This window comes from Sorex fumeus, unplaced genomic scaffold (genome assembly GCF_029834395.1).
Source record: "Sorex fumeus unplaced genomic scaffold, SorFum_2.1 ptg000042l, whole genome shotgun sequence".
Lineage (NCBI taxonomy): Eukaryota > Metazoa > Chordata > Mammalia > Eulipotyphla > Soricidae > Sorex > Sorex fumeus.
The window spans coordinates 656,076-712,086 of record NW_026606099.1 but is presented as its reverse complement, the minus strand read 5'-3'; the positions used below and the strand labels follow the sequence as shown (position 1 = coordinate 712,086).

The following is a 56,011-nucleotide window of genomic DNA, read 5'->3' as shown; positions in this document are numbered from 1 at the left end:
ACATAAATAAAAATCTGAGAAAAATAAACATTTGAAAACTGAAAACAAAGACAAAGGTGTCTGTGCCATGTTGCTAGGCTGAGAAAGATGACATCAAGTAAGGGTCATAATGACAAGAATACTCAGCATACAGATGAATGAGAATTTCTGAGAACAGAAAAGGGAGTTAAAATTTTGGGGGGTGTCACATCGTGGATGTTGTTCAGCTATAGGGTACTTGCCTTGCATGTGTGAGAGGGACCCTGAGTTAAATCCCTGAAACTGCAAACAAACAAGTGTGTGTGTGTGTGTGTGTGTGTGTGTGTGTGTGTGTGTATTATCAGTGAGTGATACCTTTATGCATTAATTTACTGCGTTTGGTTGCTGTACTTTCAGTCTCAGTTGCAATTCCCACATTGAGGCAGTTCCCACCCTTCCTGTGTCCCTTGAGCTGAACAGGCACTTCCTGTTTTATTGGAAATGAAAGTCAGAGATTGGGGGTGTGGTACATATGTGTTTTCACTCTGTAGAATGTTAGTACTGTCTGTCCCATAGCAAAAAGGTGATAGGATAACTAGACCAGAGACTGGAACTTCTTTTACGGGAGGCTTTGGGCTTTGTGGTATTGGAAAGCAGATAGTTAATTTATGTCTGAAGGGAATATCCGTGAAGTCAACAAGGTGGACTAAAGAAGGAATTTGAAGGATTCTACATCCTGTTCTACTTGGATTCAGAGGAGTTAGTGGGTATCATTCTTAAGTTTTTGTTTTCCTACAAATTTCTTTTGTGTGGTGTGTGTGTGTGTTGGGGGGAAGGGGAGATGAGTATGTGTGTGCATACACATGTGTATGCCTATGAATGTGCGCTGGGATCCAATCCAGAGCATGCACTCTGTCAGAGCTCTATTTGCAGCATCTATATTCTTTTGAAACTATTAGAGCTGATTGTTGATTTTTTTTGATGTTGTTATATTTGTTTTATTTTGTTTGGGGCATGCCTGGCAATGAACAGGGGTTACTCCTGGCTCTGCATTTGGGAATTATTCCTAGCAGGGGTAGAAGACCATATGGGACACCGGAGATCGAACCCAGATTAGCCACAAGCAAGGCAAAAACCCTACCCCACCCCATCCCCCCACTATCTCTTCTGTACCTAGAGCTGATTGTTATCACATTAGGTTCTTGATCCAACATTTATATTCTTTTTTGTATTTTTTCTCATATGTTTTTTGATCTTTTTTCCCCTATAGCTCAATGACAACTTGAAACAAGCACCTCAACTTGGTGAGCTTCAGTTTAGGCATAAATTTCAAATTTGGTGAGTAACTAACCTTCATGAGCCTTGAAAAGCATGTGATAAAGACTCATTAAGATGGGTCTGGAGAGATAGCACAGCGGATAGGGTGCATTAAAAAAATAACTAAAATAGCTTATAATTGTTAGAGTAACCATTAGACAATTATATTTCAGTAAAGCTGGTGTGTGTGTGGGGGGCGGTAGTACAGAAGAAACCTCAAGTTTTAGCACATGGTTCAGTTTGATAATTCCTAAAGAATGAAGTCATACCTAAGGGAATCTGAAAGCAGTGAGAAATCAGCCGCCATTCCCAAGAGAAACAGAGCTATGCAAGGATCTGAATCTAGTTGTTTCCAATATTCTGTTTGCTTGTCTTGCTCTTTGGAAGCTTGTCTCTTCTTTCTTTGTGCATTCTGGTCACTGTAAACATAAACGAGGGGAGTCAGCTCATCTCACATAATCTTTCTCAATATGTTTTTCTCTCCTTTTTTCCACAAGTTCTCCAGGGCTTTTAAAGAGGCTCAGTAACCTCTTTAAAATCAAGCTGAGCCTCAAGGGGTGATCCCCGAGCATAGAACCAGGAGTAAGCCCTGAGCATAGCCGGGTATGCCCTCCCCTGCCCCCACACCAAAGCAAAACAAAACAAAAATCAAGCTTCAAGTCTTATATCCTGAGATCTAAAAGGGAAAAATTGCTTTTGTCTTTTCATGAGAATCAGAATCAGTGTTAGCAGAGGCGCAGGTGGGGTTGAAAGAGTTGAATTTAAGGAACTTCCCCACTAGTTTCAGCTACTGAACCTGGGATGGGGTGGGTGGGGTTGCGGAAGGGGGCGAGGTGGATAACATATTGGGCATTAGGACCCAGAGGAAGTTCCTCTTCAGACTCTGGGTTAACTTTCCTCAGTGACGCAAAGAGGCAGCCCAGCTTGGGCTCTACTCCCCCCCCACCCCTACTCTCTCCTGAGTCCTTTTCTCCCCCCTTTCTCCTCCCCTTCTTCCTTCCTCCCCATTCCTCTTCTCCCTTTCCTTCTCCCCCTCCTCTTTCACTCACACACTCACTTTCTCTCTCACACACACTCTCCCTCTCCCTCCCTCTCTGGGTCTCATACTTGCCCCCTCCCTTTCCCCTGCCTCTTCTCTCAACTCCACAGTAAAGGGGGAAAATGCTGCTATCAGTGACCTCCAGGCCTGGGATTTCGTCTTTTGGCTATAACAAGAACAACAAGAAGGTAGGGAGAGCGGTCTTGTGGAATTCAGCTACTTCCTTTTCTGGGGATCCCCGAGTTCCCTGGATTAGAACATTCTCAGAACATTCTCCTTAAGAGGGGGAGTGGGATTCCTCTCCCGACTCTGCCTCTAGCTTTCCCCACTCCTTTAGACACCTTTTCTCACTTGGTTCCAGGAGTTTCCAGGAACTTAAAAAACCTGTCCGTGAGGCCCGAGAAAGCTGGGGAATTAGAAGCAAATCAAACTCTCAGGTTTTATCTTTGCGAAATGAAGTTAGTCTGACTTCCTGCTGATACATAGACTCTCCACAGGGATAATATGTCATTTCAGACCCTGGCATTCAGCCCTCTTAACTCCAGTGTTATTTGATCTTTATGATCACTGGTTTCTATTCTCCCCACTTTCCCTCCGCTTACCCATTCCACCAGCATTATCAGGTAATTGAACTGGGCCAGTAAAATAGCAAATAGCTTCGTTGAGAACTGGTTATGTGTTTCTAGACTTGGAAACCTTATCCTTCCCACCCTATAGAGAAGGAATCTGAAGAAGATATCCCTTGTTAAGGCCCAAAATTCTGCGTCTCTGGGTTCTTCTGGCATGCAGGAACTCTGAGCTCTGTAGGGATCCTCAGAGACTTTATGCCAGTCTTTCTAACAATTAACTACCAGAGAGTTTGCTATGCTTGGGCACATGGATCTTAGAGAGTGTTGGACATTCGAACTCACTTTTGTCAGGTAATAGTATCTTTGGCTGTTCCTTGGTATTTGAGAGCACTAGTACTGATTATGAGAAACTTCATAGAGTAGAAGAACTCTTTACTCTTAATATGACAGTTTAATTTTTCCTTGGGCTGGAGCGATACCACAGAAGGTAGGGTGTTTGCCGTGTATGCAGCTAACCCGGGTTCGATTCCTCTACCCCTCTTGGAGAGCCTGGCAAGCTGCCGAGAGTATCTTGCCCTCACAGCAAAACCTGGCAAGCTCTCGTGACGTATTCCATATGCCAAAAACAGTAACAACAAGTCTCACAATTTGTTGTGAGATGTTACTGGTGCCCACTTGAGCAAATTGATGAACAACGGGAGGACAGTGCTACAGTGCAGTGCTAGTTTTTCCTTAAATACTGTAGCCAATTTTGATGGATAAACGCGTCATAGACATATCAGGATCTTTCACTTGTCTGATAGAGTATTGGAGGTGGAAAAAGATTCCTATTGCCTCTCTTATGCCTAGAGACTATTAAAAGTAGATTTGACCAGTGATCAAGGCAATTAATTTAGAAACAAAATATTTAGTTTATGGGTGTTAGTTTTTATGTCACTCTTTTGATTTATATCCTTAAGAAATATGTATCCACACATATTTGTTGGTTATCAATAATATATGTATATATTATTGTATGGATGTATAGTTGGTTTTTTGGAGGGATGGTGTTGGGTTACACCTGACAATGCTCAGGGTTTTTCACTACGGGCTCTGCACTCAGGAATCACTCTTGGTGGTGCTTGGAGTACCATATGGGATGCCAGAGATCAAACCCAGATTGGCCATAAACAAGGCAAACGCCCTACCCACTGTATCATCGCTCTAACCCCAAGGATGTGTAGTTTTGATAGAGGGACTTTCATCCTTTTAAAGTATCATTTGGTACTATATGAAAATTTTCTTTTTCGTTTTTCCCTTTCCATGTCTCTCAGTTTACTCACATCCGTTAAAATAAAGCTTAGGGACAGAGATATAGCACAAAGAGTTGAGTGCATATTTTGCACATGGGAAACTGACTTCAGCCCCCAGCACCTCATTGTTGCCTGAGCACCACTAGGAGAAACCCTCGCTGGAGCACTGAGCCTGGAATGGCCATTGAACACCACTGGGTGTGGCCCCCAAACTTAAAATAAATAAATAAATAAATGACAAAGATAAAATAAAGTGCCATGGGACCAGAGAGATAGTACATGGGTTTGCTCCTCACCCTGGTTTGAGCCCTGGCACCACATGGTTCCCAAGGCCTGTCTATCTTCTGGCCTGGGTGACTGTCAATCACTGGGAGTGGCCCCAGTGCCCCTGAGGATTGCTTGGAGCCACCACTCCTCACCCCCGTCCCCCCCAAATAATGCAATGATTTCAGGAAATCAGTTTTAGGTTTTTGGGGGAAGGGGAGTTTTAGGTAGCAATGCACTATACGCAGGAGCTATTCCTAGCTCTGTGCTCAGGAGTTGCTTCTAGGACCATAAGTAGTGCAGGGGATTGAACCAGGATCAACTGCATGTAAAGAAAAGACTTTAGTTCAGCAGGTAGGATGTTTACCTTGCAGGAGGCTGACTGGGTTTTATTCCTGGCAAGATCCCTGGAGCACCACCAGGAGTGCAGAGCCAGGTGTTAGTCCTGAGCATTGCTTAAGTTAGTCCTCAGACAAACAAATAAACAAAAGTACCTTAAGCCCTGTACTCTCTGTCTCTCTAGTTCAGGGATTTCAGATATTTGAAGCCATTAAAAAATCCATTCTACTGAGGCCTGAGCAATAATACAGTAGTTTGAGTGCTTGCCTTGTACACAGCTGGCCCGGGTTTGACTCCCAGCATCCTAAATGATCCCCTGAAGCTGCCAGGAGTGATCCCAGAGCACAAAACTTGGAGTAAGCTCTGAGCATTTCTAGGTGTGACCCCAAAGCAAAATAAAACTTCCTTTGGGTTCCTAGAGGTCAGTGTTACGATAACACCTTTTTTGTGACTATGAATTCTGGTGTATATCTATATATCTATATCTATATCTATATGTTGGTGAACATTGGGTACAAAGTAGAGCATTACTACATTACTCTTTGTGTTATCATCACTGTCACTGTCCTCCTGTTGTTCATTGATTTGCTTGAGCGGGCCCAGTAACGTCTCCATCGTGAGACTTGTTGTTACTGTGTTTGGCATATCGAATACGTCACGGGGAGCTTGCCAGGCTTTGCCGTGAGGGCGAGATACTCTCGGTAGCTTGCCGGGCTCTCTGAGAAGGGCGGAGGAATTGAACCTGGGTCTGCCGGGTCGGCCGCGTGTAAGGCAAACGCCCTACCTGCTGTGCTATACAGTTTAATGTGTTTATTTCTGTTCTGGGAAGAACGCTTTAGATGAGTTTGCTTAGGTAGTTTGTGCATTTTCTTATCTAAGGTTGTTTATGATGTGTGTGTGTGTGTGTGTGTGTGTGTGTGTGTGTGATGTTAATGATTAAACCCAGAACCTCAATGCAAGGCAAGTGCTCTAACTTTAACTTTGGAGAAGCACAGCCAGGAGTGTTCAGGTCATACTCCTGCTCTGTGCTCAGGGGTTATTCCTGGATGGACTTGGGAGACCACATGCAGTGCCCAGGACTAAACCTAGGTTGACTGCATATATGGCAAGCACTCTACCCACTGTACTATCTCTTTGACCCCTTGAGGAGGGGTTGTTTTCATTGTTAGGTGTGTGTAAATGAATACTTGTTCTGAAACCTAGGAATGAATCAGGAAGTTTACTCTTATTGGGTGGGGTGGGGGAGGTACTGGGCGTGGTGTTTGGACCATACCTAGTGGCCAGGGCTTAGTCCTGGCTCTGTGCTCAGGAGTCACTCCTAGTGGTACTCGGGGGAATCGTCCTATGCAGTGTTGGGAATCGAACTGGGCTCAGCTACAAGCAAGGCAAGTGCTTACCCCTTGTACAATCTCTCTGTTCTACTAAGGTTAAGCTTTTTAAATAACCCTCCTTAGGGTTATTTAAAGGCATGCCCATTAAAAAAAGAAAGAAAGAAAAAGAAAGTAGGGGCCAGAGCAATAACACTGTGAGTAGGGTGTTTGCCTTGTGCATGGCTGACCCGAGTTGGATCCCTAGTATCCCATATGATACCCTGAGCTCCTCCAGGAATAATTCCTGAGTGCAGACCTGGGAGTAAGCCCTGAGTATCACTAGCTGTAGCTCAACAACAAAAAAGCCAAACAAGCATAAAGGGGTATTTCCCCCCCACCCCATACCCCCTTCCTCTTTTTTGTTATTGTATGGGGTTAAATAAACACTTGATTGTGGTCCCTGCACACTCAGCCATTGGGTGTCATCAGCAGACACATGCTTCAGTTGCAATGCTCCTCAAGACTTGCACATTTTTAGTTATGGTGTTTTTGTACATTATGGTCATAGTATTTGCCACATTTTAGTTTCATCTAGAGATCTCACAGAAGTTGCAGGGGTGGGGGGTGATGTTCAGTGTATGTACATGGCACCAGAAATCTGATTCTCAGTCCTACCCTTGAAACCCACTCATGTTGACAATGAACCTTCCTTGGGTCTTTCCTTTGTGTCCCGAATTACATCATCCCTCCAGGAAAATAACTGGTAGCTATTTGATGTAGTTTTTTTTTTTTTACCAGACTTTATCTTGCTAACAGTATAATATTTTAATTCGGGCAGTTTGTGTGTGTGTGTGTGTGTGTGTGTGTGTGTGTGTGTGTGTTTGGGCTACATTTGACAGTACTCAGTGATTACTCTTGGCTTTGAGCTCAAGGATCACTCCTGAAAAGACCAGGGGGATCATATGGGGCTCCAGAAATCAAACCTGGGCTGACTGCCTGTATGGCCTATGCCCTGCCCACTGTACTATTGTGCAGCTCTAGGGGCATTGTTTTGTTTGCTGTCTCTATAAAGAACTTGGTCTCTTGGATCAGGGACAGAGCTCAGCCATATAGCACTTACCTTGCATATATGAGGTCATGTGACTATCGATTTGAACACTAAAACTGCAAAAACCATAGTCAAAACTCTCAGTTTTTTAAAGTAGAATCAAGTCTAAGTAATAAAAGTTCTTGAACTTTTTCATAGCATTTTAAAAACTGAAGTAAAGGGCTGGAGCAATAGTACAGCGGGAAGGGTGTTTGCCTTGCACACGGCCAACTTGGGTTCGATCCCTGGCATCCTATATGGTCCCCTGAGCACTGCCAGGAGTGATTCCTGAGTGTAGAGCCAGGAGTAACCTCTGAGCATTGCCAGGTGTGACACAAAAAGCCAAACAAATACAAAAACAAACTGAAGTCAAGAATAGTGGAGGGGACTGGAGAAATAGTACAGGATTAAGGTGCTTGCCTAATGTGCTGCCTACCCTGGTTCAAATATCTTGCATCTTAGTATTGTCCTGAGCTTTGCCAGGCCTCGCACCTGGGCTCAGAGCCAGGAATAGCCCCTCAGCACCATAGGGTGGCCCACTCCCCACCTGACCCCCCAAATTGAAATTAAAATTTATTGTAGTTATTCCTCTAGATTGTGAAATTAAAATAATTGTCATTAGCTTAGTTTGAAAAACTGTATGTACACCACTGTTGTGACTTGATTGTTTGAAATATATTAATTTTATTTACTGACTTTAGAAATTTGGAGTATCTAATTTTGAAACATCTTTATGCTTATAAGGAAGTTGTCTTCTGAGGAGCCCTGTCTGACATTCATGGTTTTGTACTTATTTTTCACTGTGGTAAATATAGGACTATAATTAATAAATACATAAAGCCTAATAAAAGCAGATTCTTTCTTAAGTTACAGTGTTGAATATTCATTGCTTGCAGATTCTTTCTTAGGTTACAGTGTTGAATATCCATTGCTTCCTTTATGGCTAAACAGAAGGGAGAAAATGAACCTAAAAGAGAAATACTTACAAAATAAGGAGGTACATTAAAACATTTGATGAGTTTCAATTTCTCTTGGTTTGTGAAAAAGTGAAGGGGAAAGAAAGACAAGAAAGGGGTCAGAATGATAGTACAGCAGGTAGAATGTTTGCCTTGCACATGGCCAGCTCGGGTTCGATCCCCGACATTCCATATGGTCCCCCAAGCACCGCCAGCAGTAATTCCTGAGTGCAGAGTCAGAAGTAACCCCTGAGCATTGCTGGGTGTGACCCAAAAAGCAAAAAAAAAAAAAAAAAAAAAAGAAAGAAAAAGAAAAAGAAAGACAGGAAAAAGTACAAAGATCATAGTTCTTGGGGAGACGAGGCAGCTCAAGGGTTAGATCATATGAGTTGCTTGTACAAGGCCTGGGTTTCATCACTGACACCCCTTGCCCCATGCCTCCAGCTCAGTACCACTGGGACTAGCCCGGAGTGCATCAAGCTCTTCGAGGCCCAAGCACCTCTGGGCTTAGTCCTGGCTCCTCCTTCCTCACCCATCACCACTAACGATATGGCAAAAAATCCAAACAAACTCAGACTTTTGGTTTTAACACTGTTTAAGAGTTGTCTCAGTGGAAGATCGATCTGAATATAGATGAAAGAGGAGAAGTTTGGGACGAAAGAAATTTCAGACTTGTAAAGAGCCTAACCACGCCTTCTGTGACATCATCTTCCTGGCATGTGTTTTTATAACTTAACTCCTTAGAGTATCCACAGACACTTCCTTTGGAAAAATAGAAAAGTGATTTCATTTAACTGGGGCTGATTTTCCTTCCTCCTAACTCGTTTGCATAAATTTCTTTTTCTTCTTGGTGTTAGCATATTGAAAAGCAAAAGAGGAATAGAATGCAGTGATGAACTAATTGGTGGCTATTGCCAGATCTTTACTCTTTGAGAAGTTTGGATTATTAAGTTTTTGAGAATTTAAGAGGAGGAGGAAGCAATGCAATAATCTATTTTGTTGTTATTGTTGCTTTTTGGGTCACACCTGACAATGCACCGGGGTTACTCCTGACTCTGCACTCAGGAGTTACTCCTGGCGGTGCTCAGGGGACCATATGGGATGCTGGGAATCGAACCTGGGACGGCCGCGTGCAAGGCAAACACCCTACCTGATGTGCTATCTCTCCAGCCTCAATGAAATAATCTAGAGATAGAATTTTTGTGTGCTGGGCGGGAGCAATGGTTCAGCAAGTAGGATGCTTGCCTTGCTCAGTCTACCCAGGTTTGATCCTCGACATCCCCTATGGTTCCCTGAGCACTAGCAGGAATGATTCCTGGGTGCAGAGCCAGGAGTGAGCTCTGAGCACCACTGGGTCTGACCCAGGAAAAGAAAGAAAGAAAAAAGAACTTTATGATGAGATGAACTCATTTAAAAATTGGGTGTTAGTTTGAGGAGGTGTGTGGGGGGGGGAAATTAAGGTCTGGTGAGATAGTTTAAAAGACTAGTGGGTGTGTGCTTTAAATGTAGGAGTTCTGGGTTTGACTTTGAGTTCAATCCCTGAGCAACTCTGAGCAAGACACTGAGAGTAGACCCTGAGCACTGCCAGGTGTGGCCCTAAAATAAAAATAAAGGGCTGGAGAGATAGTACAAAGGTGCTTGCCAAGCATGCAGCTGCGACCCAGTTTCAAATCCTGGAACTGCTTAGGGTTGCCTAAGCACTGCCAGGCATGTCACTGAGCAGAGAGCCAGGTGTGGTATCTGAGCACTGATGGGTATGCCCCCCACCCCACGGGTTAATTGATAATTAAATTAAAATTGTGTAAAATATCTGAAGACCCAAAGAAAAATCCAAGGAAGATCTACAAGTAGCCATGAAAATATGCTCAGCATGATTAGCCTAAGTAATAAGGAAACTCAAATAGGCAAAATTGCATTGAGGTACTGCTTTACACCTGCATTTTTCTAAGCATTTCATTCAATAAAAATTATCTTTCAGCTTAAGTACCAAGAGGTCGGCTCCAGGGCTTGGAAGCCGGCCTCACATGCTGGGGGAAAAGGCAGCTCAGATAGAGAAGGGAACACCAAGTAAAGGATGTTTGGAGGACTCGCTCGGGATGCGAGATGCATGCTGAAAGTAGACTTATAGACCAGACATGATGGCCACTCAAAACCTCTATTGCAAACTACAACACCCTAAAGGAAAGAGTGAGCAAAAGGGAATGCCCTGCCACAGAGACAGGGTAGGGTGTTGGGGTATGGGGTGTGGGGGTGGGAGGGATACTGGGATCATTGGTGGTGGAGAATGGGCACTGGTGGAGGGATGGGTACTCGATCATTGTATGACGGAAACACAAGCACAAAAGTTTGTAAGTCTACAACTGTACCTCATGGTGTTTCACTGATAAAAAATCAAAAAAGTTTTAAAAAATTATCTTGCAGCACTTAACCAAAAAGTACCTCTTATAGTCTTCATTTTCTTACCTCCATTCTCTTTTCTTAGTAGTATATTTATTTTTTAATTTAAATTTTGTTTCATCTTATTATTTATTTTTTTGCCATACCTGGTGGAGCTCAGAGCTTACTCCTAGCTCTGTGTCAAAGGTCACTCCTAGGTCCACCCAGGACCATTTTCTGTGCTAGAGATAAAACTCGGGTTGGCAGCATGCAAAGCAAGTGACTTAGTGCTATAAAATATACATTGAATAAAATTTAATTGTATTTATTTTTAAGTATGCACTTTAGTAGCATATTGTTGTGTGAAATAAATTTGTGTGGTTTGCATCAAATCTCTAAAACTCTTTTTTGTTGCTGCACTGGGGATTGAACCCAGTGTCTTGCACATGCTAAACAAGTGTTCTGTTGCTCAGTTACATCTTTTGTCTTCCTAAAGTCTTTATCTTGCAAAAAAATTATTTTTTGTTTTTGCCTCTGTAATATTTACTTTATTCCAGATGGCCAATTTTAATCTGGGATAAAATAACTGGCTCTGTGCTTGGGGATCCTGGCTCTGTGCTCGGGGATCATTCCTGATGGGGCTCAGGCTTATATATGAGATAGTGCATTGAGTAAGGTGCTTGCCTTGTACACAGATCACTCAGGTTTGATCCCTGGCACCATATATGATCACCCAAGCCTGGTAGGAGTAATCACTGAGCACAGAGCCAGGAGTAAACCCTGAGCACTATTTGGTGTGATCAAAAAGGAAAGAAAAAAAAAGAAATGTGGTATATCTGAACAAAAGAATACTATTCAACTGTAAGAAAGCTATTACAGGGGCTGGAGAGATAGCACAGTGAGTAGGGAGTTTGCCTTGCATGCGGCCGACCCGGGTTCGATTCCCAGCATCCCATATGGTCCCCTGAGCACTGCCAGAAGTAACTCCTGAGTGCAGAGCCAGGAGTAACCCCTGTGCATCGCCAGGTGTGACCCAAAAAAGAAAAAAAATTAAAAAAAGAAAGCTATTACAGGGTTAAACTTTGGCTGTAGTCGACCCCAGTTCAGTCCCTATGATCCCCTAAACACTGCCAAAAGTGGTCCCAGAACACAGAGCCAAGGGTAAGTACTGAGGACCACCAAATGTGGCCTCAAAACAAAGCAAACAAGCAAATAAAATAAATAATAAAATAAATAATAAAATCCTGTAATTCACTGTAACTTGGATGGAATTGGAGGGTATCATGCTAAACAAAGTGAGTCAGTGGGAGAAGGACAGATACCAAATGGCTTCTTATATGTGGAATATAAAGAAAGATGGTGAGGGAACAACGGCCAGTGCTAACAGAACCTGAGAGCCTAGCTATAAACATGAGTTTGTTAAGTGGTTATAGGGTGAGGTAGGGCCTAGGCATGGTGGAAGGATGCTGATACTACTCTGGTGACTGGTGTCATGTAGCAACATTGTATCCTGAAACATTAGGAGTATGTTTTATAACTCCCAGTACCTCATGGTCACGGTCCTCCCGTTGTTCATCCATTCGCTCGAGCGGGCCCAGTAACGTCTCCATCGTGAGACTTGTTGTTACTGTGTTTGGTATATCGAATACATCACGGGTAGCTTGCCAGGCTCTGCCGTGCGGGCGAGATACTCTCGGTAGCTTGCTGGACTCTCCGAAAGGGGCGGAGGAATCGAACTCGGGTCGGCCATGCTGGCTGCGTGCAAGGCAAACGCCCTACCCGCTGTGCTATCGCTCCAGCTTCGCCTTGCATGTGGCCGACCCTTCCCAGTACCTAAATTTAAAAAAATAATAAAATTATTCGCCAGCCCTTGAGCTGAACTGATGACCTGACTATCTGAGAATCCCGACTTCCTTAGTACATTTTGTGTTGGCTTCCCTCAAAAAATAAAAATAAACAGTTAAAAATAATGTTTTTTTAATGACTGAAAAGCAGGATCCTTTTATAACTCTGAGACTTTGAGCCTTAGTGATAAGAAATCCCTAGTGTTGCTATTTGACTATCTGGGGGCAGGGGTATTCTAAGTGGTGCTCAGGGGGCCCAGGAGCTGCGCCCACAGTGCTTAGCCTCGTTGGCCAGGGGGTCAGTGCTGGGGCCCAAGGATGTGATGCTGTTCAAAATTTTTGGCGGCATATTATGTTTCTGGCCCATGTGAAGTACTGCAGCCTTGATGTGTCCCCACAACTAATGGCACAGTTGGTTATTCTTTGGCTTGCAGGCATGGACATACATTATTTAAACATTTATCATCTAAGCCTGGTTATCTAAGTTATCTAAGAGAGATAACTCAAGAAACTGAGTACATACATGGTGGCCTGGGTTTGATCCCTGCCACCATATGATCCCTTGAGCATGGACAGGAAAGACCCTCAAGCAAAGAGCCAGGAGTAGCCCTGAACACCACCAGGTATGACCCCAAAAGAACAAAACACCATTGGCAGCATGGTATTGCCCATATTGTTCAGTTGAAAACTTTTGCTCAAGTCAGCCTATAGATGCCTCAGTCTTTTGTTTGTTTGTTTTGGGGGCCACATTCAGCATGCTCAGGGTTTATTCCTGGTTCTATGCTTAGGAATTACTCCTGGCATGCTCTGGAGACCATATGGGATGGTGAGAATCCAATCCATGTCATCGATCCTCAGCAGCCGCATGCAAGACAACTATTGGCTGTACAATCTCTCACGCCCCCAGACCCCAAACTTATGTAAGAGGTTTTCCTCTAGTTTATTTGATTCACAGTTAAAATATCTTTCATCCTTTAATGTTCTACTCTGGAATTATTCATTTCCAGAGCTGTCCTTTTTCTGGATGGGAAAAAATAAAGGATGTAGGGTCATATAAAGGACTGCTTTACATATTTACTCAGCTATTTGCAGTGATTTGGATACTGTCAGTATTTATTTATTTTTGTCAGTATTTATTTTTGTTACTTGGTTGTGAGCAACACAAAGCAAAATGATAAAATGGAGGAAGAATGTTGAAGTAAGACTAAGCTCCGGTTTACAAGTTTTTCACTTTTTAAATTTCACCCTTCCCTTTTGCTATTAACACTGGGGGTCACACACGCTCGGTTGCAGTACCAGAACTTACACTGTTGCACAGTTTATTTTGGTACCAGAGATCTCAAATAGCAGTGCTGCCTGGATTGTACTTAGCATGAGGGGGTGGTACCAGCGATCAGACTTGTGGCCTCAGACCTTCAAGGCAAGTGTCCTACCTCTGATCCCACAACCCTAGGCAATTTCCACATTTTATTGTTTTGTTTTGGTATCACACCCAGTGATACTCAGAAGCTACTCCTGGCTTGTTGCTTGGAGGTCACTTCCATTGGTCCTCAGAGGACCATGAGGTGCTGGAGAGATAATCATATTTCCCACATGCAAAGCAGGCCTTCCAGCCTTCCCTGCTATCTCTCTGACTATAGTTTCCAAGGTGGGTTTTTCTGTTTTGGTTGGTTTGGGGGCCACATAACTGGTGTAGATAACTCCTAGCTGTGCTTGGGAGATCATATCGAAGACTGGGTATCATACATGGGTCAGCCACATGGAAGGTTGTATTTGAGGCTTTGCTCAAGGCTTACTCCTGACTCTGTGCTCAGGGATCATATCAGGTGGGGCTCAGGGTACCATATGTGGTACAGAGGATCAAACTCAGATTGGCTGCATGCAAGGCAAGCATCTTTTTCATTCACTTTACTATCTCTCTGGCCACTGCAGTTTCCAAGTTTTAAAAGGGAAATAACACAACACATGTCCTGCTACATCTCATAGATTGATAGGAAGGTCAAGTGAAATTATACATGTGATAGTACTTAAGATACTGCTAAAATGTAGATAAGTAGAGAGCCCAATTCTGCATTCAATTGTTGTTTGAGTATTTTTGCATAGTGAGAATTCTTTTTTCAGTCTTTAAGAAAACAGAATTTCTAACATAAATATTTTCCTCCTGAGTCTTGAGAATAAAATTATTTGTTCATTATTTAGGGTCCCAAAAGAAAACATGGCATACCTACTGTGAGTGATTGGAGAAAGATTAGTAAAGGTACTTTTTACAAAGGCGTTCAGGGAAACCATTGAGATGGCCATATTACCAACATTTATGTCACCAGCGATAGCAGGTCCCATTGCTTCTAGATCTAAATGGAAAAATATTGACAGAATCTGAGAGTAATAGCTATAGAGACAGGACTGTGGGTTTCAGTGACAGGTGCAGCAAAATCATATTGTTCTGGCAGGAGAACAACCTAGGAAAACAAATGCTAATCTTATTCTTCTCCTCCCCTTTAATTTCCCTTTGGTACACATCTAGTGAGCCAAACCCAACTGGAGACCCTGGAGGGAGCCTTTCCATATTCTCTAAATACTCAGCTTTCTGGGACACAAGTCAATCTGGACAAGAGTAGCAAGTGGGTTTAGAAAAGCACATGAGGTCCCCAGCAGTACATTGTGGTATTATGCTTAAGTGAGGATTGTGCAGTTATTATTTGTTTGTTTTGGCACTACACCTGGTGGTGCTTAGGGCTTACCCTGGCTCTGTGCTCAGAGATCACTCCTGGTAAGCACAGGGAACCATATGGGATGCCAGGTATTGAACCTAGGTTGGTCACGTGCAAGGCAAACACCCTGCCCCCTGTAATTACCCAACCTCTGTATAGATATTTTGACTTAGATGTTTAAAATATTTCAATAAGAAATGGTCACTCTGGTCAAGAACTGAGTATTGAAAGTAGGTAAATGGATATATAATATATATATATAAAGGTAAAGGTAAAGGCCCTCCCGTTGATCGTCGATTTGCTCGAGCGGGCCCAGTAACGTCTCCATTGGAGACTTTGTTGTTACTGTGTCTGGCATATAGAATACTCTCGGTAGCTTGCCAGGCTCTCCGAGAGAATATATATATATATATATACATATATATATACTGTCACTGTCCTCCCGTTGTTCATCGATTTGCTCGAGTGGGCCCAGTAACGTCTCCATTGGAGACTTTGTTGTTACTGTGTTTGGCATATCGAATACATCACGGGGATTTTGCCAGGCTCTGCCATGCGGGCGAAATACTCTCAGTAGCTTGCCGGGCTCTCTGAGAGGGGCGGAGGAATCGAACTCGGGTCGGCCATGTTGGCTGCGTACATGGCAAACGCCCTACCACTGTGCTATCGCTCCAGCCCAAATATATATATATATATATATACATATATATATGATAACCTTATCTGTATTGCAAACCATAATGCCCAAAAGGAGAGAGAGGAGAGAGAGAGAGAGAGAGAAAGGAAAAGTGCATGCCATAGAAGCAGGAGGGTGGCAAGAGGGAAACTGGGGACATTGGTGTTGGGAAATGTCCACCGGTGAAGGGACAGGTGTTGGAACATGATATGATTGAAACCAGTCATGAACAACTTTATAGTGGTGCATCTCACTGTGGTTCAATTAAGACATAAAAGGTCTCAATATACTTCTTTAAAAAAATTTTTACTTGTGGGTGGTTGAGGGGCCCATATCCAGTCGTGCTCAGGGCTTACTCTGACTCTGTGCTCAAGAATTATTCCTGGTGGTACTTGGAGGACCATATGTGGTGCTAGGGATCAAATCAGGTTCAGCTAAGTTCAAGGCAAGTGCCTTAGCCTCTGTACTCTCTCTGATCCTATAAAATATCTCAGTATACTTGTAAGTCATTATGATCCCACCTGGTATGTCTGGAGGCTATGTAGCTTATGCACCTGACTCATTGTCTCCTGAGAGAGGTTCTGCCTATTCCAGAGATGCCTTTTTTGTTTTTATTTTTGGTTTTTGGGTCATGCTCAAAGATGCTCAGGGGTTACTCCTGTTTTTTGCACTCAGGAATCACTCCTGGTAGTGTTCAGGGGATCATGTGCGATGACAGGGATCAAACACTGGTCAGCCACATGCAAGGCAAACACCTACCATCTATGCTATCTCTCCAGCTCTTAGAGACGCCTTCTTAAATGTTGTATTGTGGGGTTGTGTTTGTTTGTTTTTGTTTTGTTTTTTTTTTGGCTATACCCAGTAGTGCTCAAGGCTTATTCCTGGCTTTGGGATCACTCCTGATGGTGTTTGACGGACCCTGGTTGACCACAAGCAAGGCAAGCGCCCCACCTGCTGCACTGTTGCTCTGGCCCCAAATGTACTGTTTTGGTTTTGTTTTGCAGGAAACAACCTGCAAAAGCTTTATATAATATCTCATTTAATTAGACTTTAATTTAATTAGACTTTGTTATGCAGAAATGGTAGAGAATGATGCTATCTTAGGCTCAATCCTGTGCTTTTTCATGTTACCTCGTAGTGACCTAACTCCTTAAGATGGTTTCAACGGCTGGAATATCTTCTTTTCTCTGCCTATTTCCATCAACTTTTAAATAACAGCCTTATTGAAGTATAATTCATATGCCATCCAACTCACCCATTTAAAATTTACATTAGACAGTATATTTACAGGATAGACATTCAGAATAGTTTTAGCACTTTTTATTTTTTAATTTTTTTATTTTTTGCTTTTGGGGTCACACCTGGCGATCCTCAGGGCTGACTCCTGGCTCTGCACTCAGGAATCACTCCTCACGGTGCTCGGGGGACCCTATGGGATGCTGGGAATCGAACCTGGGTTGGCTGCGTGCAAGGCAAACGCCCTACCCGCTATGCTATCGCTCCAGCCTCTTAGCGCTTTTTATTACCCCTCAACAGTAACCCTATTAAGGGGTCAGAGCAATAGCACAGAGGATAGGGCATTTGCCTTACACATGGTTGATGCAGTTCAATCCCTGGCATCACATACGATCCCCCTGAGTACTGCCAGGAGTGATCCCTGAGCACAGAGGCAGGAGTAAATCTTGAGCATCACTGGGTATGGTTCAAACTGCCCTTCCCCCAAAACAACCCTATTCACTGAGCCATCACCTCAGTTCACTCATTAGCTCCCTTCCTGTGTCATAGGTAATCAATAATCTGTACCTTCTGTCTCCATAGACCTTCTTATTCTGTGCATTTCATATAAATGGAATAATCCAATATGTGGTTCTTTATGACTGACTTTTTAATCACTTTTTTATTTAGCATAATATCTTCAAGATTTATCCATATTGTAGCACGTATCAACACTTTATTTCTTTTCTCTGTGAGAGGAGCTTCCCAAACATTTCTCAGGGAGCCTAGGGCTGCTCTCAACAATATTAATCTCTGTGGGGGGGGGCGAGTCAGCCTGGTGCCCTCCCAAGCAGAGCCCCCGGCAGCTACTTGCTCCCACAATTCAAAATTGGCACCATAAGGGTTGGGGTGATAGCACAGCGGGTAGAGTGTTTGCCTTGCATGTGGCCGGTCCGGGTTTGAATCCCAGAATCCCATATGGTCCCTTGAGCACTGCCAGGAGTAATTCCTGAGTGCAGAGACAGGAGGAACTCCTGTGCATCGCCAGGTGTGACCCAAAAAGCAAAAAAAAAAAAAAAAAAAAAAAAGAGTTAGCTCCATTAAGTTTGGGGCTGGAGCAATAGCACAGCAGGTGTTTGCCTTGCATGTGGCCGACCCGGGTTCAATTCCCAGCATCCCATATGTCCCCCTAAGCACCGCCAGGGGTAATTCCTGAGTGCAGAGCCAGGAGTAACCCCTGTGCATTGCAGGGTGTGACCCAAAAAGAAAAAAAAATTGGCACCATGCCCCCGGCCTGCCTCCACCGTCTCAGGATGGACCTCACCAAGAATAATATGCTGAAAATTCTGGTATGCAGGTTTTGTGCCTGAAATCTCCAGGCTTTCTCATGGTCCAGATGGGCTACCTACCCTCAACGTCCCTGTATTTCTGGAAGCCTCAGCAGTCACATCCACACCCCAAAGCTGCCACCCAACTGAAAAGCTATTCCAGTCTTAGTGTCCTGGTAAAAATACTGAATGCACTAAACAAACACCATGACCTCTTAGCACCTGTATTGTAAATCATAATGCGCAAAAGGAAAAGGAGAGAGAGAGCAAAAAGGAAAGTGCCTCTCATAGAGGGAGGCAGAGGGTAGGGTGTGAGGTACTGGGGGATGGTGGTAGGGAGACAGGGGACATTGGGGAGGGAAATGTACACTGGTAGAGGGGTGGGTGCTGCATCATTATATGACTGAAACCCAGTTATGAACAGCTTTGTAATGGTCTATCTCATGGGTATTCAATTTAAAAAAATTTTTAAATAGTAATGTGGAGTTCATGCCCAATTCAATCAGCTTAATCAGTGGCTGAATGAATAGCAATATTCCTATATTAAAAAAATATTAATCTCTGTTCCAGAGACGACTTAGTTGTTTTTATTTTTTTAAGTTTTGGGGCACACCCAAAGATGCTCAGGGATCACTCCTGGCTCTACACTCAGGAATTATACCTGGTAGTTCTCAGAGGACCGCATGGGATGCTTAGTATTGAACCCAGGTCAATCATGTGCAATGCAAGCTCCCTACCTGCTGTACTGTCTCTCTGGCCCCTCATTTTAACATTTAAAGATTTGTAAATAATTGGACTCTGCTATGAGTTTGGTATTAAGTTTATTTTTGCTAACTGATATCATAATTAACATTTCATTTTATCTGTGTGTTCAATAATTTTCATGTCACTGAAGGTATTTTATAGCTCTCATATACTCTATAGCTTTGTGAATTATCTATATTAAACTTTTATACTGTCATGATTTGATAAGTTTTTATTATTTCCTAAATTACTTTTCAATAAAGCCTAGATTTTATTAGTTTTGTCTTCTTGCATAGTTTACTTGGGCTGGAGCAATAGCACAGTGGGTAGGGTGTTTGCCTTGCACGCGGCCAACATGGCCGACCCGAGTTCGATTCCTCCACCACTCTCGGAGAGCCTGGCAAGCTACCGAGAGTATCTTGCCCGCATGGCAAAGCCTGGCAAGCTACCCGTGACATATTCTATATGCCAAACACAGAAACAACAAGTCCCACAACGGAGACGTTACTGGGCCCGCTCGAGCAAATTGATGAGCAATGGGAGGTCAGTGACAGTGACAGTGACATAGTTTACGTAAGGCAAATATTGTATTCTCTACTATCATATGGTAAAAATATTCTAGTCTTTAAAGAAAGACCTTTTTTTGAAAATGAACTCAGATTTATTAAAAACAAATCTTTATGTTACAGAAAATTACTCTAAACAACAGAGCAAAGAATAATGTTCCCAAATACCTTGACTTCTTAAAAACATGAACTATAATAAATAATGAAAATTCAAATAATGTAAGTTAACAAATTACTTCTCAATAAGCAAATTTAGGAAATAAATGTTGTTGAATAAATTGTAGTGAATTAATCTTGTCATGGTGAGTCTAACAAAATTTTTTGATGGTTTAAAGCCAAGATTTAAAGAAAGACTTTTAAAAAATCCTTATTTGAGCCAACATTATTCCTGAAAGATAAATGGGACAGTTACATAATTTTTTGTTTTATGGCAGAGAGTAATTTCTTTAGGGTTTTTTTTTTTTTGCTTTTTGGGTCACACCCGGCAATGCACAGGGATTACTCCTGGTTCTGTGCTCAGGAATTACCCCTGGCGGTGGTCAGGGGACCATATGGGATGCTGGGAATTGAACCCGGGTCAGCCGCGTGCAAGGCAAACGCCCTACCCGCTGTGCTATTGCTCCAGCCCCGTAATTTCTTTAGTTTTGGGTGGTTTTTTTAACTCTTTTATTTTGGGTTATACCCAGTCGTGCTCAGGGCTTACTCCTGAATCTGTGCTCAGGGATCACTCCTGATGGGGCTCAGGGAACCATATGGGGTACAGAGATCAAGCCTGGGTCAGTTGATGCAAGTTAAGTGTTCTACCCGCTGTACCATCGCTCCAGCCCCTAAACTCCCTTTTAGTGTTCACTGCAGTTAAAGTTTTGAATCCTACTTTCCCAGAGGCCAGGATCTAATTCATTCTTCAGTGTCTGTGTAATCCTTCTGAACTTCTGTTCCTCAGGTCTCCCTACAGTCACATGTGTCATTGGCTCAGCAGATGGCACCACCTAGTCCGAGCAGCAGTAATGGGAGCAATGGAAATGACCAGCTGAGTAAGACCAACCTCTACATCCGAGGGTTGCAGCCGGGCACTACTGACCAGGACCTTGTCAAGTTGTGTCAGTCGTAAGTCAGGGTACATGTAGGTAGACTTGGGGACCAATGCAAATGAAATGATTCTAGCTTCTTGCCAGATACTTTTATCCTGAAGTGTATTTATTTTGTAAACTTTTTAATGTTTTATTTTGGGGCCACACTCAGAGGTGCTGAGGGATCACTCCTGGTAGGGCTTGGGATACCATAAGAGATGTTGGGGATTGAACATGAGTCAGCTGTGTGTAAGGTGAAAAACACCCTAACCACTTTCCCTTCTCTCTGGCCCAAGAGATGTATTGTTATTATGTTTCTACCACAAAGTCACAAGGTTTCCTAGTAAAGTCCTTATTTTAAAAAAAATTTAAATTTTATTTTTATAAGGTTGTTCACATTAATTGATTATATTCAATATTTCAACACCAATCCCTCCACCATTACACCTTCCCACCACCATTATTTTAAAATTTCCCATCACCACTCAGTCCTGCCTGCCACAGGCAGATGCTAGATAATTTATTTTCTATTGCTTATTATGAGATCAGACGAGATCGGGCGCATTCAGGGTGGTATGAGAAGTCATGTGGCTGCAAAAGTGGCCGTTTGCTCCTGGAATTCTAAAATTGTAAATGATTGGGGTCCAGAAACATCTCTGTAGGTAGCTAATCCATTCTGAGATTAATTTGTGAGTCTCTGTATCAAGGTCATTGATTGACTCACTTATAAGACACTGGGAGCAGTTTGTGGGCATGACAGCCAGGCCCCAAAGGAGCGGGGAGATGGCAAGGAACAGCCCATCCCCCCCGCCATGTGGCCTGGAGTCTTCAGTCCCTGGTCCTGCGTACCTGGGTTTTTCTTCTGGAAGTTTGTGTCCACTGGGGGTTCATTTGGAGCAGGCAGAGAGGGAACACCTGCTCCATCTGAGGTGCCCTGGTGATATCGACTAGGCACAGGACATGGAGAAATCTCCACCGAGTCTGTCCTAGTAAAGTCCTTAAAGAAATCATACCTGCTACTGTTATATAAAACATTCCTGTGTTTCTCCAAGGAAAAGCCAGGATAGGGCTGATCTTTGAATCTATGTCCTTTTTTTTTTTGGGGGGGTCACACCTGGCCATGCACAGGAGTTACTCCTGGTTCATGCACTCAGGAATTACTCCTGGCAGTGCTCAGGGGACCATTTGGGATGCTGGGAATCGAACCTAGGTCCTCTGCGTGCAAGGCAAACGCTCTACCCGCTGTGCTATTGCTCCAGCCCCCTATGACATTCAAAGACATATGAATCTATGTCTTTGAAGTCATATAGAGGTCCTCTTCACTATTTGAACGGACAACACTCCTATCTGGTAAGATATATCGGTTACTATTTACTATCTGGTAAGATATATAGGTTACTATTTACTTTTCTGTTATCAGGTATCTAACCCAGAGCCTTATATATGGGAAGCATCACGATCACGATCATCCTGTTGTTCGTCGATTGCCTCGAGCAGGCATCAGTACCGTCTCCTTCTTCCTAGCCCTGAGATTTTAAAAGAGCCATATTCAATGCTTTTTCAGGGCTAGGAGAATGAGACCTATCATTGTTACTGGTATTTGGCATATTGAGTACGACACGGGAAGTTTATGCTCTACCATTTAACTCCATTCCCCGTTTATCCTATAGGTAATTGTTGAGGTCTGGGGATGAAAAATATTTTTCTGTATAAATTAATGTTCGTAACATTCCTAGATCCCAAAAATAATTTCTAAGTTATCTGAAATAAGTAATGAGTGTGATTTGTGGTGACAGAAGTAAGTCAGATTAGTACTTGTACTTAGGAAAGTTTTTGCTGCTAGAGATATTTTCAGTGAACTGAAGCCCTTACGTTAGTGAAGAAAGGAGGTGGAGAAAGAGATTCTACAATGTATCTACTCTCAAAATTTTTGGGGTTCTTCAGAACAGATTTGAGTCATAGAATAAGAAAACTACCTGTGATTGAAGCCCACACCTAATATACTCGACCACAGAGCCACATTCCTGACCCCTGAATTCCACTGTTTGGCTTCCAAATAGATTACCATGACTTGTCTGAACTTCATGTAATAAGTCTATGGCCATACCAAACCTGAATGCACCTGATCTTGTCTAAACTTCATATAATATAATGATATAGCATTGTTAATATATTTTATAATGCTTAGCTTCTTTTGCTCAGTCTTAGTGAGATTCATACACTGTATTGCACATGAATACAAACCTTTGTTCGCTTTTTTATGTTATACAGTGCCATCATTAACAATATACTACATTAGGGTATGATGCCACCAGCAGGTCAATCTGTACCTGTGAGGCAAGTGCATTAGCAGCCTGATGGTGCCTTCAGACTTCCAGACACCCCAAAATTGCTGCTGTGCCTTTGGCCAGACCCCAACAACTTGGGGCCAAGTTTACCAAGAAAGTAAACGGCCAAAAGTTAGGTATGTGGGAGACACACTCACAAACCACCTCCAGCTCAGCTATATAATTGGAGGCAAGGCCTCGCTAGTTCCTGATCAAACATTAGGCCATGATCCCAGATACTCAGAAACAAATCTCAGAACCCAGCAGCTTTTGGCAAAAATGTGTCCAGTCCCTGCAGTAGGTTACTGGCACCAGGCCACCCCAGGGGGGAAAGGGGATGCCCCTCTGCCTGCTCCCCCTTGGTGGCAAGGTGGCCGCCATCTTCCAGAGGTTACTGGACAGTCAGGTTTGGGCCTGCAGTGACAGGACATGCGGGGCCTCATGGCATGGGGGTGGAGCCAGCCCTTTCCTCCCTGCCCCAATGAGACCCCAAGTCGCCACCCACAAATGGCCTCTCTGGCTCCTGATCAAGCTGCTTAACAGCCATGATCCCAGAGACTCAGAAACAAATCTCAAAACCCAGCAGCTTTTGGCAGAAATGCGTCCGGACCATGCAGTAGGTTACTGTTCCCGGGTCACCCCAGGGGGGAAAGGGTGCTGCCCCTCTACCTGCTCCCCCTTGGCGGCTCGGTGGCCAGCATCCTCCAGAGGCCATTGGGCAGTCAGGTTTGGGCCCGCAGAGACAAGACACGCAGGGCCTCATGGGATGGGGGTGGATCCGGTCCTTTCCTCCCCGCCCCAAGGAGATTCCAAGTCGCTGCCCGTGAACGGCCTCACCGCCTCTCTGGCTCCTGATCAAGCTGCTTAATGGCCATGATCCCAGAGACTCAGGAACAAATCTCGGAACACAGCAGGTTTTGGCAGAAATCCCTCCAGATTTAATTGTTAAAATTTCAGAATTCCAAAATCACGTGGCCACTACTTGGCCTTGTGACATCATATGTCACATAGTCAGCAACAGAAAACAAATTGTCTACTGTTGCCTTTTCGGCAGATCTGCATGTTGGGGTAAAATCCCAAATAATAATGGTGGGTCTGGTGTCAAAATATTGAATGTAATCAAAGTAGAGAGAGAGTAATGTGGAAATCATCTGTCCCACAGGTAGGGGGAGGGTGTGGGATGGGAGGTATACTGGGGTTTTTGGCGGTGAAAAATGGGCACTGGTGAAGGGACAGACATTTTAGTGTTGTATGACATAGACTTAAGCCTGAAAGTTTTGTAACTGTTCTCACAGTGATTCAATAAATAAATTTATAAAAAAGAAAAAAAAAGTAAGGTGGAGTTTATGCCCAATTCAATAAGCCTAATCAATGGCTGAATAAATAACAGTACTCTTACGTAAAAATAATACTACAGTTTATTTATTCAGTCTACTGCTAGAAATCTGGGTTGTTCCTAGTTGTAATTACTATGAACATGAATAGTTCTGCTGTGAACTTATATAGTCTTTGGTCCATGTATGTATGCATTATGTTGATTTATACCCAGGAATAAAATTGCTAAGTCATAGGATATATATTTGTTTAGCCTTTCTAGATACAACTAAATAATTTTTTGAAGTGGTTAAACTAATTCAGATTCTCACACGAGGATATGTAAATTCCAGCTGCACCAAATCCTAGAGAGACCCCTGAAGTGTAGTTGTATAAGCATCAGAGATAATCTATAATCCTCCACTTTTAGTAGTCATTTGGTTACTCTTCTGCTGTGGGATCATATCAACTTTTGTTGGCACCACACTGATTCCAACTGTTCTCATCCTTAGAAATGCAGCCAAGGAGAACTTTGGAGAAGTAGGAATGAAGTAGGGATAGAAAAGTGCTAGCTGAATAATTAGGAAAGGGAAGCAAGTGGATGGAGCCATCTCGGATTTTGTGAACACCCATTAATGCTCTGTGCTTGAGGGACTCATGCAGAGGAAGCACCTGACCCATTACACTATTTCCCATGCCCCCACCCTTTCTAGGGTGTATCCCTTAGTCAGGAGTTCCTGGACTGGAGAGAGAGCTCAAAGCTCTCATATACATGCTTTATCCATGCGAGACCCAGACTCCATCCCAGATACTACATTATCCTCCAGCACTGCTGGCGTGACCCCCTAGCACAGAGCTGGGAGTAACCTCTGTACACTGTGAAATTGGAACACTACCCTCATCTCCCTGCAAGAAAAAAAAAGTGCATTCTTTCGTTCTTATTGTCTCTGGGTTGTAGGAGATCCCAAACCCTGAAGGCTGTAAAGGAGAGACATGGAATCTGGAACGCCTGGGAGGGCCTCTTTCTTCCAAGGATGAAGCAGCAGCAGCCCAGCTGTTGCCAGCTGCAGTGGAAATTCTGAGTTCAAAAGTCTCAGGCAGCTTAAACTATTGGGGCCTTGAAAGGGAGAGCAGCATGCTGTTCTCTGGCCTCTTGGTTGTCTGCCTGCTTGTGCTTGGAGAAGAGTCCAAAAATATCGTCCAGGAGGAGTAGGATCACATTCCCCCCAACACCCCCATCTTAGTGTGTTCTTTTCCCACCTCTCAAGCATGGCTTGGCTTGTTCTGCCTAATTCACTGGGGAACAGAAGTCTTACGAAAAAAAGTCAGTGAAATAACCAGCCAAGGAACAAAACAGATACATCAATCATCTTATGTTCTCTAGGGATGAGAGCAGAGATAGAGAAAAGAAAAGTTTGTTTGGAGATTTTGTCTCAAGTTCAGTTCCTGCCAACTCTTTTCAGTTCAATCTTACACTTCTGTCTTTGTTAGTAATTTTTGTTTTGGGGCCACACCCAACAGTGCTCAGGGGTAACTCCTGGCTCTGCATTCAAGAATTACTCCTGGAGGTACTTTGGGGGACAATAACAGGATGCCAGGGATTGAACCTCGGTCAGCTGGGTACAGGGCAAGCATCCTACCCACTGTGTTATATCTCCAGCCCCTGTTAATGATTTTTCATTTATTTATTTATTTATTGCTTTTTGGGTCTCACATGGTGATGCTCAGGGGTTACTCCTGGTAGTGCTCAGGGTACCATATGGGATGCTGGGGATCGAACCTGGGTCGGCCGTGTGCAAAGCAAACGTCCTCCCCAATGTCCTATCACTCCAACCCCAGTGATTTCTGTTCTGTTTCCTTAATCTCTTCACTCTTCTGCTGTGGGATGCAGTGGAACACTTCTAATATAAACCCTATCCTGTGATATTTCACTGATGCAGTTTAGGGAACAACATGACTCTGCTGCCAAAGTATACTTTTCAAAAAGTTGAAAAATATGACTCGCATACTAATATAGGATGAAAACATACCAGAGTTATTTTACTCACTAGTGTGGGAAGCATCAGGATGGTCAGAAGAGTTCAGAGAGCATTTGAGGTGTTGAATATATATATGTATAGAAGAAAGAATGTTGAGATAAGGTTGTTAGGTTATATTCATACTTTTTAAAAAAAATCTCATGGGATAAAAAGGAAACATGTATGGGAACAACAAGTGGTCTAAGTCATTAGAATTGAAGACTTTGTCTATAGAACTGAATTTACATGGAGAGGCCCTGAGAGGGCGGCCTTGGGACACTGGTGGAGGGCTCTCTAGTGATGGGTGTGGAATGATGGATGCATGAGAAGTATAATTACAGCGCCAGAGCCATAGTATAGAGGGAAGGGCACTTGCCTAGCACACAACCACCTGGGTTCAACTCCAGGCACCACATATGGCCCCCTGAGCACCATCAGGAGTGATCCCTGAGCACAGAGCCAGCAGTATGCCCTCAGCACCACTGGGTGTATCCCCCACCTAAAAAAAAAAGTGTAATTAGCAGTATTGTAAATTCTGTTACCTAAATAAAAATGGTGGAAAGGGAAGGAAAAAAAAATCAAATGCTAGGCCTCATTCATATGCAAAAAGCAAGTGCCCCACTGTTGAGCCATATCACTGACTCCTTGGATAATTTTTTAATTGATATTTTACTGTGATTTATAATACAGTTAATTTTTCTTTACGAATATGATTTTACCACACCAGCCCCACCAATGTAGTATGTAGACATTCCTCTACCACTGTCTTGGTATCCCCCATTCCCAAAATTCAATGCAGTCGGCAGATTCTCAAGGGTCTGTTAGCATTGGTCATTGTTTAGTTCCTTTCTGTTTCTTTTTTTCTTTTTCTTTTTCTTTGGGCCACATCTGGCAGTGCTCAGGGTTTACTCCTGACTCTGTCCTTCGGATCACAACTGGCGGGGCTTGAGGAACCATATGTGGTACCAGGGATCAAACCAGGATCATCCGCATGCACAGCAAGCTCCCTAGCCACGGTTCCATCTCTCCAGTCCCTACAGTGTGTCTTTTATAAGATCAGTTGGTATTTGTTATTCTCCCTTAGATTCACTGTGCTCAGCTTGATGCCCTCCTATTCCATCCAAGTTGCACCAAACTGCAGGATTTTATCTTTTCTTATAGATGAATAGTATTCCATGTGTGTATATTTTATATACTATAATATTTTTAATCCATTCATCTGTTATTGGGCACTTATATGTGCACAAATATCATTTCAAATTAATGTTCTTGGGGTAGACCCCCAAAAATGGAATTGCTGGTTCACGTAGAAACTCCAGTCTTAAATTTTTTTTGAGAAGACTCTATACTATATTCTGTAATGGCTGAGCCAGACAACGTTCCACCACCAGTGGGTACAGTTTTCTTTTAACCATATCCCTGCCCACATCTTTTTTCTTTCCCCAGTCTTCTTGATATGTGCTATTCTCACTGATTTAAGGTGGTATCTCATTGTTATTTTTTAAATTGGGTGGGTCACAGGCTCGGGACGAGCCCCATCTAGGAATGAATCTGCTGGAAAACTCAGGTATGTTGATTTTGTGACCAAAATCTCCAGACTTTCATGGAGTTGGGGATAGGTGACCTCCCCTCCATTCTTCGGGAGCCTGGCAGTCACAGCCATGAACTGCCTCTGGCACCATATAAGCTCACTAACCAGCCATTATCTAAAGACTCATAAATAAATCTTGGAAGAGAACAACAAGCTGCAGAGATTCTTCTGGATTCCAAAGTCACCGTGCAGTTAAAAATTTAACTTTAGGGGCTGGAGTGATAGCACAGCAGGTAGGGCGCTTGCCTTGCATGTGGCCGACCTGGGTTCAATTCCCAGCATTCCATATGGTCCCCCAAGCACCGCCAGGAGTAATTCCTGAGTGCAGAGCCAGGTGTAACCCCTGAGCATCGCTGGGTGTGACCCAAAAAGGAAAAAAAAATTAACTTCAGTTGTATCACCCCATTGAAAATTTTAGAATTCCTGGAGTGCATGGCCATGACATCTCATACTCTACACCACTGAAATACCAGGAATAGCACACCACATTGGATAGGCTGTAAAGTCATAGGCAATCAATCTAAATTAAGAAAATAGGTTTGATTCCCAGCATCCCATATGATCCCCTGAGCACGGGAGTAATTCCTGAGTACAAAAGCCAGGAGCAACCCCTTTGTATCATTGGGTGTGACCCAAAAAAATTAAAAAAAAAAAAGAAAAAAAGAAAGAAAATATTAGTGCACAAGGCTCAACCTGTAACAACATGTTAGTAATCTCTTTTACAAGGGCTTAATGGTTCCAGGGTGAGATGCAACAATATTCACACTTTCTTCAAGGAAATCTTTTTTGATCATTTTTAATGAATTATTTATTGCAAGAAATACAAAATAAATACAAAAATTTAGGGCCTGCTATTGGGGCAGGCTGGGTGGTGGTTGAGAAAATTGGAAATATGGTGGTGGGAAGGTGTAATGGTGGTGGATTGGTGTTGGAATATTGAATGTAATAAATCATTGTGAACAACTTTATAAAAATAAAATAAAATTTAAAAAAAAGCAATAATAAAACTTGGGTGAGCTTGGGCCAAATCTGGTGATGCTCAGGACTTTCTCCTGGCTCTGCAATCAGAAATCACTCCTGGTGGTGCTCGGTGGACCACATGACTTGGGTTAGCCAAGTGCAAGGCAAATGACCCACCCACTGTGCCATCTTTCCAGACCCAATATTTCATTATCATTTAAATTTGCATTTCCCTGAACATAATGCTAAAGAACTCTTTTTTATATATCTGTCGATATTGTATGTCTTCTTTGAGGAAGTGTCTGCTCAGCTCCTCTCCTCATCTTTTGATGGGGATGTCTGATTTTTGTTTCATTTCATGAGTGCTTTATAAGATTTGGATATTAGGCCTTTGTGAGATGTATGATGAGCAATTTTTTTATGTATGTGAGCAATTACTTCTCCCACTCAGTAGGTTTGGTTTGGTTTTGTTTTTCTGTGGGGCCACATCTGACTGTTCTCAGCACTTACTCCTGGCTCTTGACTCAGGGATCACTCAAGGCAGTGCTTGGGGTACCATACGGACTCCTGGGGTTCAAACCCAGTTCAGCCACACGCAAAGCAAGCACCCTACCTGATGTACTATCATTGTGGACCCTTGCTAAGGATCTTTGCATCTAAATTCATCAGGGGTTCTGTTCTGTAATTTTCCAAAAAGTATTATCTCTGTCTACTTCTGCTAATGGGTGTGGTACTCGCCAGATTTACTGCAGTGCTAACACATGTTCTTGGTCCTGATGTGCACACATCATTTCACTGTGCTGTTTGCTGAGAGTCTTATCCCTTGTAGTGCCTGCACACACTTGACTGAAGTGTGGCCAGAAACTGGGGGATGGGGCTGGAGTGATAGCACCGCGGGTAGGACGTTTGCCTTGCACGCGGATGACCCGGGTCTGATTCCCAGCATCCCATATGGTCCCCCGGGTACTACCAGGGGTAATTCCTGAGTGCATGAGCCAGGAGTAACCCCTGTGCATTGCCGGGTGTGACCCAAAAAGAAAAAAAAAAAAAAGAAAGAAAGAAACTGGGGGACGCCAGGGATCACAAGACAAGGATGGTGCTTGGCCCTGTGCATTGCTGGGTGTGACCCAAAAATTTAAAAAAATTAAAAAAAAAAGAAAGAAACTGGGGAACACCAGGGATCACAAGCCGAGATGGTGCTTGGCCCATTTGCCAACTGACCATTAGGACATTTGAATTTGTGGGCATGTACTCGCAAAAGAGGTGCTCTAAGCCACTGACTGGATTAGTCCCTCCAGTTCTCCCCTGCCCCCCCCCCTTCCCTACCCTTCTCTCTGGGGTGCCTTTTTGCCTTCTCTGTGGTCCCATCTAGTGGCAGTCCAGGAAAATTCAAGTACATATTTTTTATTGCCTGAATGTAATATTCACCTATCTTTGTGCCGGGTGTGCTGGCAGAAGACTTACCTTTTTTTTTTTTTTTTTTTTTTTTTTTGTGAAACACCACGAGGTACAGTTGTAGACTTAGAAATTTTTGTGCTTGGATTTCAATTATATAATGATCAAATACCCGCCCCTCCACCAGTGCCCGTTTTCTACCACCACAGGTCCCAGTATCCCTCCCACCCCCCAGCCCCTCCATCCCACCCTGCCTCTGTGGCAGGGCATTCCCTTTTGTTCTCTCTCTCCTTTTGGGTGTTGTGGTTTGCAAAAGAGGCATTGAGTGGCAATCATGTTTGGTCTATAGTCTACTTTCAGCATGCTTCTCTCATCCTGGGAGGATCCTCCCAATACCCTTTATTTGGTGCTCCCTTCTCTATCTGAGCTCCCTTTTCCCCTAGCATGTGTGGCTGGCTTCCAAGCCATGGAGCAAACCTCCTGGTACTAATCTCGGCCACTCTTGGGTGTTAGTCTCCTATTTTGTTACTTTATGTTCCCCAGATGAAAGCAATCTTTCTATGTCTATCCTTCTCTTTCTGACAGCAGACTTATCTTGATGTGGGCTTTCATAAGCAGCCCTGTATTTGAATTTAAGCTACAAATGAATCGTGTGACTTGAAGGAAAGAAATGAGAATTTAGCTTTGGAAGTTGAGAGCAAAATTGAAAAGATACTTTTTCCCCAAGGAAAGTTTTCCTAGAAATTACAACATTGAATTTTTATGCAGTTACCTTAAATCTGCTGTAATAGAGTCCTCAAGTAAACCACAATTAACTGAATTCATTTGTAGATTGAGGCTGGAATTATTAGTCATTTGGTTGTTTAAAGAACATTTGTCAAAAATTAATTTTGACATATTTGAATCTTAGTTGATACCTTAAAGTAAAAAAAGTAAAAGTAAAGGCCCTCCCGTTGATCGATTTGCTCGAGCGGGCCCAGTAACGTCTCCATTGGAGACTTTGTTGTTACTGTGTTTGGCATGTTGAATACATCACGGGTAGCTTGCCAGGCTCTGCCATGCGGGCGAGATACTCTCGGTAGCTTGCCAGGCTCTCCGAGAGGGGCAGAGGAATCGAACTCGGGTCAGCCATGTTGGCTGTGTGCAAGGCTGTGCTATCGCTCCAGTCCTTAAAGTAATTGACTATAACATAACTTGTTTATTAAGACCATTCCTGGAATGTTCTAGTAATAGCAGCATAAAGGAGGTGACTATTTCTAACTCTGATATACATAGGAGCAATATAATTCAATATAATTCACCTGAAATTTGAAGAGATTACTTAGAGACAAGTTTTTTTCTCTTTAAATCTAGCATATTTTAAAAAGGGCTGGAGCTATAACACAGCAGGTAGGGCTTTTGCCTTGTATGCGGCCTACCTAGGTTAGATTCTTCTGTCCCTCTCGGAGAGCCCAGCAAGCTACCGAGACTACCCCATCTGCACGCAGAGCCTGTCAAGCTCTTTCCATGGTGTATGTCAAAAACAGTAACAACAAGTCTCACAATGAAGACGTTACTGGTGCCCACTCAAGGAAATTGATGAACAATGGGAGGTCAGTGCTACTTCCTCAACTTTCTGGAAGAACCTTGAGAAGAATAGAAAGTGTGTTCTGTTTGAAGGTTTAGAAGAACTCATTGATGAGCCCATCTGGGCCTGGATTTTGTTTTGGGAAGATTTTTGATAACAGTTTTGATCTGTTGATCTGTGTTTTTCTTCCTCCTGATTCAGTCTTGGGATATTACAGAATTCTAAAAATTTTGAATAATTTTTTTTCCATTTATATTGCACAGATCTCATGACCACTCATCTCTGAACATACTCAACTATTGAGAATAAATTTTTTTTAGAAAATAATAAAATAGAACCATTTACAGTAAATTAAAGTTGAAAGGTCTCTTGACTAAACTAACAATTACAATAGCAGTTTAAAGATTTTAAATATTATCTTGCATTTGGCTGACCTGGCAGCCCTGAGCCTTGCCAGGAGTGATCCTAAGCATTGCTGGGTGTGACCCCAAAACAAACAAAATTTCATAAATATCTTGTAGCAGTACTGCTTTATGTTAATATACTCATTTCATATTCCCAGCATTCCTGTTTCTACTTTGTAGTTTTAAGAATAAAGCATGGTGGGGCTGGAGCGATAGCACAGATGATAGGGCATTTGGCTTGTACAAAGCCGACCCAGGTTCAAGTCCCAGCATCCCATATGGTCCCCTGAACACCGCCAGGAGTGATTCCTGAGTGCAAAGCAGGAATAACCCCTGAGCATTGCCAGGTATGGCCCAAAAAGCAAAATAAAAAAAGAAAAGGTGAAATGACTTGTCTAAGATCATATGAAGCTACAAAGCAGAAAAACAAGATTTAAATAAAGACAGTCAACGCAGGTTAACTTTCAACCCGAGTTCAGTAGAAGAGTAGGTAGTGAGATGTCAGAGAAGATAAATGCCTATAGATTTTTCACGAGAGAAATAGTCTTTGTCAAAGAGAAGAAAAAGTAAAAATCAGATTTAATCAAAAGAAAAAAATTAAGTAATAAAATCAAGAATAATCTTTAAGGAGCTGGAGTGATAGCACAGCGGGTAGGGCTTTTGCCTTGCACACGGCCGACCCAGGTTCGATTCCCAGCATCCCATATGGTCTACTGAGCACCACCAGGAGTAATTCCTGAGTGCCCAGCTAGCAGTAACCCCTGTGCATTGCCGGGTGAGACCCAAAGAGAAAAAAAAAAAAAAGAATAATCTTTAATTCTCAAAGAATTTTTGCCAGTCAACTCTGTGTGTGTGTGTGTGTATGTGTGTGTGTGTTCACTTGTGCTCTACTGCTGAGCCATGTCCCCAGCTCTCACTGTACTCTTTCCCCAAGCAGCAATTATGTTTTATTTGGGGAGTGGTGGCAGAGATATTGAACAGCATATAGGATACTTATGTTGAACACAGTCAAACCAGGTTCAATCCGTAGCATCTCATATGGTCCTCAAGCCCTACCAGGAGTGATCCCTTGAACACATAGCAGGAGTAAGCCTTGAGCACTGCTGGGTGTGACCACAAAACCAAACCAAAAGTTTTGGTTGGTGCAGAAGAGAGAGAAATTTGTTGGTAGAGTAGGTCTACAGTTCTTTATTTTTTGTAGGCATATTTGGAGATTATATTTATATGGTAGGCATGACATTTATATTTATTTACTTATTTTGGCTTTTGGGGTCACACCGACAATGCTCAGGGGTTACCTCTGGCTCTGTACTCAGGAATTCCTCCTGGCGGCGCTGGGGGATCATATGGGATGCCGTATATTGAAACAAGAACAGCCATATGCAAGGCAAGGCAAAGGCCCTACCCACTGTACTGTCACTACAGCTCTGGTAGGCATGACATTTAGATTTACTTCTTCTTTGTTATTATTGATAATTTAATAGGGGCGCCAGATAAATAGTACAGTGGGTAGGGTTCTTGCTTCACACATGGATTACCTGGTTTGATTCCTGGTACAACATATGGTCCCCTGAACCCTGGTAGGGTTCAGGGGTGGTCTCTGAACACAGAGCCAGGAGTAAGCCACTCAGTGTGCACCCAAAATACATAAACACAAGGAAAAGAAAAAGATTTGCATGTGAATAATTATCTTTGTGGGGGTAGAGAAAGGACATGAATGCCTCCAAAAATCCCCATTTCTTTTCATTCTAAGACCGTGCCCCCAGATTATCATTTTGCATTTTCCTCTCCCTTAGATATGGCAAGATTGTCTCCACTAAGGCTATATTGGACAAGACCACAAACAAATGCAAAGGTGAGAGACAACTATCCTTGGTGATAAAGATCATAGAAGGTCTCCTTTGACTCTGCCCTTTATTGCTGAGAGTGCCCAGGACCCATAAGTTTTTAAGACTCAAGTGTCTTTGGTGACCAGATAGCTAGAAATGAAAATGCTCTTTTGGGGACCCAAGGCTAGAAGCATGTAAAGGGCCTCTTTGAGTTCAGCTGACTTACTTTGGGCCTCATTGTTTCCCTGAAGATGGTGGATATGGGTAAGTGAGATTATTTCTTCTTGGCAAAACACTTTAAATGCCTCTTGATGGTAGTCGTTTGACTTGGTAAGTGTTATTTTGTGGTTTAAAGTACTTTTTAATTAAGTTTTTTGTCACTGTGATATTACAAAGTTATTCATGACTGGATTTTAGGCTTACGATGGTTAGCACCATTTGTTGGGGTATGTAGTTCTAGGTGGGAAAGAACAGTGGAGGAAGGGGAAGGTCTGTGGGTTGGGCTACTGGGGCTTCTTCCAGCAAATGGCTAGTTACCTGCAGTAGAAGGGCTACACAGATGCAACCGACTATTCAAAAGTTTGCTTTGTGCTTTGTTTGTTAGTAAGTACTAACGTATGTAGGTACTATGTTAGTATCTTTTTTCACTACATGAAATCTAAAGAGTAGTGACAAAAGACTGACAAAGGACTGAAGGCACTGTACCATTATGCAGCATGTACATCTAGCAGTGAGCGTGTTCCTGTGTGGCTCCTGCCCCAGGAACTTCATTTAGCCAACGTATTGATCATTGATTGATCATATCATTGATCATATCATTTGCTGTCTGCTAGTGTTATTTCAGCATATATGTTTTATGTGTTGGTGTGATTCAGTAGGTTCACCCTTCTCTGCTCAGTTTTTTCCCAAGTAATTGTAATTGCCTTTTCACTTTATGCTATTGAACTCATGAATCTGCAACGAAGCAGTAGGGCAAAGGACTATTCTATGTTTGGAGAATGGGGAACATATATTCCCCACATCCATAGCACTTCTGGGGTGTGGCTAGAAAAGGAGTTTTGTTAGAAATATGGAGGGGGGGTGAAGTACTGGAAAGGCCTAGATTTTTGTTTCTTGTTTTTCTTCTTTGGGTCACACCAAAGAGGGGCTCACCCGGTGATGCTCAGGTGTTGCTCCTGGCTCTGCACCCAGGAATTATTCCTGGTAGTGCTTGGGGGACCATAAAGGAACCCAGGTTGACCGTGTGCAAGGCAAATGCCCTAACTGCTGTACTATTGTCCCGGCCCCAAAATTAAGGTTCCTGGGTTATTTATTAATTAATTTATTTTTGGTCACACCCAGCCAGGGGTTACTCCTCGCTCTGCACTCAGGGGACCATATAGGGTGTCAGGCATCAAACCCAGGTTAGCCACATGCAAGGCAAAAACCCTATCTGTGGTGCTATCACTCTGGCCCCCTCCCCTGGGATTTAAAAAAACAAACAACCTTTTATTTATTTTATTATTTGAGTAGGTAGAGGGCACAGCCGGCAATGCTCATGGGTTTTTCCTGGCTCTGTACTCAGGAATTACTCCTTGTGGTGTTCAGGGGACCTTATGGGATTCTGGGGATCAAACCTGAGTAACTGGAAAGGCTAGTTCTTGAAAAAAACCCAGGTTTCTTTAGGGGAGGAAGAAAGGCAGTGCTACAAGAACAACCTCATTCCTTTTGGTGTTCTTAGATATAAGTAGATCAAGTCTCACAGGGTTCGAGGAACACAATAATAACCGCCTGAATCCTCATAATCTTCTCTTATTCCCTACCACTTCCTGTACATGGGTCATTACTTTTCCTCTGACTCTTGAAAAGCCTACCTCCCTTCCCTCCCCATCCCCAGTGCTGCTGTCTCCCCATTTCAGGCTATGGCTTTGTGGACTTTGACAGCCCCTCAGCAGCACAGAAAGCTGTGACAGCACTGAAAGCCAGCGGGATACAGGCACAGATGGCAAAGGTAAGGATCACCCCAGGCCTGTTCCTCTGAGAAATTGTGTTTAACATCAAAAGGCTCGGAGGGAGGGGTGAGAAGTATAGCTATGGATACTCAAGGTCTGCTCCTGGCTAGGTTCTCTGGAGTCATTCACAGTGTTATTTAGGGGACCATGCAGTGTCAGGGTTGTTGTTTTGGGTTTTGTTTTTGCATCACCAGGAGTAATTCCAGTGATGCTCAGGGGTTACTCCTGGCTCTGCACTCAGGAATTAGTCCTGGTGGTGCTTGGGGGACCATATGGATGCCAAGGATCAAACCCAGGTTGGCCACAGTGCAAGGCAGACACCCTGCCCGCTGTACTATTTTCTGGTGTCCAACACCAGAGGTTTGAGAACCATAAAGTTGATGGGCAAGAACTGTCTGTAGTGTTTTTTTAACTTTACCTGGCCAAAGACATTCTGAGCCAGGATCCCATTGAACAGCCCTTGGTATCCACTGCTTGAGGAAGATGGAATCAAAACCTGTAGCAGGAAACTCTAACAACTCTGTCTCCTGAAGTAGTATGAGTAATCAAGGGCCACAAACCTTCCCCAGACTTTCTTCCCTACCACAGCTTGTGGTTGTTTTGCAATCTTTTCTGAAGAAACCGGTTTTGCAACTGAGAAGTTAAAACCTTGCTACCCACCTCCCCATACTGTCCTCTGGTCTCTGTTGAAGGAGGGAGTCTGGGAAGGGTCCTGTTGGTGAAAAGGAATCTACAGTAAGAAAGGAAACTTTTCGAAGATATGGTTGGAACCCAGGTTCAATTCCCAGCATTACATATGGTCCCCTGAGCTAGCCAGGAGTGATCCCTGAGCTCTAAGCCAAGGAATAAGCCCTGAGCATACCACTGGGTGTGGCCCAAAATTTGGGGAAAAAAAAATCTGGAATTTTTTCTGGTGACCTGTTGGACCATAGCTTATCTGCTCCTTAGTCCAGCCCCTAGCACAATGCCTTCCCCCCCCACCCCCCCATCTTCCCTCTTCCTGATTTTCTACCATCAGGGAGTGAACTCAGAAGAGTTCACTACAGCTGGAAGGGGGTATTATTCAGAACAATCCAGGGAGCAAGACAGTTGGAGAGAATTCAGCTTCTGGGACAGATCTTAAAGAGATAATGGAAACAACTGAAACCCCATCAAGAATGAGTTTTATGGGATGTACAGTACTATAAAGATTAAATCTTTTTTCCCCCTAAAACTTGTCATCCATAGTACTGGGATTAAGTGTCAAAAAAATAGTGGTCAAGGTTTTCTTTGTTATAAAGAAGCCTTTCTACGAATGCTTTCCTGAAGTGTCATTTTGTAGTTGAGGAATAAGGAATGCAAACTTAATTTTCTCACTTTTATTTCTTCAGCAACAAGAGCAGGACCCCACAAATTTGTATATATCAAACCTTCCACTGTCGATGGATGAACAAGAGCTAGAGGGAATGCTGACGCCTTTTGGCCAGGTCATCTCTACTCGAATCCTTCGTGATACCAGTGGAACCAGCAGAGGGGTTGGATTTGCAAGGTGAGGAAATGTTATGTTAAAGGTAAGAGATGAGTTTTTTTAAAAAGTCACTTAAGGGGGGGCTGGAGATATAGTACAGTGGGTAGAGTTTTGCCTTGCATGTGGCTGACCTGAGTTGAATCCTCCAACATCATCCCAAATGGTCTTCCGAGCCCCACAGGAGTGATCCCTGAGTGCAGAGCCAGGAGGAACCCCTGAGCATCGCTGGGTGTGACCCAAAAAAGAAAAAAAAAATACACACACACACAAAAAGAGGTCATCAAGAAACTGTGCTCCCTCCCAACCAAACTATTTGCGAAAATAGTTGTCAGTAAATCAAAGCTTCATTCTATTATAGATCACAATACTCACTAACCTAGTTTTCTCAAAAATAGTTTTATTTGGGGCTAGAGAGATAGTACAGCAGATTGGATGTTTGCCTTTCATGTGGCCAGCCTGGGTTCATGTGGTCCAGATGCTTTTCTGCCAAAAGCCACTGGGTTTTTTGAGATTTATTTCTGAGTCTCTGGGATCGTGGCTGTTAATCTGCTTGATCAGGAGCCAGAGAGGCCTTTTGTAGGCGGTGACTTGTGGTCTCGTTGGAATGGGGAGGAAAGGGCCGGTTCCACCCCCACGTGTCTCATCACTGCAGGCCCAAACCTGACTGTCCTGTGGCCTCTGGAGGATGATGGTCACCGGGCCGCCAGGAGGAGCAGGCCAAGGCCCGAAACTTATTCCCACCTGGAGTGGCCCAGCACCAGTAACCTACTGCAGGAACAGGACGCATTTCTGCCAAAAGCCTTTGGGTTCTGAGATTCATTTCTGAGTCTCTGGGATCATGGCCGTTAAGCAGTTCGATCAGGAACCAGAGAGGCCTTGCCTCCAATTATATAGCTGAGCCGGAGGTGGTTTGTGGGTGTGTCTCCCACATACCTAACTTTTGGCCGTTCACTTTCTTGGCAAACTTTGCCCCAAGTTTTTGGGGTCCGGCCAAAGGCACAGCAGCACTTTTAGGGTATCTGAAAGTCTGACGGTGCCATCAGCCTACTGATGCACTTGCCTCACAGGTACAGATTGACCTGCTGGCGGTACCATACCCCCTTTAATTTATTTTTTAAAAATCACTAGCCCTTCAAAGATAAGAAGAGACTTACACACCTTGCCCCCTCACATCTTCCTTTAATTAGTGGTTTTAAGCTTTTGGGAAGAACAGAATTAAAATAATTTGTTACACGTTTCTAATTATCCATTGTTCAAACTATACTTTGTTTGATCCAGAGCTGTTGAAATCACATCACTGTTGTAACTGTCTTGCTTTTTGAGTCATGCCCAGCAATACTCAAGGTTCATTCCTGGCTCTGCACTCAGGAATTACTAGTGGCAGTGCTTAGGAACTATATGGGATGCTGGGGTTGAAACCAGGTTGGCCATGTGCAAGCCACACACCCTACCCTGAAACTATTGCTTCATTCCCAGGGCTACAGTGCATTCTGGAGGCGTGGTTCTACATGGTACTCTAAGAACCTTGTTTCGTGGGGTGAGGGGTAGTCCTTCCCACCAGTGCTGGTGGTCACCAGTGCCACAGCCAGGGGTGCTCAGGAAGCTGTATTGTGCCAGGGCCACCTGCATGCAGCTTGCCCAAGCGCTGACCCTTTGAACAAGCTCTGCAGCACAAGATCCTGTTGATTTTTTTTTTATTTTCAGAAATTTGAAAATGACAGGGCTGAAGGGATACCACAGTGGATAGGGCGTTTGCCTTGCATGCTGCCACCCCGAGTTCAATTCCCAGTATCCCATATGGTCACCCAAGCACCGCCAGGGGTAATTCCTGAGTGCAGAACCAGGAGTAACCCCTGTGAATTGTGGGTGTGACCCAAAAAGCAAAAAGAAAAAACTTGAAAATGACTAGACTAAGTGATGTGAAGGATACCTTTTTGTTCCATAACATCTTGTCTGATTCAAGAAAAGTTCCTTGGGGCTGGTGCGATAGTATGGTGGTAGGGAGCTTGTTTTACACACTGCTGATGCAGGTTCAATCTCCAGTATCCCACATGGCCCTCTGAGCCCTGCCAGGAGTGATCCCTGCATGCACAGCCAAGAGTAATCCCCAAAACAAAAATAAAATACTTCCTCTAGAGCTCCTGACATTGGGAACAAAGGCTAGGGCCCTAGTCTGGTCTCTCTGGGTAGCCCCACCTGCTGGTAATCCAAGGAAGTACGAAGGGGGAGTGCCTAGGCTTTGGCCTCCAAGGTTTGGGGTTTTGGTGGAAGGCCACATCTGGCCCAAAGTAATTTAAAAGTCTAAGTAATTAAATATCTAAACAACGAAGACAGTGTTTTATCTCAGTTTTTGTGGCCATTTGAAAAATACTTTTCAAATACTTTTCAAACCTTGGAATCATATTGGAGACTTACATTCTCATTTCCTTTTACAGATTTCCTTCCTTCCTTCCTTCCTTCCTTCCTTCCTTCCTTCCTTCCTTCCTTCCTTCCTTCTTCCTTCCTCACTCTCTCTTTTTGTGAAGCAAGATAGTTTTTGTTTGTTTTGTTGTTTTTGTTGTTGTTTGTTTGTTTTTGTCATACCTGAAGGTGCGCAGGTCCTGGTTCTGTGCTCAGGGATTACTCTTGGCACGGCTCAGAGGACCATATGGGATGCTGAGGATCAAACCAGGGTGGGTTCACATGCAAGGCAAGTGCCTTACCCACTGTGTTATCTCTCCAGTTCCAAGACAGTTTTTATTGAACTTATTTAGAAAGATTTGAGGGGAAAGAATGAAAGGAAATAAGTGTTCAAAAGAGAACAGAGGCAGGGCCTGAGCCTGTACAGTGGGTAGAGCGTTTGCCCTGCCACTCCCAAAAAAAGTTTTTAAAAAAGAACAGCAAAAGGTTTTATTTAGCTCTTACCTTACAGGAATGAAACTATTTTGTGTGTGTGTGTGTGTGAGAGAGAGAGAGAGAGGGAGAAAGAGAGAGAGAGAGAGAGAGAGAGAGAGAGAAAATAAAAAAACAAATGAGCAAAGAGACACAGAGATAAGCAAATGAAATGCATGTTCAAGAGAGAACACGGGCAAAGTGATAGTACAGCAGGAGGGGTATTTGTTTTTTCATGATCTCTGAAAACACCCCATATGGTTCCTCAAGTCTTCCAGGAGTGATTCCTTAGCACAGAGCCAGGAGTAAGCCCTGAGCACTAATGAGTATGAACCCAAAACAATACCTCCCCCACCAAAAAAAAGTATTGTGTTTTGGGAATTTAACTTTTTTTTTTTTTTTTTGCTTTTTGAGTCACACTCAGGGTGCTAAGGGGTTACTCCTGGCTCTGCACTAGGGAGTTACTCCTGGCGGTGCTTGGGGACCATATGGAATGCTGGGGGTTCAACCCGGGTCAGTTGCATGCAAGGCAAACATCTTACCCGCTGTACCATCACTCTGGCTCCTTAACGTCTTTCTTTAGTATTCTGGAGCTCTTTATCAAGCCCCATTACTTCTTCTCTTAGAAACTTCTGTGCCTGCTTATGCTTTTCAAAGACTAAAAAATAGGAGTAACCCAACAAAATACAAATATTGCTCTAAGATTCTTAACAGGCTGAGGGTGGTTGTTAGGCCACACCTGATAGTGCTCAGGGGTTACTCATGGCTCTGCACTCAGGAATTACTCCTGACGGTGCTCAGGGGACCATATGGGATGCCGGGGATCGAACCCAGGTCAGCTGCATACAAGGCAAATGCCATACCTTCTGTACTATCACTCCAGCCCCCTAACAAGATTTTTTTCTGAAAGATTTCAATTAGGACATTATTTAGCGTTCCCCTTAATGGGAATGGTTAATTTTTTCAGTGGTTATTGTACGGCACAGAAAAGAAACTGACATGAAAGTCTCAACAAGTCTCCAAACAGTCAAGCTGCCAAAATGTCCAGGTTGGGGCAGAGTACTAATATTACATACTGCCAACCTGGGTTTTGTCCCCAGAATCCTATATGGTTCCCCAAGCCCCTCCAGGAGTGATCCTTGAGCTCAGAGCCAGGCGTTACAAGCACTGCTGCATGTAACCCAAAAAACAAACAAACAACAAATGTCTGGGTAGAGAGACTTCTAAGCTGAAAACTCAGGCCTTTCAGAACGGGGATAGGCAGATTCCCCTCCCTTCTGTCGAAGCCCACCAGCCCCCAGACCTGACCCCTCCACCATTAACTGGCCCAGTTTTACAACTTCTGAAGCATGAGGTTGCAGCCATGGGACACCTCCTCCAAATTTCACAGTAATGGCAGCCCCATCAGTCTGACAGCACAGCAGATTTGATGGGAGAGTTGTGTGGAAGCCCACCAAGCTCAATGAGTGGAAACAACACAGAAGGCTCAACCAGCTCAGTAAATCCTCAGACAGTGGCTTTTGTAACACCATTGTAAGAGGTCACGATCAGTCACCACATAGGGACTCTTGTTGATGCATTTTATGACCATTTTATCTGCCATTTTGTTGTAGCAAGAAATACATAAAGTAAAACTGGTGCTTGCTAAGGGAGCAGGCTTGGTGGAGGGAAGTTCGCACTAGTGGTGGGGTCGGTGTTGGAAACTATATGCCTGACACTGGTGGAGGGATGGGCAAACGATCATTGTCTGACTGTAATGCAAACATCAAAGTTCATAAGTTTGTAACTGTGCCCCACAGTGATTCACTAATAAAAACAAATAAATAAATGAGCATTTAAAAAAACTATATGCCTAAAAACAATTATATTATGAACAACTCTGTAAATCATGGTGTTCTAGTAAAAAATGAATTAGGAAAAGAAAATACTGAGATGTGAGTGCATCAGCAGCCTGATGGCGCCTTCAGACTTCCAGATACCCCAAAATTGCTGCTGTGCCTTTGGCCAGAACCCAACAACTTGGGGCCAAGTTTGCCAAGAAAGTGAACGGCCAAAAGTTAGGTATGTGGGAGACACGCCCACAAACCTACTTTGGCTCAGCTATACAATTGGAGACAAGGCCTCTCTGGCTCCTGATCAAGCTCCTTAATAGCCATGATCCCAGAGACTCAGAAACAAATCTCAAAACCCAGCGGCTTTTGGCAGAAATGCATCCAGTTCCTGCAGTAGGTTACAGGCGCTTGGCCACCCCCGGTGGGAATAGGTTTCGTGCCTAGGCCTGTTCTCCCTGGCGGCCTGGTGGCTGCCATCCTCCAGGGGCCACTGGACAGTCAGGTTTGGGCCTTCAGTGACGAGAGACCTCAGGGGATGGGGGTGGAGCCAGCCCTTTCCTCCCCATCCCAATGAGACCCTGAGTCGCCGCCCACAAATGGCCTCTCTGGCTTCTCATCAAGCTTCTTAACAGCCATGATCCCAGAGACTCAGGAACAAATCTCAGAACCCAGCAGGTTTTGGCAGAAATCCCTCCAAGATTTAATTGTTAAAATTTGGAATTCCAAAATTGTGTGGCCACTACTGTGGCCGTGCAACATCATATGTTATTCATAACCACCAATAGAAAACAAATTGTCTACTGTTGCCTTTTCAGCAGATCTGAGTGTTGGGGTAAAATCCCAAATAATAATGGTGGGTCTGGTGTCAAAATATTGAATGTAATCAAAGCAGAGAGAGAGTAATGTGGAAATCATCTGCCCCACAGATAGGGGGAGGGTGTGGGACAGAGATATACTGGGGTTTTTGGTGGTGGAGAATGGGCACTGGTGAAGGGACAGGTGTTTCATTGTATGACCGAGACTTAAACCCAAAAGCTTTGTAATTGCTCTCACGGTGATTCAATAAATAAAATTATAAAAAATGAAAAAAAAAGTAAGGTGGAGTTCATGCCCAATTCAAACAGCCTTATCAGTCGCTGGATAAATAGCAGTACTCCTACATTAAAAAAAGAAAAGAAAAAGAAAAAGAAATATACTGAGATAAAATTTGGAAAGATTTTTGGAAGACACTGTACCACATAATATATAGATTCTTGTAATCCAGGGTGTTGGAGACATTCTACAATTCTTAGGGATAATTCCTGGTTCCTTGTTCAAAGGTCACTTGTGGTTCTTAGTGACCATATATGATGCTGGGTATTGAATTGGAGTCAGTCACATGCAAGCCAAGTGCCTTACGTCCTGTTCTATCTCTTTGACTCCTTAGATTTGAAGGGGGGTTTGGGGTGAGTCACACCTGACAATGCTCAGATACTAGTCCTGGTTCTGTGCTCAGGGAACTAGGTATGAGGGATTCAAATCAGGATTGTGGCCAACGCAAGCCAGACAAGGACTGCATTTCCTTTACAATCTCTCTGGCCCCATAGATCCTTATAATTTTTTTAAATTTTATTTTTTTGCTTTTTGCGTCACACCTGGCGATGCACAGGGGTTACTCCTGGCTCTGCACTCAGGAATTATTCTTGGTGGTGCTTGGGGGACCATATAGAATGCTGGGGATAGAACGAGAGTCAGCCTTACGCCTTACCCACTGTACTATCGCTCCAGCCCCATTTTCTTATACTTTTTAACACCTCTATAAGCATTTTTGCATTTGATCTATACAACCCTGTATGGTAGGAAGGATGTTTTTGTCTTTAAAGCAGAAATAGGGGCTGGAGAGATAGCACAGCGGGTAGGGCGTTTGCCTTGCACACAGCCAACCCAGGTTCGATTCCCAGCATCCCATATGGTCCCCTGAGCACCACCAGGAGTAACTCCTGAGTGCACAGCCAGGAGTAACCCCTGTGTATCGCCAGGTATAACCCAAAAAGAAAAAAATAAAAAATAAAAAAAAGCTGAAATAATCGATCCAAAGGACTTTTGTATATGTCCTAACTCAATGCATATGTCCTAACTAGCACTAGGTTGACTCCTACTTAGTTCTCTTTCCCCAGTGAGAACCTTAACCCAGGAGTCCCTCTCATGCTCTCTCCTTTCGCTGTAAACATAAACCTGTCTTATTACTCTTTTTTTTTTTTTTTTTGCTTTTTGGGTCACACCGGCAATTCACAGGGGTTACTCCTGGTTTTGCACTCAGAAATTACTCATGGCAGTGTTCAGGGGACCGTATGGGATGCTGGGAATTGAACCCAGGTTGGCCTTGTGAAAGGCAAATGCCCTACCTGCGGTGCTATCACTCCAGCCCCTCTTATTACTCTCTTTTACTCCAAACTTGTGGAAGTTTAGTGGTGTTACCAATAGGTCCTTGATCATTATAATTAGAAGAAAAAAATAAGCATAGGTAAATTCACAACTTTTGCAGTTTCATTAGAGAGGGGGAACAATTTCCAATAGGATTTTGTAATTAAAATAAGGACAAAAATAATGGTAAGAGCCAAAGAGATAGTACAGGAGTTATTTGCCTTGCACATGGCTAACCTGGGTTTGATTCCTGGAACTGCTCTTGGACCCCTGAGCACGACCAGAGTAACACAGAACCTGAACACAGAACCAGAGTAAGCCCTAAGCACCACTGGGTTGGCCCCCCAAAGAGACAAATAATGATAACAGCTTCTTTATTTTATTATGTATGAACTAAATACAATACTATTTCCATTACTCGGTATCTATTTTGGAATATTAATAGCTTGAAGGCCTCTATTATTCCATTGAGGATCCCTGTAGAAGTCAATTGAGAGAACCTTTACTTAAAACTGATGTTGTGAACTTAGAGGATTAAGTTAAAATAATGTCTGGGCAAGTCCCAGTATTTCAGAGATTTTTAACCCCTATAGTGTTTCTTCCTCCCCACCTGGGATGTTAGTTTTCCTTTCTCTTCCCTTTTCCAATAAACTTTTCTACTTTCTAAAAACAAAATAAAACAAAATTGGTGTTGCTTCATCAAGATATCTTGAATTTCTAGAAAGGAAATTCTAGTTTCGTATTGCATTTGTGGGACTGGGAAGGGAGGCCTTTCTCTTTGAATGTAGAGAGAAAACAGTTCCTGGACACTCTGGAGCCTAACCTCTCTTGTGCTCCTTAGGATGGAGTCCACAGAGAAGTGTGAAGCTATCATCACCCACTTTAATGGAAAATATATTAAGACACCCCCTGGAATAGCAGGTGAGGAATACAGGGATCAGGCTGAAAAGACCATAGGTTGTTACTTCATGTCAAGATTCTGGAAGAGTCTTACATGCTCGGATCAAATAAAGGAGATTCAGCTGTCTGTTTACGTTCTCTCTTGGCAGCCCCTTCTGATCCCCTGCTTTGCAAATTTGCTGATGGTGGTCCAAAGAAACGACAGAACCAAGGAAAATTCATGCAAAATGGACGTGCGTGGCCAAGGAGTGGAGACATGGTAAAAGAACCCCTGAGAAGACAGCAATACTGGGGCCGGAGCAATAGCACAGCGGGTAGGGCGTTTGCTTTGCATGCGGCCGATCTGGGTTTGATCCCCAGCACCCTGTATGTTCCCCTGAGCCTGCCAGGAGTGATCACTAAGTACAAAGCCAGGAGTAAGCCCTGAGTACTGCTAGGTGTGACTCTTCCCCCTCAAAAAGAAAACAAATGCTAAATATAGAATTATTAATATTAAGGTGGGATGGAAATTGTAGTGACGTGACTTCTGTAGGCATGGATGGCGAGCTTGAGAGCTACAGTGTGTAACCAGGAGATGCTGGATACTTACCATAGTCTTCACTGGGAGGCCTGAGTGGGATTTTGCAGCTTGCACAACCAGGAAAAATCTCTGAAATACTGGGACTTGTCCAGACATTATTTTAATCATTTAAATCAAATACATCATCAACCTTGACGTTCTAAGCTTCTGTTCTCACTCAAGGGCTCATATAAACCCTGTTTTTGTTCTTTTTAGGGTGGTATGGCCTTTACCTATGACCCCACCACAGTTCTTCAGAATGGGTAAGGGTGTTTAAATAATCATGTCGCAAGAAAGTCACACCAACCTATACCTAGCACTGGGATGTTTCAGCGGGATTTTTAGACCGTGGAAGTTGCGGGTGTATCTGTGGAAGGAACCCTAACCTTGTGGCTTCCCTGAGTGATTAGGTTCCTTCCTGTAGGTTTTACCCGACTCGTTATAACATCGCCCCCAACAGGATGCTTGCCCAGTCTGCACTGTCCCCGTATCTCCCGTCTCCTGTGTCTTCCTATCAGGTATGTTTGGGCCCCCAGTGGCTCTGGTGCCTTCCCTCCCATGGTGCCTTAGGTACAGAGGTATAAAGTTCAAAACCACTTGTTTCATTGTTGTTTGTACTTTATAGATATTACACACAAATAATTTTATATAAAATAGTATGTGATCTGGGACCAGAGTAACAGTACTGGGTTCCAGGGATCAAACCTGGGTAGGCCACATGCAAAACAAGTGCCTTACCCACTGTACTATCTCTCTGGCCCTTTGGTTTCTTGCTTTTTCCCATTTTTCTCATGTGCAGATATGAATAAGGCTTTTGGAATTGCTGTTTATTTGACCATACTAAATATAATTTTTATTTTCAGTCTCACTCTGTACTATCGTAACCAGTGATTCTCAAAGAATGGTCACTGTACTAGCAGTACTGGCAAATCACCTGGGAAATTTTAGAAACACAAGTGCTTAAACTCCACCACACATCAACTACATTAGAAGTTGGGGGAATGGGGCTGGAGAGATAGCGCATGGGTAGGGAATTAGCCTTGCACCCAGCTGGCCCGGGTTCAATCTCTGGCATCCCATATGATGCCCTGGCCCCCATCAGGCGTGATCTCCTAGTGCAGAGCCAGAAGTAACATCAGAGCATCACCGGGTGTGACCAAAATACAAAAATAAATAAAGAAGTTTTGGGGAAGGGGCCCAGAGATCTGAATTTTAAGTCAGTCGCCACGTGGCTGAAGCAGCCAATGTTGACAGATGTGTTCTAATTCTTTTTCAATAGTTGCACTATATTTTATGCTGATTTCTCAGAATTCTCCAACCGTACCTCAGCAAAGAGCATTCATTTGGATTTCGGTATTTTCTGGAATAAATAAAGTTCAAATAAACATCCTTAATGCCTATATCCTTATATAGGAGTATTTTCAGTTCTGGGGCAAAGAAGGATTGCTAAGTAGAATGAAACATGACCTTGCTGGGACTAGAGCAGTAGTACAGTGGGTAGGGCATTAGCCCTGCACATGGCCAACCTGTGTTTGATCCCCCACCCCCTGATGTGATCCTCCAAGCCTACCAGGAGCAATCCCTGAGCTCAGAACCAGGAGTAAGTAAGCCCTGAGCACCCTTAGGTGTGGACCCAAAACAAAACAAAAACCCAAAACAAAACACGAATTTGCAGTTGCATAGATATTGCCAAATTCTTTTCCACAAAGCCTCTGTCATTTCACATTTCCACCGAGGAATGAGGGCACCCGTTTTCCTCCAGCAGTAGGTGACACTGAAATTTTGTTTCCCTTTCTTCATGGGCGTATTGTTACTATAAGTTGCACATATCTGACTCCAGCTGAGTTTTTTATTTGGGGGGCCATGCCCTGGGCTCTCAGGTTCTACTTCTTGCTCTTTTTTAAAAAAAGGGAGGGTGGGAATTTCTCTCCCACCCCCCTAATCTTAATTTTTTTTTCTTTTTGGGTCATACCCGGCGATGCTCAGGGGTTCCTCCTGGTTCTGCACTCAGGAATCACTCCTGGCGGTGCTTAGGGGACCATATGGGACGCTGGGAATCGAACCTGGGTCAGCCGCTGCGTGCAAGGCAAAAGCCCCATCCTGTGCTCTCACTCCAGCCCCTAAAATTTTGTTTCAATTAATCACCTGCAGGTTAGCTTTGTTACAGATTTTTGTTTGTTTGTTTGGAGCCACACACAGGGTTTCCGGATGCTGCCTCCAGTGCTGTGCTCCAGGGCGCCCAGTATGTTCTCAGCTCACTGAGCTGTCTCTCCAGCCCTTTGTCATATATCCCTACTCCCTTTTTTGGTTTTTGGATCACCCTAGGAGGTGCTTAGGGCTTGCTCCTGGCACTGTGCTCAAGTGGTCCATATGCAGTGCTGGGGATTCCAGTTGAAGTCAGCCACATGCAAGGCGAGTGTCTTACCTCCTATCCTATCTCATTGGTCCCACATTCTTGCCATTTAATTTTTCTCCATTGACTTTATGGTTCACAGTCTTTGTGCATCAGAATCACTTGGAGATCTTACTAACTCCCAATTGCTGGACACCACACCAAGGATTTCTGATTCAGCAAGTCTAGGGTGGAAGGCAAGAATCTGTGTTTCTTGAAGTGAGGAAGATAGCTCAAAGGGCTGGAAGGCTGATGCCCCAAGTTTGATTTCTGGCCTTACACAAGGCCATACTCAAGATATGATTATTTCTTTTTATGTTCTCAGTGCTTGTTTTATTTCTATCTCTAAGATTAGTACTGTTTATATATGTCTTATTAAATTTTCTTGTGTTTTTACTATATTTCTAATGTTTTATAATTTTTATATAGAGTTCTAAATGCTTACCATTTAAGTTCTAAATGGTTGAGGAAGTTATTAAGTTCAACTGCCTTATATTCAGACAACTTACTTTTTTTTTTCTTTTTTGGCTTTTTGGGTCATACCCAGTGATGCTCAGGGATAGCTCCACACTCATGAATTTTTCCTGATGGTGCTTGGAGTGCCATATAGGATACCAGGAACAGAACCTGGGTTGGCCATGTGCAAGGCAAATGCCCTACCCTCTGTACTATATTGTTTTGGCCCTTATTAACTACTCATATGATTGATTTCTCTTGTGTGTGTGTATGTGGGGGGGGGGGGCACATTGGCAGTGCTCAGGGCTTGCTCCTGTGTCTGTGCTCAGAGATCACCCCTGACTGGGCTGGGTTCAGGGGGACCCTCTGGGGTGCTGGGGATTGAATATCCTGTTGCTCTAACCCCCATGACTAATTCCTTCCTTCCTTCCTTCCTTCCTTCCTTCCTTCCTTCCTTCCTACCTTCCTTCCTTCCTCCTTCTGGTTTTTGGCCACACCTGGCAGTGCTCAAGGGTTACTCCTGCTCCGGGGATCATATGAGATACTGGGATTGAACCCAGGTTGGCTGTGTGCCAGGTAAAAACCCTACCTGCTGTACTATTGTTCCAGCCCTGTATTTCTTTAGTCTCTCAAGTTTTCTGAACATAAGATGAAAACTAATAGTTTTCATTTTCAGTTCTATGCCGATTGTGTTAAATTGTATCTATTTGATGGTTATATAAGATATGGGATCGGTTACTCTAACTGCAATGGTTTCCATGTTCCTGTTTAGGTTCATGTTAGTGGCTAGGTCTTGGAAAACAATTTAATGTATGTAAGTAGTTTCTTTCTAGTCCCTGTTTTACTTTATGATCGATCGACTGATTGACTGAATCCCCACCCCGCTCCCATTTTGCTGTCATTGTTGTGCTGTGCTGGGCTCACACACACACTTGGTTGTGGTGCTCTCCAAGACCCCACATTTTGCAGTGCTTGCACATGTGCTCTGGGGGTTGTGCATCTGGCATGCTATTTGCATTTTTTAAAGTTCTGTTGCTTACACACTGTTACAGTGGACAGGGGCCACACACACTTGTGGTACCAGAGATCCTCAGCAGCACAGTTGCCAGGATTACATTCAGCACATGTGGGGGGCACCAGGGATCAACTTTTGACCTAACACCTGTAGGGTAGATGATTTTGCCACTGAGACATTAGTCTCTACCTTTCATTAAAAAATAAGAAAAGAAAAATGAGAGAAATGATACAGGGATTAAAGCACTTACCTTACATATAACCAACTCCAAATTCACTCCCCAGCACTGCATGCGATCCCCCAACCACCACCACTAGGCATGACTTAGAAGAGCAGAGCCAAGAGGAGCTATTGTGTACCTCAGGGTGTGACCCAAAAACTTGGAAAAAAAAGTGTGAGGTGGGAGTGGTAGTACATTGGGTAGGGCACTTGCCCTGCATGTGGCCAACCTGGGTTCGATCCCCAGAATCCCATACAGTTCCCTGAAAAAAAATAAAAAAGGTTGCTAATTTTATCAAACGTCTTTTCAGCAAGTAGTATTATTATACTATGGTTTTTCTCCTTCAATTTTGACTTAATGCTTATAGAATTTATTTTATTTTTTTACTTTTGATTCTTGGGGGCCACACCAGGTAGTGCTCAGGGTTTAAAACTGGCTCTGCACTCAGGGATTGCTCCTGGCAGTGTGCAGGGAAACCATACGAAGTTCTGGGGATTGAGCCTCGGTGGGCTGTGTGCAAGGCATGCACCTTACCCGCTGTGCTCCAGTTCCTAAATACTTTCTGATCTTAAGTCATCCTTATATCCATATAGGGGTGGGGGATGGGGCCACACCTGGCTGTGCTTTGGGCTTATACCTGTTCTGTGCTCAGGAATCACTCCTGGCAGTGCTCAGGAGACCATATGGGGTGCCAGGGACCAAACTTGGTCAGCTGCATGTAAGGCAAGTGCCCTACCCCCTGTATTATCTTTCCAGCGTCTTGTGATATGTTTTTTTTTCTTCCCTGCTTAGAGACTAGGAGATGGTATGAGAAGTTCAGGCACATGCTTTGCATGCAGCAGACTGACCCTACTTTGGTCCCTAGCACCACATGGCCCCTTAGCATTGCTGGGTGTGGCCCTGGGAGCTCCCAGAATAATCCCCAGCACTGCATGACCAGATCAGCACTGCATCTTTGACCTTCACACTAATCAACCAGCTGGCTCTGGTCCCTGGCCACCTGAACATCATGTGGGAATTCCTTCCCCCTGCCCCCCAAAATACTTGTATTTTATAATACATTTCTAGTTCCTTACTGCTTTTTATTTATTTTATTTTCGGTTTTTAGGCCACACCCGATGGTGTTCAGGGCTTACTCCTGGTCTATGCTCAGGGATCACTCACTCCTGACAGTGCTTAGGGGACCATATGCAGAGCTGGGGATGAAAATGAAGTCAGCTGCATGCAAGGCAAATGCTTTAACACCTATGCATGCTATTTCTCTGGCCCTTTTTTTTTTTTCAATTTTAAGATAGAGTAGGAAAAATACAAGCACAAACTAGCAAAAAGAGAAAAAAGCCATGATGAGCCTGAGAGACATCGAGTGTATGCTTTGGATGTGTGAGGCTCTGCTCTGGTTTCAATCTCTAGTACCAAACAAAATACATCAATTTTACATATAATTAATATAATGTAAAATTCACTCTCTCAAACTGTACAAGTCAGTAGTTGTTAGTGTATTCAAAAAGTTATGCAGGGGCCAGAGTGATAGTACAGTGGGTAGGGTGCTTGCACATGGCCAACCCTGGTTCAGTCCCTGGCACCCATATGGTCCCCTCAACCCAGCCAGGAGTGATCCCTAAACATAGAGCCAGGAGTAAGCCTTGAACACCTCTGGGTGTGGCCCAAAAACAAGCAAAAAATTATGCAATGATCACCATCATATAATTCCAGAACATTTATATCCTGAGTTCTGGCAGTGCTTAGGAGGCCATATGAGGTGCTGGATCAAACCTAGGTCAACTGTGTACACGGCAAGCAACTTACCACTGTTCTATCTCTCCAGGCCCATATTTTATATTTTTATGGATGAATCTTGTTAATACATTTTTGTTTTGTGTTGTTTTGAGGCCACACTTGTCTGTGCTCAGTGCTCTGGGGTTGATCCTGAAAGTGCTCAGGGGACCATGCGGTAGATGGGATTGAACCTTCCACATGCAAAGGATGCACTCCAGCCCACTGAGCCATCTCTCTAATCCCTACACATAAATTTTCAATTCAATTACCAGTTGATAGCTGTTTGAGATGTTATAAATAATGCTGCTGTGAACAATGTATAATTTTTGTATGGGCATATAGTCTTATATCTCTCTTATAGTTCCCAGAGGTAGAACTGCTGGGTTACATAGTAACTCTGTGTTTATCTTTTCTTTTTCAATACCAGTCAAGCCAGAGCCACACATATGCCAGGCATGTATTCTTTTCAGACTGTCTGATTTGTTGAGATATTAGACCTGTTAATACTCTTTAAGCAGCTTATTCTTAATATTTCTATTGTCTGAGATGACCACTCCAAGTGGAGGGGCAGTTGCTGAACAGGATTATCATTGGAAAAATCATAGTTTCTAAACTATTAACCTTGTTATTCATTTTTGCTTGCCTTAGAAAGTATCTCAGATATCTCTACAACACCTAACCGACCTTGGATGCAGCCTTCAGTGAGTGCTGAGAAGTGGGCCCAAACCACAGCCAGACGTATTGTTTAAAAAAAAAACTTGATGGAAGATACAGGTGTGAATTTTGGTTCAGTTCCTTGTGCAGCCTAGTTCTAGGAACATAAATTTTGTGTGTGTGCTCTTCTTGGACAAAGGTCCCTCCAGACTCAGGTGCAGAACACTGATTTCTATCGTGCAGCTGCTCTCCTGTCATTCCCCGGATTGTCTGTCTCAGCTCTCCTTCCTGTTCTCCAGGAATCACTGCTTCATGGCACAGGAAGCTAATTCTGTCCTTTATTGCTGCCTCTAGGGTTCAGTTCTGACCCCAGGGATGGATCACCCCATTTCACTCCAGCCTGCCTCCATGATGACACCTCTTACCCAGCAGCTGGGCCACCTGTCCCTCAGCGGCACTGCCATGGTAACTCAGGACATAGATGACCACAGACTCCCTCCCACAGAGCGGGAATTCCCTATTACTGCATTACTCTCAGTCTCAATACCTGCAAATGAGGGTGGGATTCAGTATGTCACTAAGGGCAGACTTGAAATAAAAAAGCTACAAATTCATGAGTCAGGAATATCGCCATTCCTGTACGCCATTCCAGTACGGAGGAGAGAGCCCGTTAGCTCTCTCCTCCGTACTGAATCCTCCTCATGAAACTCACTGAATAATGTCCCAAGTAATTAATGATGTGCTGGTACTTCTGTTTACATACTGGTTTCTCTAAGAGATTGTGCACATTTTATAAAATTTCTATCAAAATGATAACGATCACGATCACGACCATCCTGTTGTTCGTCGATTGCCCTGAGCGGGCCCCAGTAACGTCTCCTTCTTCCTAGCCCTGAGATTTTTTTTTTTAAAGTGCCATATTAAAGGCTCTTCGAGGGTTAGGAGAATGAGACCCATCATTGTTACTGGTATTTGGCATATTGGGTACACCACGGGGAGTTTGCCAGACTCTGCCGTGTGGGCAGTTACATTCGGTAGCCTGCCAGTTTGTCCAAAGTAGGAATGAGATAATACGATGTCGCGCGCTTCCGGGAGCTGGGTTTTATAGTCTCTAGGTCTTGGCTGTTGATGGGATTACATGGCGCCAGGGGACCCTTGTTATCATCTTGATAACAAGGGTACGCAAAGCAATTGTGCAGTGTGTAGGGCACTTGCCTTGCATGCAGCTGACCCAGGTTCGGTCCCTGGTGTCACGTATGATCCCCACGATTACCCCTGAAGGTAGAGCCAGGAGTGAGCCCCGACTGAGCACAGTGGGATGTGGCTGAAAAACAAACTAGCAAAAAGAGTAATGAAGAATGATTGAAACTTGATTTCTTGTAAGTCTGCTCCATTCTGATTTGCTTAAAGGCAAAGAATACTGGAAAAGTAGGCATCAGCAGAGACAGCAAAAGAAAGTCATGTAGAAGTTTCTCAAAGCTAGTTAAGAAGTACCTAAAGTACTTCTATTTATTGTTTATTGCGGGGGTTGGGCACAGCTGGCTGTGCTCAGGGACACTCCTGGCAGTTTTCACGGAATACGTGATGGTGGGATTGAACCTGGATAGACTCCATGCAAGGCAAGTAAGTGCTCGGTCGGTACACTATACTATCTCTCCATCTGCCTAAAGTGTTTTTTTTTTTTTTAACATTGTTAAATTTGAATCTCTGGGAATAGACCACAGGAATGAGCACTTTTTTCAAGTTCCCCCAGGTGCTTTAAACGTAGCTCCCAAGACCGTCCTCTTGATGTTTTCCATTCTAGTACATGCCAACAGCTGCAGCAGTGCATGGAGCTTACCTCTCCCAGTATGCCCCCGTGCTGCCTTCTGGTGTTTCGGCTGAGGTAAGAGCTTTATTGCCTCTTTGGAGTGAGAACAGAATAGAGACCAGTTTCCTCCTGATCAACATTTTTCTCTCACAAGGCTGCTAAGTCTGTGTTCACAGTAGCTGATAGGTGTATGAAAAGTGAAGGAAGAAGAGACTTTGTGTCCTTGAGTGAGTTTCTTTCTCACATTTGGCTCATTGGTTGCTAGTGCCAGAATGCTGGCGGGTACCAACAGTTGTCTCTGGAAGCGGGAGTCAAGGTGTTGGCAAGTGGAACTGTGGAAGTGCACTAGTGCACAGCTGGCGGGGGGGGGGGGTAGGGGGGAGGAGGGGGCTGCTTTGGTGGAAGGTGTGGAAAGGCAAGCACCAGGTGACTGTCTTCCCTTGGCCATACTACAGGAGCGCAGTGGCCAGCAACATCAAGTGACGCTGGATGCCCCATCAGACCTCGGCCTCTGTGCTTTCCAGTTCAATAAGTAACGACAGGGAGAACCCCACGCTGAGGCGCAGAGTTCTCCTGTCTGCACCCTGCTTCTGACTTACGCCCCTTTTGGACACCCCTCCTGCCGCTGTTGAACATAAAGGAATAACTGCCAGTGTGGATGCTCCGATTCCAGGGGGCTGACCCAGAACCAAACTGCCTGTGGTCTCTGCTGAGGCCCGACACTGCTCACAGGCTGGGCCGTGGAAGGAAGCGTCTGCTCCGACCCGGGGCACTCCTCGACCCTCGGCATTCCTGCTCTGCCCCCGCTGAGCCTGGGACTGGCACACGATGCTATGTTCAAGATCAGAAACACTTCTGCAAAGCAAGTTTCATGTTTTGTTTTTAACCATAATACTCTTTCCCACACCAAACATGGTGCTTGATCTTCTCATCTTTATATATGAATTTTGGACATGTTGGAGTCATTTGGGAAGACTTTAAAAGTTACTATTTCTTCAAAGAGAAACAAAAAGATGTCGGGTGCTAGAACGCCGACAGGTCCTGCCGTGGACCCTTCTCAGTTATGGATTTTTTGGGTGTGTGTTCAGACTTCAAAGTTTTGTTGTATAAAGTTCTCATCTCACATGCCCCCTCTATCCTCACATGTCTTCTTTCATCCATGCAGTGGCGTCTACCTACTGTTCTCTAACCTTTAAACAAGTTTTCATTTTGTGACTTTTGTGTGTTGTGGGGGAGCTCCTGAGTGGGGCTCAGGTGCTTCTTGCAACTACTGGTCTACTAGGCCAGTGGTTCAGTGCTAGGACCTATGGGTGCAGCCTGCCAAGGACCACCAGGGCCACACCCAGTAGTACATAGGGCCTCCAGGCTACACTTGGCAATGTTCAGGTGTTTCCAGGGTTATATTCAGTGGTGCTTGGTAGGTCCTGTGGTGCTGAGAATCAAACCCAAATTGGGTACCTGCTTTGTACTACCTTCCTGGCCACTGAATTTATTTTTTGGAATGAAGTACTGTATAAAAATTTGGAGAGGGCCAAGAAAAAAGGCTGAATGGTAAGCAG

General features: G+C 43.7%; 1 protein-coding gene across 2 annotated transcripts; it reads left to right on the top strand.

Annotated features, from left to right (window-relative positions):
* The first annotated feature begins 564 nt into the window (after nt 1-564).
* RBMS2 (RNA binding motif single stranded interacting protein 2) lies at nt 565-55,664 on the top strand. Of its 2 annotated transcripts, XM_056120111.1 has the most exons (13): nt 565-721; nt 1,229-1,296; nt 20,535-20,698; nt 34,034-34,092; nt 35,965-36,056; nt 37,428-37,585; nt 45,512-45,591; nt 45,720-45,829; nt 46,346-46,392; nt 46,554-46,647; nt 52,997-53,107; nt 54,447-54,527; nt 54,908-55,664. In XM_056120111.1, the coding sequence occupies exons 3-13, from the start codon at nt 20,571-20,573 to the stop codon at nt 54,986-54,988; spliced, it is 1,041 nt and encodes a 346-aa protein (XP_055976086.1). In that variant the 5' UTR covers nt 565-721; nt 1,229-1,296; nt 20,535-20,570; the 3' UTR covers nt 54,989-55,664. The 2 variants fall into 2 exon arrangements, with proteins under 2 accessions (XP_055976086.1, XP_055976085.1); XM_056120110.1 differs by lacking the exons at nt 565-721; nt 1,229-1,296 and adding an exon at nt 2,289-2,502.
* The last annotated feature ends 347 nt before the right edge of the window (nt 55,665-56,011 follow it).

Bases quoted from the DNA above. Each gene is read 5' to 3' on its own strand.
- RBMS2 (XM_056120110.1), top strand. From the start codon at position 2,437: ATGCTGCTATCAGTGACCTCCAGGCCTGGGATTTCGTCTTTTGGCTAT. The intron at 45,592-45,719 runs GTGAGGAATACA...CTCTCTTGGCAG, and splicing joins GACACCCCCTGGAATAGCAG to CCCCTTCTGATCCCCTGCTT. The intron at 46,393-46,553 runs GTAAGGGTGTTT...TCCTTCCTGTAG, and splicing joins ACCACAGTTCTTCAGAATGG to GTTTTACCCGACTCGTTATA.